At 37.1% G+C, this 72089-nt stretch overlaps 1 pseudogene; it reads right to left on the reverse strand.

The window, feature by feature from the left end:
* Positions 1 to 18554: 18554 nt before the first annotated feature.
* Positions 18555 to 59150, reverse strand: LOC149165303 (uncharacterized; annotated as a pseudogene).
* Positions 59151 to 72089: the final 12939 nt, after the last annotated feature.

Consider the following 72089-nt stretch of genomic DNA (forward strand, 5'->3'; position numbering starts at 1 on the left):
CCATCTTAGCTCACTCTTCGCTGCAGCACCCCTCTCAGAGCAATATGCCTCTTCTTCATCACTGCATGAGAAGCAGACGTGGTGGTAGCCGTGGAAGTGCCATCCACACCCTTCGCCACTTCCCTATGCTTCGACTTCCCCTTCGGCCTCCCCGCCCTCTAGCCCTTCCTCTTTCCACTACCATCGCAGTCACCCAGCTACTCGTAGCGGCAGAGAGTGATCTCGTCCCTGTGAGACTCTTCAAATTGATGAGGCCACCCAGACGCCCATTCTAAATGCTACCACCCAATCTACCCAGTTCCGTTTGCTTTGTTCCATGGACAGACCTGTAGTCATTGCCACCGTCTCGGTGGAATTTAAGGAGGACGCTGGCAGGCACATTGAACCAAGCCACAGCCCAGTGAAGAACCGGGTTATTTCGCCTCACGACATTGTTCAAAGGGTACCGAGCACAAGCTATCGACAGGAAGCCAACGATCAGCCGACCACCAGCAGATCAAAGGCGTCAGGCGGCAAGGCCATCAGCAAAGCCAAAGGCATTCAAGAGGAAGCCAAAGAGCCACATGACACTATGGGTGGCAGGCAGGCAGAGGATATTGATTCAGGCGAGTATGGGTGTCCGATTGTGGAAGAGAAGCCACCGTCCTAAGACACCTAGCATTTGCATGCAGACAGGGCACGTGTCCAGCTCGGTCTTTTGAGTTTTTTTATCTTTTTACTGTGGTTAATTTTGGCTGTTAATTTTGAAATTCACCATGACAATAAATTTTGAGTTTTGGAGATGTAGCCCCTGCATGGGCAGAAGAAACTTATCATTATCTCGTCTTCGGACTGGTTTCCCCACCCGGGGCAGTCTCATTTTAGTTTTGTTGTTTAAACTGGTCATATGGATGTCCTAAACCTACAGAGGTCCCAGCCTTACTGTACATTATGTTTCCATTAATAAATTTAGTCTTACATAGAAAAACAAAATTTATAATATTTAATATATTTATATTGAATTTTAATAAATATATTAAACTATTTTAATATTACTTTGAAATAAATTAGTGATAATGTGTCACTAGTTATAAACCATATATATCGAGTTTAACAACTAAGTCATAGATTTTCCCCATATATAAATAAATAAAGTGATGAGTATCTTCTTACAAGTTTAAGAGATGGGTCATAAGTTTTTCCCTCGTATTTTTAATTACTAATTATAAAATAAAATATAAATATAAATAATTTTATTTTATAAAATATATTTAAATAATTTTAGAAATCTCTTATTTATCTATATTTATAAAATTATTTCCATTACAAGTTTAAGAAAAGTAATCGGTTTTCCCACATAAATATATATGAAAAGTGACCATTGCAATACTACGAGTTTAACAACTAGGTCATAAGTTTTTCTCAGGTATTTTTCATTACTAATTTTAAATTTAAATAATTAGATATAAATATAATTATTTTTATTTTATAAAATATTTATAAATATAATAATTTTTGTTTTATAAAATATATTTAAATAATTTTATAAATTAATATATTACTATTATTAAAACTAATTTCATGAAATTCAAATTTTCATAATTCACTTTTAATTAATTAATAAACCAATAAAATAAAATAATATTATATAAAAATTCCCTTAATATAAATGAATAAATATTCCACACTTTATTTTAGTTACTTAAAAAAATAAATAAAATAAAATTACTTAAAAAAATAGATAAAATAAAATAATATTATATTAAAAATACCATATAAAAAATTCTCTTATTATGAATGAGTAAATATTCAACGCTTCAGGGATTCACCTCCCAAAAATATAGTTAACTATCTATTCTACCTATTTGAATATTGTTTTAATCATAAAATAAATCAAATCAAATTGAAATAATAAAAATATAATTACTTTCCATATTTTATAATAATCACTAATATATTGTTTTATATAATTAAATAGTAATTTACTTTATGATATTTGTTTATGAATTTAATTATTTGATTAAAAATTAATTATATAAAAATTTAATTATTTTCTATTATTTTTTTTATATAGATTATAAATATATTATTTTACACCAATACTTTTTATTTTATATAATTAAATAATATATTTATTTTATGAATTTAATTAAAAATTGATTATATATTATTTTACTAGATTTAAATAATATGTATTTGTTTTTATTTTTAAATATACTCATTAATATATTTTATTAGAGTAAATAAATATATTATTTTATAAAGTTGTTTTTATTTATTTTTATGATTTTTTTAATTTAATTAAAAACTAATTATATAAATTAAATAACTTTGTATGTGTGGTTTTATATGCATTATCACTTATATATTTATTTTAATACTATTTTAATTTATATTAATTATAATATTTAATAATTTTAAACTATATTGTTTATGGGTTTTGGAGAGAGGTTCATCAAATATTTTGTTAAAAAGTTTTTTGATGTAAAATTATTTGTTCAATTCTTCACATGTTTTGGGTGATATATTAGACATGATAAAGATGTAGTCCTACCAAACTTACAAAAAATAAAACTTATAAATCATATTAGATGGTTATCATCAACTTATAATATGATTAATTTGAAAAACATTATCAAAGTTAGTATAGATCACAAAAATCTAAAACCAAGCAATATTTAATATACTTATATTGAATTTTAGACATGATGAAGATGTAGTCATACCAAACTTACAAAAAATAAAACTTATAAACCATATTAGATGGTTATCAGCAACTTATAATATGATTAATTTGAAAAACTTTATCAAAATCAATATAGATTACAAAAATCTAAAACCAAACAATATTTAATATACTTATATTGAATTAAACTAGTTTAAATTTACTTTAAAATAAATTAGTGATAATATATCAATTTTTATAAACCTATATATATATATATATATATATATTCCTTATTAGGTCAGAAGTTTTCTATATATATTCCTTACTAACTCAGAAGTTTTCTCCATATATATATACCCTACTACAAATTTAACAGCTGGGTTATAAGTTTTCTCATATATATATATATATGATATTATTTTTAAATATGTCCATATCAATTAACATATCCATGTCAATTTTGTGGCAGAAAATTTTGGCAATGTACTCTGATTACTTGAATAAAGACCAACGATGTTCCAAAAGTCTGAAACATTGAACATAAAACTTATACACAACTTATCATGATTTGTGAGGTAAGTATGAAGTATTTGATACATCTGCTCAGCTTCCAGACAAATCTATAAACCATTTTCCAAAAGTTTAAAATGTGGCACAGACTGCCTACCTATAACACGTCATAGCCTAATATTAAACAACGAATACAGTAGCCATAACACAAGACATAACGTTTGAAGATATAAATCCTCCGGCTGTTACTTTCCATGAACATTAACATATTGGCGGTCTCCAAGGCCTCGAGCTCTGAAGCTTTTGAGTATGTTTAAACATGAAAAGCCTTTACAAAACTTTCAGGATTAATATAGGTTTATGTTTATCCAAGCTCCGTACCAGGAAGTAAGCTTTGAACATAAATAAATATTTCCCAAACCCCGAGCCATATGATATTCAGAGACACGGGAATAAAATTGTCGAGAACGGGTTCCCTGACATGCGCGCTCTCTTTAGCCGGATCGGGCCTTTTCAAAAATCCAAGAGGCAAGAGTCAGCAACGCGGTGAATTACAAGACTAAATACTAAATTCTGTTAAAGGCTTGGTCCACCGGCCTTTTCAAAACTCCAAGAGGCAAGAGTCAGCAACGCGGCGAATTACAAGACTAAATACTGTTAAAGGCTCCAAGAGGCAAGAGTCAGCAACGCGGCGAATTACAAGACTAAATACTGTTAAAGGCTTGGTCTAACTATTAGACGTTTTGAAAGCTTGGTCTAATATATGTTTTGAAGTTTAAATTATAAATTATAAATTATAAATTTTGGATTAAATTATAATTTTTTTGTTTTTTTCTCACTAAAAAACTTATTTTTATTGCAGAGAACAGAAAATATAATTTGGTTACATAAACAAATCCTAAAAACCCCTACAAGGTTAGGAGAAAGGCAGCACTACCTATAATACCTTCAGGTTACAGGCCACAAAGGAGAGTTCGCTAACGGTATAACACAACTGCTAGAAACCAAAAAAGTCTCAGAATAGTTTGGAGTTTTTTAATGTGTTATTTTAAATTTTGGAGTTGTTTAGAGATTTTAGAGTTTTTGGTGAGAATTGGGTAAAACAAATTTTGGTTAAGTTGTGTTTTTTTGTTATTTGAAATGTGTTTTTGTTACATATATGGATTTAACATTGTCAAAATCTCATAGGATACTCAAGTTGTCGAGAATTCACAACTCAAATTTGTGATTTCAAAAAGTCTCTACATGATTCTGACAATTTGAATGTGTGAAAGCTCCAAAACATGTAGCAAGCAGAGGTCTATAGTCCTATTAAAAGTTGTAAAGTTTTTAGCAGGAAATAGACAAAATAAATTGTTTTTTTTCTCACTGAAAAACATACTTTTATTCAAGAGAACAAAAAATATAATCTGGTTACATAAACAAAATCTGAAAACCTCCACAAAGCTATGAGAAAAGCAGCACTAACATATAACACCTTCAAGTTACAGGGTACAAAAACATACTTTTATTCAGAGAACAAAAAGTATGATCTGATTACATAGACAAAATCTGAAAACCTCCACAAAGCCATGAGAAAAACAGCACTAACATATAACACCTTCAAGTTACAGGGTACAAAAACATACTTTTATTCAAGAGAACAAAAATATGATCTGATTATATAGACAAAATCTGAAAACCTCCACAAAGCTAGGAGAAAAGCAGCACTAACATATAACACTTTCAAGTTACAGGGTACAAAGGAGTGTCCACTACCTGATAGAAATTAAAAAAGCTTTAGAAAAGTTGGAGTTATTTAATTTGTTATTTTGAAGAGTCTTGAGGTTTTGATGTTTTTGTCAAAAATAAGATAAAAAATTTCTAGTTAAATTGTGATTTTTTGTTATTTAAAATATATTTTTAATTATATATGAATGGAGCACTTTCAAAAATCTATTGAAAATTCACTGTAATTTCAAAAAATATCTCAGAAATTCTGACAACTTTAGCATGTGAAAACTCCAAAACTTCTAACATGTAAACCAACTGCGGAAAGATTTTGGTTTTTGGAAGGGGAACGTGATAGGTACTATGTAGGGCCCCTTTTGCCCTCCTGTCTGTCTACCTGAGGCATCATACGTGGGTAAAGGACAACGCCATGAATGGAAAAACGACTACTATTCTGAGTTCGTACTGGATGCAGCACCGGATCGATCGTGTCTTTCCATAAATTGAAAGCGATTTTAATTAAAAAGGGAGAATTATAATTGCAGGAAGATAATATATGGTGAAATGGAGCACAAAACTCGTGACTTGGCTCATTCGTATCAGAAGTGAAATTAACTCCTCCGCTAACTTATATTTGTTGCTGGCTGTCCGGCGAGTCTGTACAGGCGTCCTTTCGTCACCTGAGTTGTCGTTACCCCTAGTTGTCTGTCCGGGGAGTTTGTACAGGTGCCCACGTCGTCATCTGGCCTGTCGTTACGCGACTGATGACAGAGACCAAACGCACTCTCGCATAATGCATTTCAGGAGCTTATCCGGGGGTGGGTCTCACTGGGGATCTCATGTATACAAATATCGGCCTTGATTGGAGAAAGAATATAAAAGGACGGAATGCAAGACAAAGTACGTGAGCTCCTCCGCAAACCCTAACCCTAACCCTAAGTGCTTCTATCACCTCATTCCGATTGACAAAATGGCTAAAACGCATGCGCCGTAAAGCTGCCTGTTCAGTCTCGATGCGACAGGCCTCCATGATTCTCTTCCTCCTGTCATCTTTTTTTCCCTTCCTATTATTTCTAAAATTGTTATTTTTTGATTCGTGTATACAAATTTTCGCCTTATCATTGCATGGTAAATGGCGCTTCGCCATCATACAAACAAATCTATTTTTGACCCTACACCTTCCTGGAAATAAGAAAGAGAGGTTAAAAAACGATGATGGCTGATGTGCATTGTTCGTATGTTGTCCTTCAAAACATTAACAATATCTTCGGAATCACATGTGGGATTTTATCTTTTCAAATAATGGCCCTTCAAATCGTTTGTTTAACATCTTCAACTTTGAATCATGAAAAAACATTTATGGTTCCTGAAAATGTGGTTAGCTTTATAGCATGCCTTTTGGTTTTTATTTATTATTTTTTAAAGTGAGATGTCTCTTCTTAGATTACTTAGTAGCTTACTTAGTAGCTGGGTGAGGTTTGGACATAGGCTGCATTGTTAACTAAGCTAATTTAGTAGTTTGGTGAGGTTTGAACACATGCGACATTGTTAATTAAGCTAATTAAATTTTTGGTGAGGTTTGAATACAAGCCGCATTGCTAACTAAACCTTTCTCAACCAGTTGTGCTAGTAAGACTCCAAAAATATTATATTAGATTTATAAATATGTTTATTTATAATTAGGATCTACAAAATAATATAAAGTAGTTCGTGATTTTTTTACTAAAACACTCTTTATGTGAAGTTTGTTGATTCAAAATTTTATAAATACAATAAATTCAATTATGAACTTATATTTCATAGTTAAAGGCTAATTTTATAGATCACAAACAAACTAACAAATATATATATATATATATATATATATATATATATACAATTTTTTTAACATGAACTAAAACAATATTTATATTTCATGAAATCTATGTAGGAGGCACAATTGTATAGCCCTTACAAGTATTTCTCGCTTGTTCTGATTGATCAACACTGTAATAAGCAATAATATTCTAAATAATGATCCAAAACTATGTTGTGGGGTAGGTACATGGGGTGTCAGGGCCTCAAGTTGGGTGAGCGCCTGTGATGACCCATCAACTCGTGGAGAGTTGAAAAACTAAACTTGGGAGACAAACGTGTTTAACCAAACACGCATGGGCGAATTAGAGGGGCGCACACACATAACCGAGGGGTAAGTCACTCAGGAGCGTTTAACTGAAAATGTGCGATGAGCGAGCGGGCACATCGTAATAACGAGTGTGACATGTAGCGGGTGTGCAACGAGTGTGTGGTCGAGAGGAGTGCAGCGGACATGCAGAGGTGACACGAGCATGGAAACAGGTTGGGCGATTGATGGATGTGCGACAAGAAAGTGTGTGTGGACCCAATGGAGAGTGTCCACCCAAAGGAACAAGGGTAGGCTCATGGGAAGAAGTGAAAGGATGCGTTCACGGGCCGGGCAAGTAGAGTGAACGGTTGCCTAAATGAAGCGAGGTCATCAGAGGGCGTCCACCCAAATGATGGTTCAACTGAACGACATGGACAAGTCGTCAGAGGGCATGTGAGGGTGCCGGCCCACACAAACGAGTGTGTCATTTGGTGATTTGTTTGGGCAGCGAGCATATAATGGAATGAAAGGGAGTTTGTTCAAGGCATCACCAAGTAGTTCACAAACACATAGAAGTGTAGGGCGAAGGCAAGGGTAGACAACCAAAGGCGTTTGGGCAGAACTACAGGTTGGGTGAGGGTGTACAAGGGCATGATTGGGAGTCTACCCAGGTAGTCAGGCCATGCACCTGCCTAGGTGGGTTGAACGAAATGTTGGGCAAGTTGATTTCTGAACTAAGTTTGGGATTTCCAAAGGGCGTGGGCTGTCGCTGAACAATTGGAGAGCATGGGTCTCATGGAAAGGTTACAGTTGAATGCAAGTTGGGAAGAAACAACAAAGGGGCACGGTCTACACGTGGAAGTTGGGCCATCAATGCATGATGGGTAGGGTGTGCCCAAGCAGCAGTGCATCACCGCTGCACGAATGTGGTAAAATTGGGCAGGGCGGTTAAGAAGGCTGCACAACTGTGTAAAAACAATTGTATTATAAATTAATTGCAAAATTTTTATAAGTGATTGGGTAAACTTGATTGGTAGTTGCCCCTCCCTTTATTATTTTTGTACACTGTTGTACATTATGTTTACATGTTATTTCTGTTTTGTAATAAGAAGATGAATGAAATTGAAGTATGATTATTTATGATGCATTTGTAAAAGAAGAAGTAAAGACTTGTAGAAAATAATCTAAGTGTTGAAGGTTAGTCGTAGTTCTTAAACTCAAGTAGTGGAAAGCGAAAGATTTAGGCAGTGTCGCACTGTACTCATGTGTGGTTGGAAGTCATCACTAGCGTGGGGCTATGACAGATGGTATCATATCCTTATTTGTGAAGACTGGTAGCAGAGATACATCTGACCACAAGACTGGTAGCAGAGATACATCTTCCCACTTCGTGGTCAGATGGTATAGGGTAGAGTCAAGGAGCTTGATGAAGGGATCAAGATGGACTTTCTTGATCACAAAGAAGATTGCATCATTGTCATAAAAGAAGATGAGATAGAGTATATTGAAAGACTTGGAGCATGGTACTCTACGATGAAGGATGACTTGCAAATAATGGGAGCACTCCGAGTTGAAGATGATGTGTGATGAGTAGGCGTGATTGGGAAACATGCGAAGGAGGAAAAGCTTGATGGGACTCAAGCTAGACCAGGTTCGAATTTCTCAAATGAACCGAAAGGGGAAGTTTCATACCTCAAGAGGACGGTCAGGTTGAGACAGAAGGCGAAAGATAGTTTTGAGGAAGAAATGATGAAGAAGGTTGCAGAAGTAAGACACAAGATGAAGTTGCAGGGCAGAGTCAAGAAGCAAGTTGATGAAGGGATCAAGAGGGGCTTTCTTGATCACAAAGAAGATTGCATCATTTTCATAGAAGAATATGAGATCAAGTATATTGAAAGACTTGGAGCATGGTACTGTTCTATGAAGGATGAATTGCAAATAATGGGAGCACTCTGAGTGTTGAGTCTTGAAAATGTCATTCATTTCCATTACACTTTCACTATTATGTCCATTATATCACCTCTATTTCACCTCGATTTCAACTCGATTTCACTACTATGTCACCACATTCATCCCACTTTCATTACCATTGGGCCATATTTATGTTTTTCCAAACTTTATTAATTCTAAGCTTTTTAAGTGAATTTGTGGTTAAAAATTAGAAAACAATGTGCATATGCTTATACTTAACAAATGGGTTGAGATTGTTGACATGTGTAGGTTGAAAGGAGGCTTCTAGAAGACCCTTATGTGGCACTCTAAGGCCAAATTCGAATTTGAGTGGAAAGAATCATGAGATCATGAGGATATGTGTCACATCTCCTAATTATATTGTAACTCTAAGAAGACATGTGTCTTATCAGTTCCTATTTTGATTAGGACTTTAGAGGTAGAGGGATCGAATTATGAATGTGTGATTTGATTTTAGTTTTACTTTTCTGCAATTAGATATTAAATTGCTCATATCATTGACGGTTACCTCCGAAAGCCATAGCTGGACTACTGGCAAGGGATCGAATTATGAATGTGTAATTTGATTTTAGATTTACTTTTCTGCAATTAGATATCAGATTGCTCATGACATTGATGATTACCTCCAAAAGCCATAGCTAGACTACTGGCGAGGGATCGAATTATGAATGTGTAATTTGATTTTAGTTTTACTTTCCTTGCAATTTTTGATTTCTTTGAGTGCAATAGCTTAAATCGCTTTTCTGTATTTAGACAACAGTAGAGATAATAGTTTCATGATCAGTAGTTCATTATTTACTTGTTTAAATAGCAGCACATTTTCCATTCTTGTTCAAGCATTACTGTCATCACTAGTACATTCTAAGACCTTTTGAAGTGTTAAGTTCTGGAAATCATTATAGAGGGCATAATTGCCTTAAAATCTATATCCATACTTGCCTTCTAGAGACTTAAGAATAGGATTTCCATTTGCATCAGACACTTTAGGAGATCAACAAGAACAAAACCCAAAAACAAAACAAAAACTATAAAACAACGAAGTAATAAAAAGGTTAACTAAGCACATATGGTGCACCACACTTCATCAGTTTACGATACCCGGATTGATAATTTATGTAGAGCAATTTAAGACAAAAAATTGACTAGACACCGAGTTGAAGATGATGGGTGTTGAGTAGGTGTAATTGGGAAACATGTGAAGGAGGAAAAGCTTGATGGGACTCAAGCTAGGCCAGGTTCAAATTGCTCAAGTGAACCAAAAGGGGAATTTGTATACCTCAAGAGGACGGTCAGGTCGAGACACAAAGCGAAAGATAGTTTGAGGAAGAAACGATGAAGAAGGTTGCATAATTAAGACAGAAGATGAAGTTGCAGGGTAGATTCAAGGAGCTTGATGAAGGGATCAAGAGGGACTTACTTGATCACAAAGAAGATTGCATCATTGTCATAGAAGAAGATGAGGTTGAGTATATTAAAAGACTTGGAGCATGATATTGTTTGATGAAGGATGACTTGCAAAGAAAGGGAGCACTCTGAGTTGAAGATGATGTGTGTTGAGTAGGCATGATTGGGCAACATGCAAAGGAGGAAAAACTTGATGGAACTCAAGCTAGACTAGTTTCAAATTTCTCAAGTGAACCGAAAGGGGAAGTTTCATACCTCAAGAGGAGGTTCAGGTCGAGACACAAGGCGAAAGATAGTTTTGAGGAAGAAATGATGAAGAAGGTTGCAAAAGTAAGATACAAGATAAAGCCTATGCAGGATAAAGGTGCACTAGGTTTGAGTTTTGTGCAAGTGACCGTATCTGAAAAGAAGTTTGTTGCATTGGTTGATATGGGAGCTACACATAGTTTCCTTCGTAAGAAGGCAACAACATCTTTGAATTTGAAGGATGAAATGGAAAGGGAGTTAAGTGCTTTCAAATCTATTAACTTGGGCATGAAGTTTGTGACAAGTGTACTAAGGGAAACACAAGTGAGGGTGGGTTCGTGGTTTGGAAAGTTGGATCTAAGGGTGATTGAGATGGATGATCATGTTATGGTCTTGGGGCAGGACTTCTTAGTAGCAGCACAAGCCATACCAATGGTGGACTATGACATACTCTTGATTATAGCTAGTGGAAAGACCATGATCATGTCGATGACAAGGAAGAGTCGCTTGGGGTATCGTCTAAGGATTTCTTTGATGACATTGTATGAGAATGACCTAAATGTGAAGCATGAGAATATGGAACAACAAAAGGTCAGATGTTTGACTCAAGTGACAAAGGAGAAGAGGATGATTGACTTTGTTGCATGAGCCATGAAGGAAAAGAAGGATGGAGGTGGAGGAATGGCTCCACCCATCGCAAAGAAGAAAGATGTGACTTATACTATAGAGCTTCATCATTGGATTGCTGAGGAGAGAGGAGGTCTGGGTGCTTCTTCTAAGGTAAGCAAAAGGATGTGAGTATGCAAGTAGAGATCCAGCTAGTATTGTGGATTATTGCAGATATGCTATGGGCATCTATGACTTTCAGTTGACGAAGGGAAAACTTGAGAAGATTGGATGTATGAAGGAAGAGGTTTTTGTTGTGCATGATTACTTGAGGACATAACATCAATCAGACACATGGGTGGATGAGAGTCAGGGAAGCAACTTCCTAGCCCTTGTCATGCACTAGACCTTTGGAGATGAGTGAGTGTAGTGCCTTGATGAGGAGGAGGTGTTGCACCACCATGACAAAGGGGCCTTTGGGGGAGGGCCTCACAACAGATAGAGATGATTCTTAGAGGGACGTGGTTGTTGTTTTATGACCTTTGGAACCACATGGACGATAACATTGATGGGAAACATATCGCAAATGAGATGGAGACTTCTTCATGGACCTAGATATGGCATGATGAGTATTGGTTAGGTTGATGCATGGAGATAGAAGAGTTCTTGATCGAAGTTGCAGGTGTGACAAAGTGCTCAAGGAAATAATTGATTAAGGCATGAGGATGTGCATTCTCATATATTGGACGTAATGGTTGGATTATCTACCCAACTAGTTCAAGGCATGAGGGTCGACTATGTGCAAATGCATGGTGAAGCTGAGTTGGAGTATGGCAGTAATAGCTCACATGATGATGATGATAAATGGTGGATTAACATGATATGAGTTACGGAATTTCATTGTGACGAGTTGTGGCTGATAACCACGGATTGAGGAGTCTTACCCATACATGGAGTCATGAGCCTTGATGGAGGCTCGTGTGATGGAGGCAAGGAGTTAGGAAACATAAACATTTGATGTTGGAGTTGGTGACACTTTGCGAGATTCAGTCTTGGAAATGGAGTTTTCCGAGATGGTGTTGTTGAGGGCAACAAACTTTTTAAAATTGGGGAGCATGCCAGGTCCTTGAGTTGGATGAGCACTCGTGACAACCCACCAACTCGTGGAGAGTTGAAAAATTAAACTTGGGAAACTAGCGTGTTTAACTGAACACACATGGGTGAATCAAAGGGGCGCGCAAACATAACCGAGGTCAAGTCACCCAGGCACATTTAACCAAAAACATGATATCGACGAGCAGACACTCACACAACATAATGGGCATGACATGTAGTGGGCATGCAACGGGCGTGAAATCGAGAGGAGTGCGACAGGTGTGCGGAGGCAACATGGGCATGTAAACGAGTTGGGCGACTAACAGATGTGCGATGGTTGTGTGTGGACCTGACAAAAGGCGTCCACCCAAACGTACAAGTGTCGACTCATACGCAGAAGTGAAGGGATGCATTCACGGGTCAGCCGGGTAGAGTGAACGGTCAACTGGAAAAAGCGAGGGCGTCCACCCAAACAATGGGTTGGTTGAACGACACGGAAAGGTCAGTGGAGGGCATGTGAGGGTGCCAACCCACACAAATAGGTGTGTCATTTGGGCAGCAAACATATAAATGGAACAAAAAGGAGTTTGTTCAAGGCATCACCAAGTAGTTCGCAAACACAAAGAAGTGCAGAGAAAGGGCAAGGGAAGACAATCAAAGGAGTTTGGGCAAAACCATAGGTTGGGTGAAGCCATGCAAGGGCACGACATGGCATCCTCCTAGGCAGTTGGGCCATGTGCCCACCCAGGCGGGCTGAACGAAACTCTGGGAAAGTTGATTTCTGAACCGAGTTTGGGGTTTCCGCAGGGCATGGGATGCTGTTGAATGATTGGAGAGCATGGGTTGCATGACGGGCAAGGTGTCGAGGTAGTAGTGCATGACTGTTGTAATAATTTGGTAAAGTTGGGCAAGCTAGTTAAGAAGGTTGCACGACTATGTAAAAACGATTGTACTTATAAATTAATTGCAAAATTTTTATAAGTGATTGGGCAAACTTGATTAGGAGTTTCCATTCCCTTTATTATTTGTGTAAACTGTTGTACATTGTATTTATATGTTATTTTCGCAATGTAAGAAGATGAATGAAATTGAAGTATGATTGTTTCTGCTGCATTTGTAAAAGAAGAAGTGAACACTTGTAGAAAATAATCTAAGTGTTGAAGGTTAGGCATAGTTCGTAAACTCAAGTAGTGGGGAACGAAAGAGTTAGGCAGTGTTGCACCGTGCTCACGTGTGTTTGGAAGTCACCACTAGTGTGGGGTCGTGACATGGGGGGTTACAATGTTCTAAAAATGCTAGCTTGTAGATTCTCTAAAAACGACCAACTAGACGCTCACAGTTACAAAATATTGATAGCAAGCAGGCTTAAGGAACTAGGGTTAACCTTAGAACCCCATCTACTTTAAGGTTTTCTTTTAGTAGATGAACCCCCTCATTTGCAAGGAAGTCTTCCTTCTTATTGTTGTGCCTATGGATATGAATAAATGATTTGGAGTGAAAGTTTCCTAGCATATGGTAGATATTTTTTACAATAGCTTGGAGTTTGATGTCTAACATAAGAGGGTCGTTGACACAAAAGAATGACAAAGTCACCAATGATAACACAATCTTGAATAGCCCATGAGACTTTGGATTGACGGTGAATGGGTGCACTGTTAAGGCACTCCTTGTGATAGTTCATTGGTTCAAATCCCCCGTGGGTGCTTACCTACCAAAAAAAGATAACACAATCTTGAATGTTTCTCTTCCTAGCCAAAAAGAGACTTTGTGGAAACCCTTAGGCTCCTGCTTAGTTACTTGTGGCAATTAATAGATCCCAGGAAAAGAGACATTTCCATTAATCCTTAAAGTGATAGATTACCCAATTAAAAATATATATAATTATACACTTAAAAAAATCAATAATAAAAAAATTCAATATAAATATTGAATAAAATATTTTATTATAATAATTTTTTGTAAGTTGTAATTATAAATATTTAATATTTATTAAAAAGAATAGAGATGTGAAGTTTTTTAAAAATGAACTTAGATTAATTTCATTCGGATTTAACTTAAATTTATAAATATATGTGTTTAAAATTATAATTATAATTATTTTTAAATATTTATATTTGTGTTGAAAAAGTGGAAATTAGCACCATGTCAATCTTCCTCACCACTCTCTTCCTCTTTCAGATAATCTTACTTTTACTACCTTGACTCATTATGATCACTAGCATTTTTCTTGTTCTTCTAGTTTTCTGTATGTTAGGCCTTTTAGACTATGAACCTCTCAACTAGTATGAACCTCTCAACTAGCCATTTTTCTTTTTTATATTATATAGTTATATCATTATCTAAAATATGATTAGAATAAAACCACATGCATTTTGACACTTTTATATATATTTTTTTGAATAATAAAAACTTTTCTAACTTAAAAAATTATTTATATTTGTAAAATATTTTTATATTATTATATTAATATAAATTTTATGTTTATGTATATAATAATTATTGTTAATAATTAAAATATCATAGGCCATGCATAAAAGTTTTTAAATACGACGGGAAAATGTTTTAATCATAATGAATTTATCAATAATTAAAATCTCATTGAAAATAATTAAAATATCTCATCGAAAAATAATTATATTTGATTTTACACTTTATATTATTATTTTATCTATTATAAATATCTGAAACTTCTATATCATAAAGAAAGTATGTAGAAGATGTATTTGATGCAATAAAGTTATGGATAGAGAAATATCTTAAAGTGCAATAAAATTATTAATGATTAAAACATTCTAAACATTATGATGTGTCTTGTGAAGAGAAAATAAGTTAATGATATTTAGTTATTTTAAATGTAATTTTTTTATTAAGTTTGTAAGATTATATATTGATTTTTTTTTAACTATGATTTTTTGAAAAGTTTTCAACTTTATTTTTCAATTTAATTTGTCTAAAATTTGGCAGAGATTTATTGAAATCATAAGTTTGATGGGTGAACTGCACGATCAAAGTGCCCCAAGAGTTTTTCAAGGCGTTAAATCCATATATGTAGTCACACTTAAAGAGGAATCCATTATATATAACTTTTGAATCAATAAATATTTTCACACTTAATAATGGTCTATTCAAAATTTTATAGATCGTTCAAATCAAACACTAATAAAAATAAATCACTAAATAATAGAGTAGTTTAAGGAGGCTACAAATTCATCTAGAAAATAGTGGAAATTCCAGCATGATTTTTGTTACAATTTGGTAGAAATTTTGGGAAATCTGTGTTATAGATGTCAAATTTTTGAGTTTTGGGTGCTTAGGAATTTTATTATGGTACTGAATCCATTTCCACTATCAAAAAATAATTCAAACCCACCTATTATCAAATTTTTTGAAAAAAAAATCACAAAATTACAACTAAAAATAACTTTCCAAACAAATTTATGACCTTAATAAACAACACCTAAATAATATTAAAAATTGACATAAAATAAATCACTAAATAATATAAATATTTGATATTTAATAAATTTAATAATAATAAAATATTTGAGAAGTAATTTTAAAGAAAACTAATTTATCAATGATTAAAACATTGTAATATACTTACATATTACTTTAGAGGGAATTAAAAGTTATTTGATCACTTAAAATTAAATATAAATAAAAATACATTTTAAATAATGTTAAAATTATGTTTTTATTTTGAAATCCTTTATTTATTTTGATTTTTTTCTATGTAATAATAATCTTTAGTTACAAATATTTAAAATGTATTTGTGTATTATATTTCTTTATGAGAACGAATACCATATAGAAAAATATACATGGACGAAAGTATGTTTGATGTGATTATCTAACTTTGTAAATTTACATCATTTATAATAGTTTAAGATTTAAATTTTTCTAACTTAAATTTAATTTATTAAAAAAATTTAATAATTTAATATTATTTAAATTATTAATTTAAATATTATTTTTTAAGGGAGTAGTTTTTAAGTGTGATTTTTTGAAAAGTCGTTTTATTTATTTTGTGATTTAATTTGTCTAGAATTATATAGAGATTTACTGAAATCACAAGTTTGATGGATGAATTGTTCATAATCGAAGTACCTCACGGTGTTGAGTCCAAGTGCCCTAGGGCATTGAATGAATCACACACAGATCCATTGAAGTCACAAGTTTGATGGGTGAACTCTTCATAATCAAGTGCTACATGGTGTTGAATCCAAGTGCCCTAGGGTATTGAATCCATATATGCAGAAAAAAAACAGTTTAAACAACACAAATCAAGATTTGACCATAATTTTTTTGGTCAAATTCTCCACACAAATTGCCAAAAACTCCAAAAAGTCACACTCAAAGACTACTCCTTTTTAAAGTATAAGTTAAAGATTGGATCGTAAATTTTAATTTAATAATATTTTATATTTAGGAATTTTTTAAATTTAAAATTGTTAAATTATTAGTATATATATATATATATATATATATATAAACATTATTATTAAGTAATGGTATAGATTCATCTTAATTATAGATTTATCATGTATTGAGATGTATCTGGTGTAATTTTGTTCTCAATTTAAAACAATTTTCACTTCTTAAGAAATCATTTTATATAAATGACATATATGGAGTTAAGATGGTTATACACACATACTTCTATTGAACTTACTTCTTTTGAACATTGGAAAGTTAATCTTTTCTAAATTCAAATCTTTATCTTATGTTCACATTGAAAGATATTGGACTATTCTTGTCCTCTACATCAAAAGATTAAATTTAAAATATTAACCACTTTTTATATCTAAATCCATATTTACTTTTTTCACATTTACCTAATGCAATTATAAAATTACTATGCAAATTATCAAATAACAAATTATCATATAATAAATTATATCAACCACATTTGTTAATATTGTTGTGTTAGTGTTAACTCTATGTTTAAATTAGAAAGAATATGGTTAAGATCCATCTTAACTCCAAATCATTACATGGAGGTGTAAGCCTTTCCTTATTTCTCAATTTAAAAAAAAAAAAAATCATTTTAAGGGATTTGATCATTATAGATCCAAAATTAAAATGGAATTATGTTTCTTCTTTAAAAAATTAAAATGGATTTATGTTTATATTTCTTTTTTACATCAGAGACATTATATAACCCAAACCCAATATGAGGGAGATGTGTAATTCATTCCATGTTGAATCTTGAGTTATAAGTGTCACTTTTAAAATAAAAATAAAATATTCACAATGGTGACGACTATAACAAAAAAATAGTATATTTTCAAAATAAAAACAATGTCGGCCATAAAAAAAATGAATATACATATTTGGTCATTTTTAATTAAAAACATCATAAAACATAAATAATACCACCCTCATTATGTTCTTTCCATTAGTTGTTGATATTACAACTTGAATAAGATGTGGTAAAGTATTTCACTCTTAATCCAACCATAAAATGAATATACATATTTGGTTAGTTTTAATTAAAAACATCATAAAACATCAATAATATCATTATGTTCTTTCCATTAGTTGTTGATATTACAACTTGAATAAGATGTGGTAAAGTATTTCACTCTTAATCCAACCATAAATAAAATAACAATTGCACCACATGTTGCAAAGGAAACACCCTAAGGTAGTAGCATAGGAAAAAATAGCATAGAAGAAAGAAGTAAAAAATTTAAGCAATTTTGTGGTAGTAGAATAGGAAAAAATAGCATAGAAGAAAGAAGTAGAAAATTTAAGCAATTTTGTTTCTTTACTAGCGTTTGTCGCAAAAATGAAAATTGTAGGTAATAGAATTTTCAATTGGTAATAGAATTTGATCATGAGTAAACAAGTAGAAGGAATCAAAGACCAAGATTTTTTAATTCCAAAAATATAAAACTAATTAGGAGTAGCATTAAATATCCTCGAATTATTAACAACTACAGAATAATATTTGTTCCCAAATATTACATCTCTTATCAAATTGAAATTCAACACACAAAAGAGGGACTTTACCGATCTCAGTGAAATATTCATGGCCAACAAAGTTACAGATTCGATCCCTACAAAAAATCAACAAACTGAGTCTTTCTTTGAAAACAAATGTTCTGTTAGGACAAATTGCTGCATGAATTCTCTGACCTCAAAGAAAGGTACAAGTTACTATCTTTGAAAAGCTAACAAAAATAATGCAGATGACTGAAAAGAAGGGGTTAAATTATAGCATCTCCATGGAAGACTGATTGACAATTGTTAACAACTTCAAATGGTGACATCTCTTGCAGTGTATACATTTTCCTGTAAAGTTGGGGGAGCCTTGAATGTTACTATATCAGTCACATCTGTCTTTCTAAAATAATAGGAGAGATTTTCCACGATGATGCGATCTTCGAAATTGAAGGTTGGATACATGGAGAGGGAAGGAATGTATCTGGGTTCTGCCACAAATGACCTGAAAATTAGGGATATGGAAATGGACGCTACAAGGGTCTTTGCATCATCTGAGCCCACCCAGGAAGCCAACTCAATCTCTCACTGCCACTCTTCTGCTCAATAGTCTTCGACTGTTTCTATGTTTCCTTTTCCAGTAGGGCATTATATTCCCCTCCTCCATCCCCTTGATCGTCGTTGCTCAAACTATAAGAATTTATGAAGTTATCCCTTCTTTCGGGCTTGGCAACGACCAAACCTTGAAAGAATTCACTACAAGGAAGCCATTTCAAGCCCTGAAAAAAGGGTATCATGGTGGATGACTTAAGCCTGAACATGGAAGCTCCCCCATCAAAGAAAACCCCATAGACCCAGTCAAGGTAGGCGACGTTGTTGGGGTTTTGATGAACGAATTCGAAAATATTGGAGGAGGACTCTGAGAGAACAACAAGTTTGGAACAAGTATTTTCCCCAACGATGCACACCCATCTCTAGTATTTTGCATGCCCTTCTCTAGTATTCTACTTCTTCCATAATGAACAATACTCAAGCTTGCACTCCCTCAATGCGAACACGACCTTCTTCGCCCATAAATCTTGAATCACTTTGAAACCAAATAATATATTACTCCAAGATTTAATTAAAAAAATGAGTGTATCTCTTCATATATATAGGTGAGAAATTTTTTGTTCCATCTATTAAAAGGCACATGCCCTTACCCAGTGCTAGTTTTGGAGAATAATGATGAAAATCAACACGAAGAAGCATCTGCTCATCTAAAAATTCATGATTTGGTTTCAAATTATAGCTATCTAGATTAGCGGAACAACTAATTGTACATATAGTGGCTCTCAATATCTTTGCTATGAATAAATTGTAAAGACATTCGTACAAGGTTGTGCACTAAAGATAATATAAATACCAATGTCAATACACATAGAGTATGAGGAACGGAAATGAGTTAGAAACCATGACAAATGACCTCATTCCCAATTATCACACATTACTCATGAATCATTCAGTAGTTGAGAAGGCTTCTCATATGAATGTGGCACAGTCTTGGCCTAGACATTTGCACAAGGTTGTGCACTAAAGATAATATAAAGGCCAACGTCAATATACATAGAGTATGACAAGAAAAAATGAGTTAGAAACCATGACAAATGGCCTCATTCCCAATTATCACACATTACTCATGAATCATTCAACAGTTGAGAAGGATTCTCATATGAGGGTGTCAGGGTCTTGGCCTTCTTCGCCAAGAAACCCTGACAGGGTCTATTCTTCTCATATGAGGACAATGATAACAATATATTTCTAGTGCCCTGTGAGAGTTTGCAAGCTTCAGCAACAGAAGCAGTGAATAATACAGGGAAAAAGAGAAATGACCCATGCTCGATAGGTTATCAATAACTGTTTCTTCCAACTACTTTCACCTTCCATGATCAAATGGATTAACATCCTTTAATAGTCTAACATATAATCCAAAGGTACAGAGTGATGACAAGTGGGAAGCAGGAAAGTTCTTCTCAAAGAGTAACACCTTACAACGTAAATATTTTGTTCATGTTAAGTAACAAAATTTTATATCAAACTAAAAAAAAAAAGTAAAAAATCTTATATTTTCACTTTCTAGTGTGAGGAAGGTGTATAATTCCTATATTGTTTATAAATATTTTAGTATAGTATTTTAATAAATTATTTGAATATACATGTTAATATATTTCAATATCATCTTCATCAACTTCATGCATATGTATATAAAGAGAGAAAAACTTAAAAAAAAAATGAAAGAGAAAAAAAAACACATTTTAATGGGATAATGTAATACCCCTCGGTGAAGAGTAAATATTTTATTGCTTCTACCAAAAATAACTTGGCAGACTATGGGCTAATAAAAAGCCAAATGTAATGTAATTAAATTACCAATATTAGTTATGGTCAGCCAAGGAATCATGGGAAGGTAGAAATGCTAAATGAGGATTTACCTATCACGCAATTAATGGACAATTACTCCTCTCCGTGCCAAGAGGGTATGAGAGGAACCTGAGGCAATCTAGAAAGAGGAGAAAAAGAGGAGAGGAGAACTCATTACCTCAGATAGGATGTTGTGTATGTAACACAAGACGCTGCCATAGAGAATTTATTGAGCTAGTTGTAGACAGTGGAACTTATATACATACCTATTAGTCTGTGAAAGTTTTGAGTAAGAAATTCTTGGGTTGGTTAGGGCTAATGGAATTTCTGTGCAAATCTATGTGTTCTTTTTCCAAGAAAGATTTCTATGAAGGGAAATTGGCTCAGGGGGAGCTATGGTGGGATATTGTGCTCATTGGTTGGGAGGAGAATTATCCCTTTCTAGGTGATTTCCTATGGCAATCTACTAATTTGGAGCAGATAAGTGATTCTGTATGATTCTGGTGGATATTTCTTCTAAGATATGTCTTTCTATAAAGAAAATTTGTGAAATGGTTTTGTAAATTATTTATGTGATATGTTTATGTAAATTGTGTTTGTGAACATTTGGTTATGTAAATTGCTCCATAAACTGATTTTGTGAGGGTAAAGAATTGACTGAATAATGTAAAGGATATAATTGAGTGACCTGAGTGAAAAAAATTTCTAACATAAGAGTTAGTATCTCTGTCCAAAATAAAATTGATTTAGTACACTAGGTATTAGAGACTATATTAATTCCATGGCCTAGCCAGATGATGACAAAATCCAGGGAATAGTTCTAAGTCTCGATAACAAATGAAGGAAAGAATTCAGCTTGTTGTAAGCATGTTTCATACAGTTAAAACAAAAATATTAGATTACATAGGTACTGCAACTGATAATCTAGCAGAGGAAGAATTTACGAGTGTGGGAAACATATATTGAAAACATAGTTGAGCACATAAAGCATAGTGTAATCATCATTTAAGTCATAACTTTAATTTCTGACACACATAATCATACTAGGGGTCACTTTTAAACAATAAAGAAAATATTTGTGTTCAGATGCTCTTGTACAATAGAGAAACAAAAAAAAGTGTTATAAAAACTGATATTGGTTCATTCTGGGCCAAGGTCGTCAGGAGACAACTAGCCATAATAGTTCTCGTAGTTCAAAAGAAACAATAGAAGGGAGAAAAGTCCATATTATTGGACTGTCTAAAATCTCAACTAATCTAAGATATTGTTCTACATTAATAATAACATATTCATCATATTGAAATGAGCAAACAAAGCCTAGAATTGAACCCCAAAATTAGACAAGAATTACAAAAAAAAAACAAGAAGTTATTCTAAGCAAGACAGACTTGAATTAATTTAAGAAATGAGAAATAATATGAAAAAGGACCTTCAAACTAGGAGATAATAATTAACAGTCGACTACAGAATTGTAACAATTACTTAACTGCATTGTGAGTATCATAATAGTCCAATTCAATAGAGTTTTTGTTCCGTGAAACAAAACATTTAGTATAACAGTAGAGTAACATTGTATACTAGTTGGTGGGGGGGTGGGGTGGGGTGGGGTCAAAATTTGTTCCTAGGTCGAGAGGTTCTAACTAGGGTATATTATATACAATATATATACATGCACTATATGTTCAACAATTAGGCTAATCCTGTTGTATAATTGTATACATGCAGGCCATAGGTCAAGCATAAAAAAATCTACACCCGAATGAAAAGAAAACCAAATAATCGTCTACCATTAAGCTATGATTTGGACGTTAGCAAAGGTCTTGTAACATATATCTACAAATTATAATTTGGATTCGAAGGGGTTGTAAAATTTAGGGCAAGTAACATATATATATATATATATATATATATATATATATATATATAGCATACAATTTCTTGAAAAACCCTAAGATTTCCAAATTAAAAAAAATTCCAAGTAGGAGTTTCCCCAAAGAGGCCCTCGCGGAACTATATAATCCAAATCCTCAAGCAACAACCTTTTCTCTTGGCATGGAACAATGCGTCATCTCTTCCTCCTAGAACTGCGCAGTTCACAACCTAAGTTCTCAAGCCAAACCCACGAGTCCCAGAACTATGCAATCTTTCTCTCCATCGAACCCAACATTGTGCATTGCACAATATTAGTCCTCAAGCCTCAGTCTTGAGCTCCTGAATTTTACAACTACACAATCACTTTGCCTCCTATCCTTATAGTACTATGCATTTCGTAATTTCAGTGCTCAAGCCTGGGCCTTGGCCTACAAAACTGCGCAATTCAGCCCTCCAACCTGGCCCCAACTATGAATTGTACAATCTATAAGTTCAAGCCCAGTTATATAGCTCTTGAGTTGTGAAATTGTGCAATCAAAAAGTCTTCTCTACCTTCCAGAACTACACAATTGGCTAAAATAGTGCAAACCCCTTCAGCCCGACTCACTGAGTCCCAAAACTATGCAATCTTCCTGCCCAGTCCATCCTAAAATGCTCATTGCACAGTCTTAAGCCTCAAGATTCACCCTTGACTTCCTGAGCTGAACAATTGTGTAGTCATTGAGTCTCTTCCTTAGCCTGCAACCCAGTTCCGGCTCAGTGAGTGGATCAACACACATCATTTGAGAGTATGGGTTTATCAGGCTGATGTCATCTTGTCACGAGTGGATTGCAGATGCAAGTACTCTGTCATGCTATGGAAAGATGATGAAAAAGGATATGGAGAAGGAGGACATGCTAGAAGACACATATGGAGCCGAAGAGATAAGATGATCATCAGGCGAGAAGATGAAGGAACACTAGATTACAAGAGAATATCAAAGATCAAGACCACATGAAGACTCCATCTGATTCACAACCATTTGGAGGGTAGATATGAAGAACAAATCATTTCTATCATGAGGATGAAGCATTGCACATCTTGTGTTGAAGACAAAGGAGCAACAAATAATGGCTTGACATTTCCATGTCATCATTCAGTCCATGTCAGCAGCATCATGTCCTGTTATGTCATGAGTCATCATATGCCACATCATTATGGTGGATTTTGTAATTATCTATTCAAAATGTGTTGTAAAGTGGAAGTCCGAAGGACGTGTACAAAAAATGAAGGGTGATGTAAAATTGAAAAGTCATATGAAGTCAAACAGTCATGCGAGTAGTCAAAGAGTTGCAAGGGAGGTGAAACATCACTCCATTAATTATCTATACACCCTTATTATATGAGAAAAGGAATTTTCACCTTGGCTCCTCTCGCAATACATTAGAGAGACAAGCTAGTTCTTTTGGGGAGTAAGGAGTGGCTCCAACACTCCACTATTGGGGCTAGTGGTGTTCATTGTATACATGTGTTGAGAATGCAACAAGATGATGGAGCTTAGTGGAAAGAAGTCGCCTTCACTAAGTGGGCCCGCAGGCTATTTTTGGCGCAAAGTCTATTTTTAGACTATGTCTATTTTTAGACATATGGATCATGGTCTATGAGTTGCAGGATGCTATTTGTGGATGATTGGTCATGTTGGTAAAAATATATGGACTTCTATTTTTATACATATAGGCGGGTTTCTATTTTTAGACTACCAGGCTAAAAATAGAACAGTCGAATATTATTGTCTCATAATAATATTTGGACTATAAACATTATCTTATCCTCTTGGAGCACTTCAGTTTGAGCTACAAATGTGGCACATGCAGCTGTCAGAAGGAAATACACTTTCTTTGTGGGTCAGTTGAGCTATTGCATGTAGGACATCAGTTAGAACTCATGTGGTTGAGTTTGGTGGAGTTGATTGTGGAGTTGATAGAGTTGTGTTCAGTTTGACTTGGTTAAACTAGTTGTATTTAGTCTAACTGTAGAATACACTAGTGATGAGTTGTGTGAATTAATTATTAATTAATTCACTAATTATTAACTCATAAAGCAACTAAAGAATACATCAGTTAACTCAGTGCATGTACAGTTCAGTGGAGATAGGTGTTAGAGGTTGAGATTGCTATCAGTTGTGACTATAGTTGTGCATGAGATCTTGCACAATCAATGGGATTGAGTTATGCCAATGAGGACTGCGCAGTGTGGGCCAATACCAAGGCAATTGTAGCTTGTTCTCAGGTGATTTTTCACTTTGGATGGTGCAGTGGAGGCAGGCAAAGCAACGGAGGAGATTTGAACATGTGACTTGTTCGGATCTGAGCTAGTTTTGTGTGTAACAGGTGGAGATAGCACTGAGTACTTGTGAGGAGTATTGTACTATGTATTGTTACATGTTCTCAATCATTATAATATACAGATAGTGTGGGGTTTTCAGCTGTATGCTTTCCCCGGGTTAAATATTGTGTTAATGTGTGCATGCGATTGATGTTTCATTGTTTTTAATGCTGCTAAATTGATGATCAACGTAGAGGAGGTTATGTATTATGCATGTATTCCGCAATAGTGTATAATTGGGATAATATATGTGAATAAGTGTTTATTATTAAAAATTTCTACATGTATCCGAGCTATTGATCATCAGATCTATTATTCAGAAAGTGTTTACATTTTATCTCTTCAGGCAGAGTCTGTAATCGGGCCAGGTAGCCTCTGGATTCATCCTTCCTTTGGAAGGTGATATATCTGGTAAAAGCCCATACAGTCAATCTCTGTACGAGAAATACTTTGTTCTCATGAATTATAGATCAGAGGCGGTTGAGTTTGGAGCTGGTGGAATTCGAATTTGCAGCAGTGTTTTCTTGGTATCAACGTGGCAATATCTTTCAACGAATTGCGATTGGAGTATGCTCTTGAGGGCAGCTCAAACTATATTGCATGGAAGAACAGGATGGAGGCAATGTTAGATGATAATGGGCTGAAGGAGTTCATAGAGGCTGATGTCCCAAAGCCTACTGATATTGCGCAAGTTGATGCTTGGCAAAAGAAGACAACAAAGTGTCGAAGGATTCTATTGGAGGGCGTGAAGGATCACATTGTGTCCAGCCTGCATGGAAAGGCTTCTCCATACTTGATGTGGAAAGTGTTGACAGATCTATTCCAAAGCAAGAGCGATCAGAGGAAGCTGGCGCTCAAAGATAAACTCAGAAACATCAAACGCGAGAAGGGAGACAGTATGCCCAAGTATCTCACAAAGTTCACTCAGTGCAGGGATGAGCTGGGAAGTGTGGGGGTGACTGTCGATGATGAGGACTTGGTGAGCTTGGCTCTCCTTGGTCTTCCAAAGAGTTGGCATTCCTATCAGGACTCTGTCAATGGTCGGGAGAAATTTCCAGGATGGGAGAGACTTTGGTCAAATCTTGTGCAGGAGGAGATCAGGCGGAATACCAGGGACGGATCTTCATCAAAGGGAACTGATGAAGAAAATTGTGCTTTGGCTACCAAAGGAAAGAAGGGGAAGAAGAAGAAGGCTTCTCAGTCTGGTGTGAAAGGCAAGAAGTAGGACATGTCCAAGGTGAAGTGCTTTCACTGTCACCAGCACGGACACTATGCCACTAATTGTCCGCAGAAGAAGAAGAACAAGCAAGTTGCTGGATCTGCAGCAGGAGAGGCTCTAGCCTTGCAGTTTGAGCTTGATTTTTCATTGATCACATGCTTGGTTTCAAGTGTGATGGGATCAGTGTGGTTCTTGGACAGTGGTGCGTCTTTTCACATGACAGGAGATCGAGGTTTGTTTTCTGATCTGGAGGAGAAAGATCTTGGAGTGCACATTGAGATGGGCGATGATGGTAGATACAGTGCGACCGGTATCAGTACCATTTCCTTTGAGAGGGAGTCTGGTAAACCCTTTGTATTGAAGGAAGTGATGCATGTTCTAGGATTGAAGGAGAATCTTATCTCTATGGCGATGTTAGAAGACAAGGGATATGATGTTGTTTTCAGTGAGGGAAAGGCTTTCCTGCGCAACAAGACAATAGGAGAAACCCGGAAGATAGGGGTTCGAGTGAGGAACCTTTATCAGTTGCATGTAGATGGCTGCACAACAATGGCATGCAAGGAAGAAGGATTGGTGAGCCGGGATGATGGCGAGTTGTGGCACAGGAGATTGGGTCACCTTCACCATGGAGCCTTGAAGATACTGCAGCAGATCACTACAGGGCTTCCTAAAGGCACTCTTGCGCAGTCAGATCAGTGCAAGGGGTGTACTTTGGGAAAGTTTGTGAAAGCCACCTTTCATGAGAAGGATAGTCGCGCCACGACGATCCTTGAGAGAATTCACATAGACGTGTGTGGACCTTTCTCAATAGCTTCGACAGCAAAACATAGGTATTATGTGATCTTTGTTGATGATTTCTCTCGTAAGTGTTGGATCTTCTTCATGCAGAAGAAGAGCGAGACATACTCAAAGTTCCATGAGTTCAAAGCACTGGTCGAGAAGGAGTCGGGGAAGAAGGTGAAGGCTCTTAGGAGCGACAATGGTGGTGAATACATCTCTGGCGAGTTCAAGGATTTCTGCAGTGCAGAAGGGATTCGAAGAGAGCTCATAGCTCCCCATAACCCACAACAGAACAGGGTTGCTGAGCGGAAGAACAAAACGATCGTGGGTGCTGCATGGGCGATGTTGCATGATCAGGGCCTACCCCTTCACTTGTGGATGGAAGCATGCAATACAACAGTATATGTGCAGAACCATTGTCCTCACAGGATACTTGGCATGAGTACACCCGAGGAGGCTTATTCTGGTAAGAATCCTAATCTTTCTCATTTGAGGATTTTTGGTGCTAGCGTTTACATGCATGTGATGAAGGATGCCAGGAATAAGTTGGAGCCGACCGCAAAGGTTGGGATATTTGTGGGGTACACTGATACGCCCCACAATTATCATGTGTATTTTCCAGACAGTGGCAACACTGTTGTGCGACGGGATATAAAATTTTAGGAGGAGAAAGCCATGAAGTGTTCCCTTGAGAGGGAGCCACACTTGCATGCAGATGAGGAGCTATTAGTTCCTAAAGATGAGCTTCAGGACATGGATCAGCCACAGGACGAAGTTCATGGAGTGGAAGAGACCACTCATGCAGCGCCAACCATCAGAGGGCGAAAGTGCTTGATAGAAGCTGAGCGACTAGCTCAAGATGCAGAGAAAGTTGTAGGACCACCTACAGCCCAACGCAGGCAGAGACAGTCACCTGATCGGTACACTGGATACATGGCTCTTGTGAGCAAATGTGTTGTGACTAGGCCATCCTCTTTCGAGGAAGCTGTGGAGGATCCCGCATGGGTAGACGCCATGGTGGAAGAGTATGATTCAATTGTCAGAAACAGTGCATGGGAGATTGTCCCAAGATCGGAAGGGAAATTAGTGGTGGGTTCGAGATGGATCTACAAAGTTAAGTAGGCAGCTGATGGGAGTGTGGAGAAGTACAAGGCAAGATTTTTTTCCCGAGGCTTTTCACAGATAGAGGGGATCGATTATGAGGATACCTTTGCACCTGTCGTAAGGTATTTTTCCATACGGATGATTCTTGCTCTCTCAGCGCAAATGGGGTGGCACATTCATCAGATGGATGTGAAGACTGTGTTCCTCAATGGAGTCATTAAGGAGGAGGTGTACATAGAGCAGCCCGAAGGTTTCGAGATCTTCAGTAGCGAGTCGCATGTGTGCAGGCTCAAGATGTATGGGTTGAAACAAGCACCACGTGCTTGGTACACACGGATAGATAGCTATTTCACTGGACTTGGATTCTCCAAGAGTGAGGCGGATCCTAACCTATACCAGATTGTGGTGGAGGGTAAGTTGCTTATCATTGTACTTTATGTAGATGATTTGATTCTAATAGGTGATGAGCTGTTGATACTTTCATGCAAGGATGATCTTGCTAAGGAGTTTGAGATGAAGGACTTGGGCCTCCTTCATTATTTCCTGGGATTGGAAATCTAGCAGCGCAGTGATGGACTATTTGTTTCTCAGGGTAAGTATGCTCGGGAGATATTGGAGAAGTTCAACATGCATGGCTGCAAGCCTGTTGATACTCCTCTTCTTGGAGGTTGGAGGAAGGAGGATGCCACTTCAGCAGAAGAAGTGGATGCCACTGTTTATCGACAGTTGGTGGGGTCGCTTATGTATCTGGTCAATACACGACCCGATATATGCTATGTTGTTAACTAGTTTTCACAAGCTATGGTTAAGCCAACCAAGCTCTTCTAGAAGGCAGGCAAGCATGTATTGCGTTATTTGAGAGGCACATCGGGATATGGATTGTGGTACAAACAGGAGGATGAGGTGAAGCTATGTGGCTTCACGGATGCAGATTGGGCAGGGAGCCCAACGGACAGAAAGAGCACATCAGGAGGGGTCTTCAGTATCGGGTTAACAACAATTTCTTGGTACAACAGGAAGCATAGATCCGTGGCACTCAGTTCAGCAGAGGCCGAGTATATGGCAGCAAGTTTGGCTGCATGCGAGGCTATATGGATGAGGAAGATTTTGGTCGGGTTGTTCAGTTCTTACTTGGAGCCTACTGTGATTTACTGTGATAACCAGAGTTGCATTAAACTCTCAGCTAATCCTGTATTTCATGATAGATCTAAGCACATTGACATCAGGTACCATCATATCAGAGATTGTGTGCAGCGGAGAATCATGTTACTTTCATACATTCCAACGGAGGATCAGGATGCTGATATCTTGACGAAGGCGCTCACCAGGAGCAAATTCGAATACCACCAAGGCAGGATAGGGGTTGCTGATAATCCATATCTTGTTGAGAGGGAGTGTTGAGAATGCAGCAAGATGTTGGAGTTTAGTGGAAAGAAGTCACCTTCACTAAGTGGGCCCGCAGGCTATTTTTGGCGCAAAGTCTATTTTTAGACATATGGATCATGGTCTATGAGTTGCAGGATGCTATTTGTGGATGATTGGTCATGTTGGTAAAAATAGATGGACTTCTATTTTTAGACATATAGGCAAGTTTCTATTTTTAGACTGCCAGGCTAAAAATTGAACAGTCGAATATTATTGTCTCATAATAATATTTGGACTATAAACATTATCTTATCCTCTTGGAGCACTTTAGTTTGAGCTACAGATGTGGCACATGCAGCTGTCAGAAGGAAATAAACTTTCTTTGTGGGTCAGTTGAGCTATTGCATGCAGGACATCAGTTAGAACTCATGTGGTTGAGTTTGGTGGAGTTGATGGAGTTGTGTTCAGTTTGACTTGGTTAAACTAGTTTTATTTAGTCTAACTGTAGAATACACTAGTGATGAGTTATGTGAATTAATTATTAATTAATTCACTAGTTATTAACTCATAAAGCAACTAAATAATACATCAGTTAACTCAGTGCATGTACAGTTCAGTGGAGACAGGTGTTAGAGGTTGAGATTGCTATTAGTTGTGACTATAGTTGTGCATAGATCTTTCACAATCAATGGGATTGAGTTATGCCAATGAGGACTGCGCAGTGTGGGCCAATGCCAAGGAAATTGTAGCTTGTGCTCACGTGATTTTTCACTTTGGATAGTGCAGTGGAGGCAGGCAAAGTAGCAGAGGAGATTTGAACCTGTGACTTGTTCGGATCTGAGCTAGTTTTGTGTGTAACAGGTGGAGATAGTACTGAGTACTTGTGAGGAGTATTGTACTATGTATTGTTACATGTTCTCAATCATTATAATATACAGATAGTGTGGGGTTTTCCGCTGTATGCTTTCCCCGGGTTACATACTGTGTTAATGTGTGCATGCGATTGATGTTTCATTGTTTTTAATGCTGCTAAATTGATGATCAACGTAGAGGAGGTTATGTATTATGCATGTATTCCGCAATAGTGTATAATCGGGATAATCTCTGTGAATAAGTGTTTATTATTCAAAATTTCTACAACATGTGTCTTGCGAATTTTACTTAATATCAGAAGTATCATTGCCAACATGTTCTTCCTGCATGGATTATGAATATTTATAAGACTATTATGTGGATGTTTGTAATTCATGTTTGCTTTCATCTGTGCTAAAGTAGTTGAACTATTTCATTTATTTTTTTACTTATCATATTGAGGATGTGTTGTAATGGTTTCTATAACGGTCGCATCCTTGTGGACTATTCCGCTAGATGTTAGACAAATATTTCTTTTATATAATGGTTGCAATGGTTATCACACCTTATGGAATATTCCGTTGGATGCTAGATGGATCCTTTCTATTCATGTGTTTCTCTGCTAGGGTTGTACTATTACCTCTCTCTTGGAGGCTCACTTTCTCCTTCCCTCTATAGTAGAAGAACCTTGACACACCTACAACCGAACATTCACCAGGCACACTTACTTTCTTTTTGAAGGCACACACACGTTCCTCTCTCTTGCTGACAGTTAGAGCCAAGGAAAATCTATAAGAATACATGGAAACTAGATGGATATTCCAGATGAGGCTCCTATCTCAAATGGTGTGAGGCCTTATTGGGACTTCACAATGGGGAGACCCCTTGGTTGACGGATTTCTAGCATCGTCAATAGCAATGTATGTGGCCCATCTATCATTAACATTTTCATCTATAAATTGAATTCTTGAACGTATTTAACTAATGCATATTTTGTATTTTGGTTGTAGGCGATGTTTTTGATGTCACTGTTGTCACAGGAAATGAAGAGAACATGGCCTACTATTTGATGCGATGCACACAGGTGAAAAATAGGTTGGTGAGACCATATAAATATGGGAAATTCACATACCAAATTAGTGACATGGTTGTGATGGGCCATTTTCTTGAAAAGTTTAAAAACAAACTGATCACATCATTTATTGATATTTTATGCATGAATATATATCTTGTCAATACAGTCATCTAGTCATAGCATCTCAGACCAATCTCATAGAAAAAAATGTGAACCAAGGAGATTGAAGATGATAGAATCAAACCATGAACATATTCGAGAGACTTGCATTCCTATGAGCCATTGGAAAAATGAGTAGATGAGGCAAATGAAAAGCCTTGAAGCTGGATCTATAATAGTCAAGTGTATTCTAATCTAGTATAAGAGATCTCAAATGTATGATTTTTGTAATTTATAAAAGTGACAGTTGAATACTTTTGTAATTTTGAATAGAGAAATGTTTTCCTCTAATCTAGGATGGATTCATTATGGTGTACATATATGTTATATAAGATTTAGTTTCCTTGAGGTGCCGAAGTTTCTAAAGTACACCAAATTCCAAGGAGGTTTTATTTTTAGGGATAAGATCCTTATGTGAACCCCATAGATCTAAAATTTAATTAAAATTTAGAATCAATAGGGATTTAGATTTAGATTTAATTACAAATTTTCATCTTAATTTTTTAAATGTTATGTGTATAGTATTCATGTTGAGCATGCAAGAAATTTCATAGATATATATACATGTCAACTAAAATTGTTATTTTGTAAAATTTTACTTCTTGAATTTTCTTAATTGAAGGTCTTCAGATAAAAAAAATTGATTGAAATACTTGGATGGACAAGTAAATTTAGGAAAGTGCATAAAATTATAGAAACATATCATTAATTTTTTAAATTAGCATACATTGTCTGAACTAAAAGACACTTTCTACAAATTAATATTAAATTGATGTACATTATATATTTTAGTTCATTTTAAGTATTAAATTGACTTGCATCATATTAAGATTGGACTTATTTCCTCGGTTTATGAAACTAGAATTCAAAATTGTTATTTTGTAAAATTTTACTTCTTGAATGTTCTTAATTGGATGTATTAAGTTAAGGAATTGATTGAAACATTTGATAGCCAACTAAATTTAGGAAAGTTCATAAAATTATATAAAATTATCTAAAAACTTATCATTAATTGTTTTTTGGTATATTAAATTCCAATACGCATAACTTATATTATGTGTTATGACTAAGTTGTTGTAGATGGCCTCAAAAGAAATACAATTTAGTAAAACAAGTTATTAGTTGAACATTACTAGTTGAAGACATCTTTTAAATTGAATTTAAAATATATTTCAATCCTATTTGTGTACTTTAATTGAACCATGGACATATATTTTAGTGCATTTTAAGTATCAAAATGACTTGCTTCATAGTCTAATATTGTACTTATTTTCTTAGTTTATTTCCTGAGAAGTCAAAATTGTTATCTTGTTAGCTATGTATGATAATAAACTATCCAAATGAAAATGTATACAAATTACATTATACAAATGAACATCCACAAACTGAAATAATAAGCATCCATAAACTGGAATAATGTTCACGTATCCATAAACTGTCCATGTATGAAAATATACAAAGTCTGTACATCACATGTGAATGTGCTCTATGAAATGGGCCTGAAAATATACAAACTATCCATGATCCACTCTCAAAAGCATCACTTCTAGAACTCTTATGTATGTTCCACTACGAAGAGTGAGCATCCATAATCCGATACTAAAATATAACACATTCAATTAAAATTAATGAAAACATTATTTGTACAAAATAAGCAATCTAGAAATAAATTATTTTGAATTGTGCATTTAAATAGTCCCCTACCTATGACTTGGTCGAGTGAAAATGAAAGTCAGGTGGGGTGGGGGTATGATCAATATAGGTTTGGTGCTTCCATTCTTGTGGCTTAATGCCTCCATGCCCAACATCCCACTCATGTGTCCACATAACTGCAACAACCCTGGTAAAAGTTCCATGTACTAAAAGTTAATAAAAGAAAAATAATAACCGCAGTAATGGGACACTTATTCCAAGCTGAATGTTGGGCAAGTCATCCTAGTGTGGGTCTTCATTTGGTTTATTATGGTTAAGGAAATTGGCAAAGGCGATGGAAAAGGATTTGGAAAGGAAAAATGACATTAATTAGCATTTTATTTATGAAAATAATGGAAATTAGGAGAAAATGAAGGTGAAAGGTCACAGGTTGCATGTGAGGAGGAAAATGAAGGAAAATAATGGAAAATGAAGAAAATAGAGGCCTCATTAATAAAAAGGCTTATGATGATCAGTTGGTATCTTTTGTTAGTTCAATTTTGGAGCTCTCTATCTATTCTCTCTCTCGCACTCTAAGACACTTAAAGTTTTCTTGGAGCATTTCAACATTGGATCAACAAAAGCAAATAAGGCAATAGGAAGCAAAGATTAAGAAAGAAAGAGAAGGATCTAGTAGCTACAATAGAATTATTTGTAGGTATCGATTTGCATGTGTGATTTCCTTGTTAGATTTAGCATGCATGGTTATGCATGTGTGTTCTTAGTTTCTTGTTGTCATGGGCAGGGGTTTTTCTAGGTGTGACAATGTTTTTCAACCTAGCCTTTCCATTTTTAGATAGCCATGGTGTGGTGGGTTCTTTTGTATGTGGTTGAGCTAGATTGTCGGATAGACTCGAAGTTGAGTGAGGTGGTCCTAGGATTATTCACAAGACTAGGAATCCCAAGATGGGATACAAGGTAAATTTTGAATGTGAACACCTCAATTGAGCCTAGGAATCCCTCGACCAGTGAATGTAGGGATACACGGTAAAGATAAATGGTGAGTACCCTTGATTGGGCCTAGGAATCTCGGTATGGGATACACATTAAATCCCAGAGGGTGGAGACCTCATAGGCCTAGAAATCCTTTGACCGGTGAATGGCGGGATACACGGTAAGGCCAAGAAGTTGGGACAGACAAATCCCTCACGGTGTAGGTGGATAGATCTTGTCACATCCATGTTTTTTTTTGGCCTAGTGATCTGGTGACAATTGTGGTAAAGCTTGGTACTGTATGTTTATTGTTTATGGCCTAGTGATCCATTGGGGATTGTGGTAAAGCTTGTTCCTATTGTTGAGGGTGAGGTGGTGTAGCCTCGGGAAGCCCTGGTTGATTTTGGTTATAAGTCCCACATTCATTCTTGGAATATGGCAGGAGGTGATTAGTTGAAAAAATATTTGGTTCAACCAATCTATGGTCGGGTAGTATGTGGCAGTCCCGAACCTGGTTGGCCTAATCATTCGTTAATAAGAATTATTTCTCCTTGGTATTTTACGAGAAAATGTACTGGTTCATATGAGGCATTTATGGATGATGTATCCTTGTTACTTGTGTTGGTTATATGTTGGCTATGAGCATGTTTTATGACAGAGATGATTTATGGCTCTCATCATGTTTTGATTTGTAAATAAATGTAAAATGAATAGATGACATAATAGATGATAATGCAACTAATGTGATAAGGCATCAATGCATCTCAGTAATTCTCAAATAAGTATGATACCCCTATGCTCAGATCTATTGTTATGACCTATAGCATGCATATTTGTGACAAGTTTGACAAAATTCCTGTCATGGCTAGTAGGGTACTAGCCAAGTATTTTTTCAAGTATTTTCATTTGTATAATTGTTTCGATGTTACTTTTCATTCCTATAAGTTTCATGGAATTCTAGGTAGTGGCCTAAGTCTTGGCCTTGAAAAAGTTGCATATAATTCGGAGTCGCAGGCTCAGAACTAGCTGAAAAGTACCCTAGTCACTTGCATGCCCATGCTTTGAGAGTGACTGGATGGTCCTAGTCGCATGCATGCCCATGTCATGGGAGTGACTGAGGATCTAGGGCAGTGAAGTGTCAAGTTGTCACAAGGATTGATGACCTAGAAGGGTTGGTTGGTTCTTGTAGGTTCTATGGTATGTGTAGAAGGTCAGATTGGTTGTGTTGTGTTCGTTCCACTTCCTTAACTGTACATGGAGAGTTGAATCATATTGTAGTAGCCTCTCGTCACATGTTTACCCCATTGGACTGGTTAACTTGGGTAAATGTGGGAGGAGAGTGTTACAATAACTACAGCATTGACACTCGTCTGCATCTGGGCATGTGTACACAATGAGAAACAAAAATTATAATGAGTTTATGAATTAATTAACATGCATACATGTAACTCAAAAAATAAAATGTTGAAATCGTAAGAATAAAAAAATTCACCTCAACTGATAGTCCATGAGTGTTATGAGGTGGAGGTGGAGGTGGAGGAGACTGAGCCATGGAAACATGCACTAGAGGAGGTTAATCTAGCTGGCAAATTTCTCCCTCAAATGACCTTAGAAGCTCATGTTTGTAGTTGGGTTGTGCATGAATGTTATCATGAAATTATTAATATAAATGCAATCTGATAGAAACTTATTAGTATCAATAATGTAAAATTTGATGATAAGAGTCAAAAGTTTCGGATATATGTACCTGGTCTGTGTCACATGGGCCGTTCATCCTCCAAGTGTCGCAGATGGTATCATGACGATACATGCATATGAAAAAAGTTGGTCATGCCCTAGACTCTCAAGACATGAGTCATCATGTAATGCAACTAGTGGGCCATGAGGCAACGAAGGTGGTGAGCTCATCTCTCCATGCAATGCATCATGTGTAATGGCCAATGTCCTCTACATGTTATCTACAATAGTATGCCTAGTCTCAACACCAAGATATGATGACTGCTCTAGCTATGTCAGCAAGACGATGCTCCAAGATGATCATGGAAACAATATCGGAGGTGGTGCTACATGTGCAGAGTCTCTACAGGCCCCGACACATTCATAACTACATCCAAAACTAGATCCATAAAACTTAGATCCAGTGCTTGTGTAATCCGACCTCATATGTAGAACAAAATATGCATATATATGCTTTACAAAATAAATGGGGACCTGGTCATGGTGGGGGAACTGGCCCCAAGCTCCAATGAATTGATCATAAACCAAAGGGGTTCATCAACATTCATAAAATATTTTAGTAGAATTAGACTAATATGTCTAGCATGAAATTCCGGAGGGATGTCAAACAAGTCCCCACGAATATCAAGGTTCTTGGTGGCGTCTTTCACTGCGTTCCAAGTATGTGGCCCTCTAACCTCCAACCTCCTAACCTTATGTATGGAATATAGGAGATGGATTTGTGGGCCCACCCTCTGGTATGTCTCGATCAACCTGTTGATGTTATCCAACATCAGATACCAACTATGTCTAATAGGTGAACTAGCAGAGATTTTATCTAGCTCTCATGTGATCTATGTATGTTGGGCCCTAACATCCTCAATTTTGATACTGGCTATAGTGTCGTTCCACGAAGGGATCGACATTGCATTTTGATCCTCATCTTCACCTTGTTGAGGGTATAAAAATCATAATATACACACACACACACACACACACACACACACTAGAAGCATAATAACATATACATTAAATTCAAGCACATCAATTGAAGACGACTTAAAAATTAAAGACAATTTTAAGATATAAACACATAAAGTTTAAAGAGGAGTAAAAATGCAAAATGCATACCTGAAATAGGTGAAGAAGGTCCAATATTTGTAGCAATATCATCAATAGAGACATAACCACTTCCTCTGACACTCTGACTTATGTTGGAGGGAGGATATATGAGTGGAACATACACTCTATTATGGCTACATGATCTAGCCCAACCATGTATAATAGATCCCCCAACACTGTAATAGGTTGCGGTTGGGGGGTGTATGGGAGATGGCTCTACAAATTACATATAATACATATAAACTCATAAAAAAAATGTTGCCATAGAAAGAATGTTGACAAGAAAACCATTTATAAACTCAAGTAGAATAATCTAGGCTAAATTCCTAAACTAAGTAGAGTGTTTGTTTTGATAAATTGTTGAGTTCCATGTGAACAAAATAAAAAAATGTGATTGAAAATCTAGCTTACACTTTTTCCCATTTATAAATAATGCATTTATTCATAGAGCATAAATATGTAAATATATGTAAAAAAAATTCATAAACCTATTTGCAAAACTAAGAAAACTTCATGCTAACCAAATATTCCATAAGACAAGTTCTTATAATGTTTGATTTTGACACATGAAATGTACTAGGTGCAAGCACATGAAGACAATGTTTCTAGTAAGACACACTACATAAGGAAACAATATGGTACAAATTAGAAAAGAGTCAAAATGCTTATATATTCACTTTAAACACACTTTTCATCATGGATTTAATGTATGTATCAATGATGCATTGTTGAAACTTATATATATATATATATATATATATATATATATATATAGATATATATATATAGATATACATACATGGTATGTTGTGTTATATAGTTAAATAAAAATATAGGAAGTGTAAGTTACAAAATCATTACTCAATTAATAAATTTAGTAAGGGTGGGAACTAGGAGATATATAGTTGTCATGTATCATTATATTAAATAATTCTACAAATATGAGTAATGGAAACTTTAAGGAAAATCATAGTTTATAGATCAACTCGATTCTTTAAAAAGTTGTTGAGCATCACCGATCTTATGTTATTATGAAAAACACAATATGTTAAATAGTTATAAAACTATGTTAAATGTTATATATATGTGTGTGTGTGAGAGAGAAATGTTATAACTATAACTATGTTATATTTAGTTATGTTACATGCTATGTTATGTTATATAATTATTGAGGCGCTATACAAGCCAGTATGGGGGTAGATCTCGCGTAACATTTAACATTTAACATTTTTAATCTAATGTTCATCCAAATAAATAAAACCTTTTTTTATACTTACTCCAGAGGTATATTAAATAAATATAAATATAAATAAACTAGATGTATGGTAAACAAATAAAACCTCTTTTTATATTCACTACATAAACATCTTTATATTTAGAGAAACTCAAAAAAGAGGTTTTATTTAGGTGAAGCCTATGGGCCAAATACCATGGGACAAATTATTATTAATACCATGGGCCAAATACCATATTTATAAAAGAGGTATGGTAAATAAATAAATCTAAAAGAGGTATAAAGAGGTATGGTAAAAAAATAAAAATATATCAAATAGTACTAGAAATCAACATCTAATTATATACCAAGCATATGGACCAAACTATTATTAATAGCATGAAAAAACATTATTAACCCTAATATTATTATTATTATTATTATTAAATCTAATATTCATATTAATATATTATAACATTAATATTGTTAGACTTAATAACTTTAGATTAATACAATATTAAATTTGTTATATTATAATATATATTAATACATCATGATATATATATATCAACTCTATATATATATGGGAGGGAAGAATAAAGACATAGAGTGATAGAGGTGGAGAGATAGGGGGAGTAACAAGGGATAGATGTAGATAAAATGAAGGAAAGGGGAGAGGACTAATGAAGAGAGAGAGAATGGGGGAGGGGTGGGAGAGGTAGAGAAGGGTAAGAGAGGGAGAGGGAGACATAAAGATGGAGGTAGGAGAGAGAGAAGGAAAGAGGGAGGGAGAAGGAGAGAGGGAGGTAGGCGAGAAAGTGTGAGAGAGGAAGGACGAGAGAGAGAGGAGGAGAGAGGGAGGGATAGAGAGATGGAGTTGGAGGGGGAGAGAGGGAGGGAAGAAGAAAGACATATAGAGTGAGAGTGGAGAGAGAGAGGGAGTGACAAGGGAGAGATGGAGAGAGTGTGTATCTTTAGGGGTGAGATAAAGAGACAAAGAAGGAGATGGAGACAAGGGGGGAGAGAAGGAGAAAGGGAGGGATATGGTAACACAGTTGGGGAGAGAGAGAGTGAGTGATGGGGGAAGAGAGAGGATTGGAGGAAAAGATAGAGAGAGAGAGGAGAGAAATAGAGAGGGAGGAAGGACGAGAGAGAGGAAGAGAGTGATGAGGAAAGATATAGGATTGGAGGGGAAAGAGAGAGAGAGAGGGAGATATTGATGGGGGAATAAATAGAGAGGTACGAGAGGAAGGGAGAGAGAGGAAGGACAAGAGATAGGAGGAGAGAGGGAGGGATAGAGAGATGGAGTTGGAGGGGGATAGAGGGAGGGAATAAGAAAGACACAAGTGAGAAGTGCAGAGAAAGGGAATGACAAGGGAGAGACGGAGAGAGAGTGTGTATGTTTAGCGGTGAGATAATGAGACAAAGAAGGAGATATGGAGAGAAGGTGGGAGAGAAGGAGAGAGAGAGGCATATAGTAACAAAGTTGGAGGGTGAAGAGAGAGAGAGAGAGAGAGAGGTGGGAGAGAAAGGGAGAGAGAGGAAGGAAGAGAGAGAGTATGTGGGAGAGTGGAGAGAGGTAGGGAAAGATATATGGGGATGGAGGTTGAGAGAGAGGGAGGTACGAAGAAATGCATAGAGAAAGAAAGGTGGAGACAGAGAGAGGGAGTGATAAGTGTTATAGACATTTTTGTGCCTCGCAGCATGGAGCATGAAATGTCAATAATTACAGGGATCCTCAGTCCCTAAACATGTTGTTCTTACCCCTAGAAGAACAAGGTCAGCAAACCACAGCACTTCCCATCAGTTCTCCACCTGAAAACACTCAAAAACAAGCTATTTTTGGATCATGTCAGCTGCTCCACTGAGCATCTGCGCTGGAATGCAACTGCTCCTCCTTGTACCTGCGCTGAAAGTCAAATCTAATGAAGGCTACCTGCGCTGGGCGAGATTGGCCAAGTGGCACAGTCATTCTGCAAGGTGTCAATTGCCCAGGAAGCTTCCAAACTGACACTTGGTTCAAGGGATTCGCCCTGTGATGAGTAAGAGGTACTTGATCTCCATGTGTAAGCAAGGATCTCCAAGTGGACTTAAGAACTGAAGATTAACTGAAGAGGGAAAGGACACAAGGCAGCTTTATGTCAGTCTCAAGCTGACTCATCCTTTCTTCTTCTATCCTATATATAGAGCTCTTCTATGAGGTCTAAGGAGGCTGGAATTTTGTGCAAAGTAAGGAAGTGCTGTTGGTTTACAGTTAGAGCTATTGGGTGATTGCTTTTATAGAGGGGAAGAGGAGATTTCTTGCTGCTGGGGAGGTGCTGCTGGATTGGAGCCATTGATGGTTGTAACCTTCTCAGAACTCTTTTACTTCTATCAATAAAGCTTTGAATGTTCTCCTATATACTTGTATTGCATTGATGTATTGTATTTACTTGTATCTCTGATTCACTCTAATCCATGCATCAGTTATGAGTACATGTTTCTTGTAGTTTTCCTTCTCTTGTTTGTGCAGGATCTTTGTGTAGCTGGACCGGCAAAGGGAGCGAGGAGCTGGGAACAAGAGACAAAGAGAGAGGATAGGATCGACAAAAGCGAAAGACACCGGTTGGTCAATCTTTTCTTCCTTCTCTGTACTTTCATAAAGGAAAATATCAAAGCTTTACTTTCAGTTGTTGCTAAGGACTATCACCCTTAGAGTAGGGATAGGGTCATCCGAGTCGGATACTTTTCCCCACAACAAACTGGCGACTCTGCTGGGGAGCCTAGTATCTTGTTGGTGTTTGTAGTATCTTTGCTATTCATTTCCTGAACCAAAGAGTACCGAATCGAAAAGCTTTTGACTATATCAAAAGCGAAGTAGAGGGGCTGCTACTCTTGCTCATTTTTTGAGCAGATTCATGATTTGAAGAGCTGATCTACAAAAGACTCTTGTACTCTTTGTGATAGCTTTTCATCCTCTTGATCATCCCTTAGCTTGTACTTGACCTATAGCTTTTTATTTCAGCAAAAACAGTGAATTTTTGAGCTTTTTATGACCCGGAAATCCTTGTAAACGCAACTCTCGTGTCTCAGTGCAGGCTGTCCACAGGCAGTCTGCATTCCAGCGCAGGTACTCCCTTCGGGAACTGCGCTGAGAGTCAATTTGACAGACCAGAGCCTGCGCTGATCCAGTTAGGCTATGTCTTCCTGAGGTTTCCCACTGTGTCTTAGCCCTGTTTTCACTGTTGTTTTGTTGCTGATTGCTTGTCATTGTACTTGCTGTAAACCAACTTTCCTTGACATTATTCCGCCTCAATTGTGTGATGAAACTGTGATTGTTCTTTCAGTATTTCTTGTTTCAGTTACAGTTTCCCATTGTGGAAAGCGAACCAGTATAGCTGTGGCCTCTTAGATCCTGAACTGTAAAAGTATCTTTGTGATCTTGAGAGCTAGTTTTATTACTGTTCATGGCTGTTTGAGTTTGTTTGTTTTTCATCTTGTGGTTTGAATCTATACATTTCCAGTGTCTAAACAAGTCGATCTTAAGGTGTCTTTTGATTTTGGACAAGCTTGTTTACTTTCGCTCGAAATTAGATTCAAAGTTATACAACAGTTTCCTTTTTGTCTTACATCAACATTAAGGATAACGAAAAGAAATATCTGCATTGTGCATTTTGCATTTGACCGTGTGCTTGACGATTTAGGAAAATTTGCATTTTAGTGTGTGTTCTATGATCTGTGAGAAAAGTTGATATCCTCTTTTCCCTCAGTAGATTAAGGTTTTCAAAGTTGAAAGATCGAAAAGTTTTGCTTCTCATCTTAGATTGCATGTAGGAAGTTGTATATATACATCTCGTGGTGATCCTTAAAGGCAAACTGCTAAGCAAGATCAACATTAAAATAAATCCAATTTACATAACAACGCTTTGTAACATAACGCAAACATCTAGAGGTCTAGGTAGAGACATGTTCCGGCGTCGTTAAACATAGTGACTGTCGATCTCTACGAAGGTGGGTGATTCCTCCTGAGAGTCGGTGGCACTAATACGGACTTGTGCTCCCGCGTACCATCGCGTATATTGGGAGACCCCTATAGGCATTTATCCTTTATCCATAGGAAGCCGTGTCGACCGCCCTACTGATTGTGATGCAGTGAACACAGCATTCACGAAGATCGACCACCCGTACCGTAAAACGTATTCTGTGGTTTCGCGAAAGGTTTGGCACACCCTCTGCCTAGATCTCCAGAGCAGTTTCTTTTGGCCTTTTTCAAACTCTATAACTGAAAAAGTCCAACCGAGCATTTGTTACTTCGGGCTCGTTAATACATCGAAGGCGACTAGAGTCATCTTTAGCTTTTTCTCGACTCTTAAAACATGAAAAAGCAAGTTTGTGTCTAAAAGCGTCGTTAATAAAATTTATTTTAAGTGGAACAAAATCACCTGTTATTCCCACGTTGATCTTTCAGTTGAAAAGTATGGAGCCCACCAACCAAGGAGGCAACCTTGGCGGAAGTCCAAATCCCTTCTCCTCTTGGGGAGATGTTGGTGCGCCTCATATGGCAACATTGTCACTTCCAGGATTGACAATCGGCCTCCCTGTATGGCTCTTTTCAACTAATGTAGTCCAGATCGCCACTAATCCCGAGCAATCGAATCAACAGTCAGACCAGTCTAGAGCTACCCACCAGCCTTCCACTTCTTACAATACTTCCTCTGATCCTTCATCTTCGCAAGGTAGAGCTGGCAAAAGTCAGTCTCCCAAGGAGAAGAAGGAAAGGAAGAAGAAAGAGAAGAAGAAGAAGGAGCCTAAGGCGACTGGGGGCAAGCAAAAGACATCTGACGAAAACCCACCCACTGCATAGACCGGGCCTAAATCGCCATGTGTCATATGTAGAGGAGACCATTTCCACAGAGATTGTCCCTGTATTCCCCGGATACTAAGGGACTGGTCCCCTCGTCTGCACAATTCGGGGGCATCAACCTCTGACAATCAGGTTGATGGCTTTCCGTCAACCAGCGAAAGTGAAGGATCGAGACAAAAAGGGGGAGTAAGATTCCCCTGTAAGTTGTGTGAAGGCAGTCATGCCATCCACCATTGTCCCTTCTTAGACGAAGCGAAGAGAGTTTTGGAAGATCGTCCGGTTTCACCGGTAAAACTTCCTCCTGGATACAAAAAACTCGTGCCAAGTCCTTCGTTGATTGAAAATACAGCTGGCCCGCTCAAGTGGTCGGCTGAAGCGTCAGTCACTGAAAATGAACCTACTGAATCCAGACCGGACGAAAGTCCCAAGGTCGATACGGCAGTTGACTCGGTTCTACCTTCAGAAGTTTCATCTTCAAATGACACCGTCGCCGAAGAGTCATCTTCATGCGACACCATCACTGAAGAGAATAAGGATGACACCATCCAGGTTCTTTTCATCAGCACCGACTCTGATGAGCGTCAGGGAAATGCACCCATTCCTTTATCGCAGGAAGGAACATCATCAGGGTCATATCCGGCCGTATATTCGGTCCCACCACCAAGCAACCTGGTTGTATCCTTTGATTGGAATCAACTAGGCAGACCCCGGTTACCAGCCAGTGTACCATTCAGAATCATTGTCCAGATCTATAGAATGATCATGGCTGGTACTATCATTGATGAAGGGGCGTCTGTGAGTATCCTTTCCTCTGTTGCTTGGAAAGCACTGGGTTCCCCGGTGCTTTTACCTGAGTTAAGAAATCTCTCAGGTTTTGATAAAGGAACCAGTCGACCATTAGGAATCCTCCCCAATGTGCCTGTTACATTGAAAGGGAAGACCGTCAATTTGAACGTGATGGTCGTCCAAGGACCCTTGGATTATAACCTACTCCTTGGACGTGACTATATTTATTGCATGGGAGCGATAGTCTCCTCACTCTTTAGAGTAATGTGTTTTCCACACGAAGGAAGGATGGTCAAGCTCGTAGACCAACTTTCGTTTCCGGGATCTCGCATCGCAAATAGTCAAATACCATTCCTAAATGGTCTGTTCACTCAAGATTCGCCTCCACCCCCGATCCTCCTTCCCGATGAATGCGAGTGATTCGGAAAGAAAGACTGGAACCCAGGGGGCATGCACCCTGGTCTGCTTCGGGCAGAAGAAACCCTGGGTGTAGGGTAGAATTTCCGCAGAAGAATGGACTAGTCCGTACCCCGTCCGGCGGTGGAAGAGGGGTTGTTCTAGAATAATATTCTTTTGTCAAAGTTATGTGAGTGAGATAATCAACTTCTCGCTCCCCTTGTCTAGATAATCAGGATACCGAGGAAGGGGACCATTTGCAGTAGCAAGTAGTAACCATCTTTGGGGAAAAGCAAGCCTCACCCATTAAAACAAATGTTTTGAAGGATAAGTAGGGGCAGCCTCCAAAGAAGGAGATTCTATTGTTGTGACAGAGGGTAACCATCTTTGAGTAACCCAATGATAGACATCGCCGAAGAAAGAGATTGATTTGCGGCAGCAAATAGAACCCTCTTCGGATAATAAGAAAGAGGCAAGCCTCCCTCAATAATACCAATGTTTTGTCTTTGAGTAGTGTTCTTCTCTTGTCACAAATAGCTGTTCGTTAAAAGTTGGGCCGACGGGAAGACAAGTACCGCGTAAGACCCCTTAAAATAACGAGAAGACTAGTATCGTTAACATTAGATTGGCAAGATGACAAGTAGCTGTGAACACCCAAAGAAAAGCAGAGGTAGGGGAGAGGAGGGGCAGCCTCGAAATTCTATCCTATGTCTAGGGGCATGCAAACTTTTGGAATGTGAGCGAGGGACGACTATTTATTTTTTAAATTTTTAGGTCCTCCCTTTAAACCTGTAGGTCTAACCCTTTAAACTCGTAGGATTAGCCGATTCCGACCTTGCATGAAGAAAGTCTGTGGGGCAAAGGTAAAACTTGCCAAAATTGGAGCATAGCTTCGTGAGATAAAGCTCCTTAAAAAATAGCTATCTCACAGGAGGCGTTCTTATTCTATGACTGGTATATCGAGCAGTTTTAGCACATAGTTCATGCTCGTTAAAAAATAAACGCAAGATCCGAGCAGTTTTAGCGCATAGTTCATGCTCGTTAAAAAATAAACATAAGTTTATGAGCAGGCTTTCCTTTAGAGTTCAAGCTCATTCAAAAAAAATGAATCGGTAAATACCCTTTTGAGATCGTAAATTCATCAGCCATAAAAGCCTTGGTCGTGTTTGTGCACCGTCACCTCCACCGTCATTTGGCCGATCATTCACTTCCATTTGTGTGTTTACCCATTTTGAGGTACATCTGCGAAGAGTGATTTCACCTAGCCATCCTTGTGACACTGCCGTGATTGGAAAATTCCAAACTGTACCTGGAATCTGCTGCTATCCCTGTTTATCACTCGTTCCTCAAAAGACGAGTCTTCTTTGAGCTCTTTTCACTGACTCGTAAAATATGAAAAGTTTGCCGAGTTTTGGCCTTCCAGCTCGTTAAACAACCGGAACGCTATCCCTCCTCTAGATTTTAATCTTTTTGGACCTGAGGGATTATTGCACAAAAAGATCGAGCGCTTGTTTTGTTCGGCTCGTTAAAGCAATCGAAAATTCATCCCTTCTGTATTGTTTTATACTTTTTTCGGACTTAAGGGATTAGATGACGAAAAAGGAATTCTGGAGTTGACTTTATGTACCTTTTCAGACTCTCTAAAAATGAAAAGGACCGAGTTTTCCTTGTCGTTAGACTCGTTAAAATGATTAAATAGCGACAAACTTGTCTTTAGACGAGAACGAGTTTCCCTATCGCTAAGCTCGTTAAATCATAGCGATGGGCTTGCCCGAAGGGCAGGTTATAGAACAAGCATATGTTATCCTCCTCAAGCTTGACAAAAATAAAGAGGTACTGGTCAGAAATGACTGGGGAAAAATTGGGAGAACATCAAAGTTTAATGGTAGCAAGTCGCTCTTGAACATGACACTTTTCCTCCGTACTACATCGGGTTGGGTTGTTTCATTCACCGGTCTCATCACCATGGTCTTCGCCAAACCGTCCACTTTTGGGGTAATGCTACCGATCCATCGCATCAGTGTCGTTATATGTTCAAGAGAGGTCATTCTGAAAGTGTCAACCGTGTCCCATCCACTGCCATACATTATCCTTCATCCATTCATGATCGCCACCCTGAATCATATATCACAGTTTGTTTTTCACCTCCACTAAAATCATTAGCTCCGTTCCGTGTCATTGATGTGGGATTCATTAAGGCCCTCCTTTGACGGATCGCTTCTTGTCGACTTCAGCTCATTATCCAAGAAGTTGATCTAGGAACAACCCCATCAGTACTTTGAAGCTTGCATGCCTCAATGGCAAGTTTCTCACTTCCGGCGACAGGTATACATCAATGACCTTCGACCAGAAGATTTTGCGTGGCGTTCGACGCCAAGTCCTTTATTCACGCCACGTGAATTGTACTGCAGTACCTTGAGGGTCATTATCATTATCGGTGATTCCTCTCGCGCTTGTTAACGGTTTTCATCATTGACCGGTAATCAAGCGATGTCTTTCCATGTTCGACTTCAGCGAAATTCTCACATGGATCGACTTGTACTTAGAGTGAAGATCGAACGAGTTTGAAGACCCCGGATCTAGTTTCATCCATCCGGGCTGCGATACATATTCAGGAAATATAAAAGCATTTGTCATGTACATCATTACAGCAGATGATCATCCTACTCAAAGGATGATAATTTCAGCAGAGAATTATCAGTCTACCATCAGACGATCGTCTGTTCTATGTACCAAAATGTATTTATAAAGCTGAGCATGGGAATGCCCGCCTCAGCTAGATCATGAAAACAAAATGAAAAATAATGTATTGTATTGTATTGTATTACAGGGCGCCTCCTCAGCACTGGAATGAACTTCGGACCCTCTAGATAAAGCATTTCACCCGATAAACGGCCTCATACTTTAGGGGGCAACTGTTATAGACATTTTTGTGCCTCGCAGCATGGAGCATGAAATGTCAATAATTACAGGGATCCTCAGTCCCTAAACATGTTGTTCTTACCCCTAGAAGAACAAGGTCAGCAAACCACAGCACTTCCCATCAGTTCTCCACCTGAAAACACTCAAAAACAGGCTATTTTTGGATCATGTCAGCTGCTCCACTGAGCATCTGCGCTGGAATGCAACTGCTCCTCCTTGTACCTGCGCTGAAAGTCAAATCTAATGAAGGCTACCTGCGCTGGGCGAGATTGGCCAAGTGGCACAGTCATTCTGCAAGGTGTCAATTGCCCAGGAAGCTTCCAAACTGACACTTGGTTCAAGGGATTCGCCCTGTGATGAGTAAGAGGTACTTGATCTCCATGTGTAAGCAAGGATCTCCAAGTGGACTTAAGAACTGAAGATTAACTGAAGAGGGAAAGGACACAAGGCAGCTTTATGTCAGTCTCAAGCTGACTCATCCTTTCTTCTTCTATCCTATATATAGAGCTCTTCTATGAGGTCTAAGGAGGCTGGAATTTTGTGCAAAGTAAGGAAGTGCTGTTGGTTTACAGTTAGAGCTATTGGGTGATTGCTTTTATAGAGGGGAAGAGGAGATTTCTTGCTGCTGGGGAGGTGCTGCTGGATTGGAGCCATTGATGGTTGTAACCTTCTCAGAACTCTTTTACTTCTATCAATAAAGCTTTGAATGTTCTCCTATATACTTGTATTGCATTGATGTATTGTATTTACTTGTATATCTGATTCACTCTAATCCATGCATCAGTTATGAGTACATGTTTCTTGTAGTTTTCCTTCTCTTGTTTGTGCAGGATCTTTGTGTAGCTGGACCGGCAAAGGGAGCGAGGAGCTGGGAACAAGAGACAAAGAGAGAGGATAGGATCGACAAAAGCGAAAGACACCAGTTGGTCAATCTTTTCTTCCTTCTCTGTACTTTCATAAAGGAAAATATCAAAGCTTTACTTTCAGTTGTTGCTAAGGACTATCACCCTTAGAGTAGGGATAGGGTCATCCGAGTCGGATACTTTTCCCCACAACAATAAGGAAGCCTATGGGACAAATACCATGGGAAAAATTATTATTAATACCATGTGCCAAATACATATTTATAAAAGAGGTATGGTAAATAAATAAATATAAAAAAGGTATAAAGAGGTATGATAAATAAATAAAAATATATCAAATAGGATTAGAAATCAACATCTAATTATATACCAAGCCTATGGAAAAAATTATTATTAATAGCATGAAAAAAAACATTATTAACCCTAATATTAATAATAAAAGATCAATATTATTATTATTAAATCTAATTTTAATATTAATATATTAATATTATTAAATTTAATAATTTTGGATTGTTACAATATTAAATTTGTAATATTTTAATATATATTAATACATCATGATATGTATATCAACTCTAGATATATATATATATATATATATATGGGAGGGAAGAACAAAGACATAGAGTGATAGAGTTGGAGAGATAGAGGGAGTGACAAGGGAGATATGGAGATAAACTAAAGGAAAGGGGAGAGGACAAATGAAGAGAGAGAGGGAGAGGAGCGAGAGAGGTAGAGAAGGGTAATAGAGTGAGAGGGAGACATAAAGATGGAGGTGGAAGAGAGAGAAGGAGAGAGGGAGGGAGATAGTGAGAGGCTTGGAGAGAGAGAGAGAGAGAGAGAGAGAGAGAGAGAGATGGATTTGGAGGGGGAGAGAGGGAGGGAAGAAGAAAACATATAGAGTGAGAAGTGGAGAGAGAAAGAGAGAGAGGGAGTGACAAGGGAGAGATGGAGAGAGAGTGTGTATCTTTAGGGGTGAGATAAAGAGATAAAGAATGAGAGATGGAGACAAGGGGGAGAGAAGGAGAAAGGGAGGGGTATTGTAACATATTTGGAGAGAGAGAGAGAGAGAGAGAGAGAGAGAGAGAGAGAGAGGCATGAGAGAAAGGGAGAGAGAGTAAGGATGTGAGAGAGGACTTGAGAGAGGGGAAGAGATAGTATTGGAGGGGAGAGAGAGAGAGAGAGAGAGAGAGAGAGAGGACTTGAGAGAGGAGGAGGAGAGAGAGAGGGATAGAGATATGGAGTTGGAGAGAGAGAGAGGGAGGGAAGAATAAATACACATAGATTGAGAAGTGGAGATAAAAAGGGAGTGACAAGGGAGAGATGGAGAGAGAGTGTGTATGTTTGGCGGTGAGATAATGAGACAAAGGAGGAGAGATGGAGAGAAGTGGGAATAGAAGGAGAGAGAGAGGCATATAGTAACAGAGTTGGAGGGTGAAGAGAGAGAGAGAGAGAGGTGGGAGAGAAGGGAGAGAGAGGAAGGAAGAAAGAGAGGATGTGAGAGAGTGGAGAGAGGTACGGAGAGAGAGATGGGGATGGAGGGGGAGAGAGAGGGAGGTAAGAAGAAATAAATATAGAGATAAAGGTGTAGAGAGAAAGAGAGGGCGTGATAAGGAAGACGAAGAGAGAGGGAGAGGAGACAATGGGAGGGAAGAGAGATAAAAGGGGGGGAGAGAGAGAGGAGGGAGTGATAGATAGATAGATTAGAGAAAGAGAGTGTATGTTTTGGGGGTGATATAGAGAGACAGAGGGAGATATAGATATAGATGGAAGGTGAAGAGAGGGAAGAAGAGAGAGATGGAGTCTGGGAGGGAGGGGCAGAGAGATTGATAGATATGGAGTGAGAGAGTGTGTGATTTTTTTGGGGTGAGATAGAGAGACAAACAAGGAGAGATGGAGGGAGATATAGATATAGATCGAGGGGGGAGAAAGGGAAGAAGATTTCTTGCACTAGATGCATTGATTTTAGTGTAGATGGTGATTTCTAATCCTATTTGATTAATTGCACTAGATGCATTGATTTTAGTGTATATGTTTATTTCTAATGATATTTGATTACTTGCACTAGATGCATTGATTTTAATGTAGATGATTTCTAATCCTATTTGATTGTGTTAGTGTTAGTGCTTTCACACTGCCATCAATGATCAAATTTCTCTTTTGCATTTCATATTAGGTGTCCCATTCTGATGAGTTTCACTCCATTAGGTCATGGATCAACTGATGGTAGGGTTTCATTTCATTTTTCCCTCATGCTATATACCTGCTGACCTATTTCACATATCTTTTCAGTCATTCATAGTCATTCCAGTTCATTTCATTTATAAAAACCAGTCTTAGGGTTTAGTTTCACTAGGTCTTAGGGTTTTTCGCCATGGTCATTCAAAATGAATAAAAATGGTCAGCAGACACATGAGGAGGTTAACAAAGTTCAGAAGATCATAATTTCCTTTTTGTAAGCTAAATAAAGCTCTTTAACCTCAAAACTTGTTTTGAGGTAAAACAGAGCATTTGTATTTTATTGTTCCATTTCATGTAATTTGATGTAATTTTGGTTTCTATATGTAATAAATGTTCACATGCTGCTCCTGGTCACTTGATGACATTGCCAACTCCTACCACTGCACAAAGACAAAGAGATTGGCATCAGTCCACCTATCAAAAGCCGAAAGTCAGATATCAGCAAAACAAAGTATTTCAAAAAAGCAAATAAACATTATAAAGTGGGTTTTGATAAATGAAAAATCAAAGGGTTGAAAAGCTATAAAGGCCATCCATATCTTATGTCACCTCATTGTTGAAGTTTAGATTGCTAAAGAGAGCCCAAAACACGATTTTCAGTTGTCATTGAGCAAAAGGAAGCAAGTCACAGTGTTTTTGAAGAAATTTGCAGGCACTACACACCTGTCAGCTGGCGCTGCGCACCTGGGAGCTCCTGCCAGTGTAAAATAACACTGACGTTGTGCATACAATTGGCGCTGCGCACCTGTTAAACACTCCCAAAATTCTGCTAATCGCTCAAAATCACCTCAAACTGCCTCAAATCTTCAAAGCTCATCCCCTTTACAAGTAAGTATTATTGCCACTCTTGCTTAAAAAGAATTTTTGCACTTAGTTTGTGGGGAGCTTGTCTCTTAAAAAATGAACCCTAGTTGTCATTAAAATATTTCCATAGTCCACTATTTTATTGTTGTCATTCCTTACCTTGTTGTTGTTCCCTAAAACCTAACCCCCACACAAGTTTCCCTAAATATTATTCCCTTCATGTTTTCCCATTCCCACACATAACACTCCCAAAACCCTACTTATATACACAATCCATGAAACCCTATACCCTACATACAAACCCTACTCACTCCCCTTATTCCCTAAATCCCCAAATTCTTCACTCCCTTCATCCATTCATATCCCCATTTCACCTCACTCATTTTCCTTCTTTTTGAAATATCTTCATACTCATCACTCATCCACCCTACTCCTTTATTCCTCACCAGCATTTACAATCATTAAAACCAATGGATAGTGATTATGAAACTGGGGAAGAGACCCTCAGTGACAGTTCTAGGGAAATAAATTTGCAGCAGAAGAGACCTCCCAAAGGGGGAAGATAATAAGGGAGGAGCCCATCAATCTGAGAGAATTGCTTGCTTGTCAACTTGCCATCTCATGTTTCAAACATCAGTCTTGTTTTGGTTTCTATAAAATGGTGGAGAGGGTCAAATTCCATCATGAATTAGCGAGGTTATTTGTGACACACCTGGACAATAATGAGGTAAAACTTGCTAGAGTTACCTTCACTCTGTCACCTGCCATCATTTCAGAGACTACAGGAATTCCAAATGTAGGTGAAAAATGGAACAAAGGACAGTACATTGACAGGGAGTACTATGAGCCATACATGAAGGCTAAATACCATGGCAAATTGAAAAGAGTGTTTCCCTTCAAATTCTTGGAGGACAAGTTTGCTCCACTCATGAAGATTATTATTAAATACTTTACTTGTGAAGGTAGGTTTTCACAATTGTATGCCTACCACATTAGATTATTGATGCATTTTACTAGAGTGAGAATGATGGATATTCCTTACTTCATGTTTTGGAATATTGAAAAGATGGCACACTATGTTAAGAAAAAGCCATATCCCCAACAATTGAATAGCATCTACCACTTCTCTGTGATCAAGATCATTGTCTTACATCAGTTGAATCTACTAAATATACCATGGGAAACCTTCATTTCTCATGAGGTGTTCAAAGGCCCTCAAGTATTTTCATTAGTGCATTAGAAGGAAGGTGGACCTTCAAGATATGAACAAGTCAAAGAAACTAAAATTGTTGGAGTGCCAGTGTTTGTCACTTATGAGAGAGGCACTAGGAGACTTTTTTCAGCTGCCAGGCAAGTATTATCTCCACAAGGAGTGGAAGGGGTCTCGCCTTCATCTACAGGCCACAGGCAAATGCTATCTCCACAAGGAGTGGAAGGGGCTTTGCCTTCTTCTTCAGCAAAATAGGTAGATGTTGGGCAGCACAGTAAGGACAAAGGTAAATCCAAAGAAAAAATGTAATAGGAGGATCCTAGTGATGAGAAAGAGAGGGACTTTGACCTTCTTGTTTATGAGGAGACACAGGGAATTGATGTCATTGTTGTTGATACTCAAAGCACACAGATAACTAAGGATCTCATCGAGAAACAAGAGGCTGACATTCAAGCCTTGCTAATCAATTTGGAAAGGCCAAAGTGGATCATCAATTACCTTGAGCAAGAAAACAAACAATTAATGGATAACAAGTTATCATGGAGTCCCAAATGATTAAGGAGAAGCGGCAAGAGGCAAAGAAGGAAAAGGTCAATATGACCTCCATTGAGCAAGAAATTGAGAATGATCGAGAAACTCGGTTAGAGAGGGTTAACATGCACCTTGAGAAGCGGCTTGAGAAGGCCAATAAAGAAAAGAAGATTCTTCGCCACATGGCTTATCACTATATGATCCGGAACAAAATATGCAATATAAGGATAAGGAAGCTTAAGGCACAATTAAGGAAGGCTTTGAGAAGCAAAAAGGAGTGAAACAAATTGGAAATCCTAGCTGATTCTTTATTAGCTCATCAAAGCAGTGCATGAGGGTGCCTTGTGCCAATTTTCGGACAATTTTGGTAAAATTTTGTAATTTTGTAATTTTAATTTTTGGAACACAGGAAATCCCAATAAGTGGTGTTGCGCTTTTGAATGGGGAACTTTTTGGAAGAATGGATTGCATTTTTGGATTCATCATAAAAAAATAAGTAAACCTAAAAAGTTTCATCAAATTTGGAGCAGATCTTGATCACCTAAAGGCCAAAAAACCATAAAAAAATGACCTCTCTGCCACTTTTTGGATACACAAGAAGCAGTCTTGGGAGATTCTACTTTTTAGGGGGCAAATGACCTCCAAATTCGGAAATTCAAGATGTTCCAGAAACTAGACAGGAAAACCTTTCCAACAAGCCATCTTGGGCTCAATTTGGTTAAGAGGAAGGCCCCCACAACTGGCTTGGAAAAGGCACTGTGCATAGGATCAGGGGTGCTGCGCATAGGATGAATTTGCCAGTTTTTCTCAAAAATCAAAATTTTGCCTAGTATTTCTACAATTTGAATTTTGATCTCATTTTGGATTAATCTATGAATGTAAATGATGCTATGGTGTGTAAATGTAATTGCAAAATGACTTTTGAGGTTAGATTCATCATTTTGAGGTGGTTTGGGGTTTAATGAATCAGTTTCCATGGTTTTAGAGACAAGTTGTTCCACTGCCTATATTCCTGTTCTTAGTTTAGATATGGTTCAAATCACCCCTCTTCTCATGGATTTGACCCCTGATGGCTAGCACAGGTGGTTTGGTGCTTATATTATGTACTTTCTTAGTCATTTGTAAAGGTTGGACTCTTGTGGATGCTTTGAGCTTCATTGTACATCACTACAACAATTTGGCAAGGAAATAAAACAGGGTTTGCAGCTATTTTTGTGGGATTCTTGTGGTAATGTGTCTTGGCATTGTTTCTCCTTTTGTCATTAGTTTTTCTCATGTGTTATATGTGCCAAAATCTATTTCATTCTTCTTAACTAAATGAATCAAGATAAATAGGTAGAATACATTGATAAAAGTGCTTTGCTTTGGGAATACATTTAGTTTTTTATGTTTTCAGCTGTTTGAAGAGGATTCATGACCTGTGCATTCCCTCCTCAACCCATCACCAGTCTTAGACCTACCATCTCACTCAATTCTAAGTGCTAAAACACCTACCTACCTCGCCCCACAGAACACCCTGCAATTCTGATTTGATTTCCCAGACCCAAAGTTGTCTGCTCCATTTGATCTAGCAACAAAACCATCAAAATCAACCATAAAACCCCAGAGCTACTATACCTAGCCTAAAATCCATATTTGAATTAGTCATCTCAACTTAGATTGACAAGGAGAGAGCCCTCTCCCGACCTAGTAGGGCTAGTTACCAGGTTAAGCGTGGTTTGTGGTCATCCTAAGATTGCCTCCCTTCAGCCTGAGGTCAATCTAGGCTCTAACAGATTGTTTGCATTATATGCATTGATTTCAGTGTACATGGTGATTTCAAATCCTATTTGATTGCTTGCACCACATTCATTAATTTCAATGTAGATGTTGATTTCTAATTATATTTGATTGCTTGCACTAGATGCATTGATTTCAATGTAGATGATTTCTATTCCTATTTGATTCCTTGCACTAAATGCATTGATTTCAGTGTAGATGGTGATTTATAATCCTATCTTATTGCTTGCACTAGATGCATTGATTTCAGTGTAGATGTTGGTTTTTAATCCTATTTGCTTACTTGCACTAGATGCATTGATTTGAGTGTAGGTGTTGATTTTTAATCCTATTTGATTAGTTGCATTAGATGCATTGATTTCAGTGTAGATGGTGTTTTCTAATCTTATTTGATTTCTTGCATTAGACGCATTGATTTCAGTGTAGATGTTGATTTCTGATTAGATGTAATTGGATGTATGCTGGTACATTAATTTTAAAGTGGTTGAATTAACAGTGTGCATTGATTTCAGTGTAAGCACCAAAAAATATTAACAATGTATATTGATTTTTGTGTTATAGTAATTCAACCTATTAATATTAGAGAGAAAGAGAGACAAGGTATGATGTTTACTACAACAACTTGAGTTAAAGATTTAAATGGTTTATGATTCAACTGTCCTTTTCATATAATCAATCTGAAAAGATGACAAAACTAGCAATGGTGACAATAAGAATAGTACAAGAAAATAGTTTGAGATTGATTACAATGAAGACTATTTGTAAATGACTACATTCTTATTATTCACATTTTCTATCATTAAACACTATTATATTGTCACTTTGCATTCAAAAAAATTATTTCATCATTTTTCATCATTAAAATTATTAATAATATTTATCATTTCAACAAACTAAGGTAACTAAGTAAATTTAAAATTAAAATGACCAGATAACTCTCAAACATATTTAGCATATTTAAAATGATTATATTAATATTAGATGTATTTACATGTTATTGATAAAATTAATCATATGTTCAATAGATTTTCCTTCACTGCACACGACTGAAACCAACCTAGATCCTTCTTAACTCTAGATCTATCAAGCGCTGGGAGGGATCAAATCTCTCGAGGTGAAAACCTTTACTCAAGTTTGGCACTCAAAAAAGAGGTTTGCACCTGAGATTCGATCCCTCTCGCCACTTGATATATCAAGAGTTAAGATAGATCTAGGCTGGTATATTTAATTATGTTATATATATAATAATTATAGTTATGTTATACTTTACAACTTTATATATATATATATATATATATATATATATATATATATATATATATATGTAGTTAGTTAGTTACTTAGTGATGTTAAGTTCTTTATATTAGATTTTATATGTGTGTGTGTGCGCATGCGCGATTAATAAAATTTAATTAAATAAAAAAAAAATGTTTTGGACTTTTAATTTAGTTAATGTTTTATTTTAGTACAATTAATTTTGTAAAAAAAATTACTATATTTATTATTAAAAAATATTTAAATTTAAAATAAAGAATGAGATAAAAAAAATTATTTGATTTTATACAAGTTCACCATGAGTAACCATATTCATTATGTCAATTTAAAGTTCCTAATTTATTTATTTATTGGAGTTCTATAATTTAATTGTTTTATATTTTGAAATTTTTTTGGGCATATTTATGATTAAATTTGTTCAAAATTTAAAATACATTTTTAATAACAAAAATTCATTTTTCTTTTTTATTTATTTTACTAAAATCCTAAAAAAAACTTCAAAACGTAAAATAATTAAAAATAAAATTTACCATAGAAAATATTTATAATAAACATATTAATATTGCAGATAATGTATACAATGAAATTAAAAAAATAAAATTAAAACCTAAATTATAGTTTTTTTGGTGGCTTTCAAGGGTTTTCTTGGTGGTTTTTTGCGGTTTTCATGGTGATTTTCATGATTGTTTTTTTATAGTTTTTGTATGCTAGGTTTTTTTTTCAAATTAATTTATTTTATTTTGCAGATTTTTTTTATAAAAGAGTAAAAAATGATAGGAAACCTACCTCGGCTTGATCCTCTAGGTCATTGGTGGGGTTGATGGGTAGCTGGATTGAGTTCCGCCATCTCAGTCAAGCTTAGAAATCCTCTGTCGAATTCCTTTGCCTCTTGCAGTCTGAGCAAAATGACTTGTGCAAGTCACAATTGGGGTATTTGAATTAGAAATAACGCTCGGATCGAGCTATATTTTTCAATCGAGGCACATGCTCGATCGAAAATATAACTCGATCAATCGGTTAACCCAGGTTAGAGAACGATTCGGTCGAGAGTTTGTTTAAACGTTTGATCAAGCTATTTTTAAACACCTCAACCACTCGATCGAGCACTTAAAAATTGCTTGATCAAACGCTTAAAATTGCTTGATCGAGCATCCATTTTTCAGTAAGACGTGCTCTCATTTCTCCAAAAAGTGTAATGCAGGTCCATGCTTTAACCGCTAGGCAATTAACAAAAGTAGATTTGTGTGCATATCACTCTGTAAATACTATCAGCATAATTTTTGTGAAATCAAATGCTATGATTAAAAAAACCTCAACAATCTCAAGACTATAAATTTGTATTACTAGTCTAATTTCCCATTAAGTAAACTGATAATAGAAAACCATATTCAATATAACATTTTTTTACAATAATCAACCATTGAATATTTTTTTTTTTTCTCGGTAAAGACTAATTCTATTAGGTAGTAAATATAGTACAATCAGGAGAAGCAGGAGACCGGCAGACCGGAAATGATGTATCCATCAACCTCGGTCCCGGTGAAAAGATTCAAACTTATGGCAACAACAGATAACTTGAAATCATAGACATACTAACTGATCTTTACCCTATAGGGGTAGAAACTACAACACATTGTTTTTTCCCTTTCTTTTTGTTGACTTTTGTCTAGCCATCATGGGGAGGATGAGCTAAGACAACTTGAAGACTGGAATTCTCTGTCATCGGGAATTCCTTTTCTGATTCAGATGAGGTCTCATGTCTGCATTTCTGGGCGATTGCTATGTCCGGGGAGTGTCCCATAGTGTCCATGGGAGGATCCATCGGCTGAGGTGCCTGATCAGGTTCTGAGTCGCTTTCCCCATCCTTCGAACCTGGGGAGCTGGGGCTCCCAGTTGGCGGTGGAGGGCAGGGAGCCCAACGCTTGGGTTTGATTTTTGCGAAGAATCCTTTTTTCGATCTTGCTGTCAGCGATGGGCAGGAGTTCTGCAGGTGCCCTGTAAGGTGACAATGGCGGCACCGAAAGGCAGTGTTTTCATAGTCTAGAAGCTGAGTCCAAACAGAGTCCTTGATCTTGAGATTGATTTGCTCTGGCAATCCCTTGCTTAAATCTAGCTCCACACAAATTCTGGCATATGTGTAGAGACCTTGTCGTTCCCTCTCGTAATCCCCCATTAAGAAGCACCCCAAAGCGTTTCCTATTTGCCTGTATACCTCTGTGCGCCACAGGTGAATTGGGAGATTTGGAAGTCTGATCCAAACAGGGGCTTTAGTGATAACTGCTGAAGCTGGATCAAAGTCTGGGAACCATGGAGTTAAGAAGAGGCCTGCCGACCCCATGAACCAAGGGCCTTCTTCTAAGGCAACTTGGTAGTTCTCGAGATTGTCAAATAGCACTATAAAATACCCCTTTGCACAGAAGTAAATCTTGCAGTGGTGAGTCCAGTTGTCCTTGATCCAGTCATAAAGATCCTTTGAGCGTGGCCAGAGCCCATTGAATCTGCAGATGATGGCTCTTTCAGCGAATTGCTGGGTGTCATCTGCTAGGTCAGGGTAAGAGATCTCAACAGAGGGGACCTCTTCCGATTTGTCAACCAGAAAAGGCTTGGGAGGAGCCTGAACTAGCTGATCTGTCTTTCGAGGCTTATTAGCATGGACTGCATCTTTATATGAAAATGCCTTAGCTGAAGATGACTCTCCAGCAGCTCCTCCCCTCAAGCGAAGGGTTAAAATAATGGATGCATCTTTCTTAATGCCATAAAAAGAAATAGGATAGGGATCCTCAAGTTGTTTACCTTCGAGGAGAAGCCTTTGAGCTGCCGAGGGGATTCCTAGTTTGATGTTCAGTGTATGCTTGAGATTCTGCACTAGATCCGTCTGGCTAACCCATTGTAGCATTGTTTTGCCTGTAATGAGCTTGATTTGTATCTGGAATGAGGCAGAGAAGTCCGTATGCCTCTTTCCACTGTAGATCTGTGTAGAGAGACCACATGCGTGATCGTTCGTTTCCTGAATTTGCCTCATGAGCGGAAGAGGCTTACAGCCAGTCAATGCAGTCCTTTCCTTCCCAATAGCCAAGATCAGAGGAGAGGCTGCGCGGGGTACTGCTTGAACGCCCTTGGCTGCTGCGCCGGCAGTCTGAGGTTGGCTCCATAAGCTCGTTGTGAAAGCAGGGAGATGAGGCCGTGCTACCCCAGAGCTCTCTGCAGAGAGATCCGCGCGAATATTAGAGTTTGCGGCACCGACATTCATGATATGAGCCTTTTGCTTGTCTGCAGAGAGGGAAAAATCCCTTAACCCGTGCTTGAGTTCCTCGAGCCCATCCGCAACAGGGTCGATCCAAGAACCGATGGCGGCCGAGGGCATGGCGGCGGCGGAGCTAGGGTTCTTCATTCTCCAATAAAAAAGATTTAATCAACCATTGAATATTAACACACAACCAAAAACTTATTTAAAAAAAAAAAAACTCATATATATAATCTCTTTACCTATGATAAAACATTGCATGCACTTTTTTTTTTTCTTATTTTTATATTTTCAGTTATCTTATCCTTGTAGTCTATATTCCTCGAAATGATAAGATAGTACAAAGCCTTAGAAGAACCCACCGATTATATTTGAACAACATGTTTATTTTTAAATATATATTTTACAATGTCAACTAGCATATACTTATTTTTATTTAATATTCCTTCAAAAATTTTTATAGCGCCTATATAAATATATTAACATATACTTATCTTTCACTTCATATTTAAAAATATTATAGAGTCTATATTCTAACTCAAGCAACTCTCATCGCAATTAATATTCCCTTTCAAAAGTGTTGAGCAAACACATAGAGCTATGCTCTTTACATGTGTCCTATATCCAATATTTGAGGAACTAATACATCCCCATTGACTAAAGGAACTTACGGTATATCTTCTTTCCTTTTTTGAAAATTTCGATGTTTATTAATGAAAGACAAAGAAAAAAATGAAAGGGACCTCGATTATAGTATGGGTATATGTGTTTCGGGTTTTGTTCATGGGAAATTTTTAGTTCTTAATATTTTTTTTTAATTAAAGTTTTTTTAGTTGTTATTAATTTTTTAATTGAAGTTTATGCCTTTTTTGGTTGGGTACATAGGAAATATTTATATTAATTTATTAATAAAAGATATAAGAATTAGTTATATTTATTGATATTGATTTGTGAGTAGATAAACTAAATCAATAATATAGTAATAAAGCTTTTTTCTAAATATATAGTTTGAATTTAATAATAAAATTAAAAAAATAATGCAGTTTGTATTAACATAATATTTTACTATTCAACATAGTATATATTTTGTTTATGGATGGAATTTCATTATTAATGTTATATAGCAAAAAAATATATTTATTTAGATGGTGAGTCAACTTGAATGGTTTCAGAGAATGCATCTTTTTTTTCAGAGGTTAAAAATTTTAGATCTGCGAGCTTGTTAGTTAAGATTGTGACCTTATCAATGAGTTTCTTGGTCTGCTTTGTATCTCACTGATGCAAATAAGGATCTCTTGTTGAGATTCAGAATGCTCCACAAAAATTTTATCCATGACTATTTTTAATTGCTAGTACATATCTATGGTTTGCATATATTTGGCTTGTTGGGTCTAGTATTTCCAATATCAGGGACCGAGCCTCCAACTTCCTCCACCACTTTAGCATTATTAATAAATCCTCTTTCTATCTTGGCCTCCCTTTCAGCCTCTTAAAGCCCTCTCCTTATTTCAAGAGAGGTAGAATGCACATAAACAATAACCGAGCATTTTGCAAAGCGTTGTGCCCATGAGCTAGAGAGGGGGAGATGATCTCTTCTTCACTTTCGATCTCCAGGGTGGTTTGGGTGGACCATAGTAACCAAAATGAAAACAACAATCCTTGAGATCAAACCCTGGTATGAACCCAAAGTTCAAGGGAGATCCTAATGACTAGACATGAGACATGAAGGAGTCAAGAAAACTATTAAGAGTAGAAGGTTACATGAAAGACAAGGATGCTTGGAACTAGGAAGGTAGAATTCATAACTAGAGAACTCCCCCAAAAGATAAACTCAAACCCAATTCTAGCTAAGCCAAATAGAGGAAAGATAGTATAGAAAAAATGCTAAGGAAAATAATTAAACCAAAAGAGAAAAAGAAAATATAAATACAAAGAAGGAAAAACGATTGGTTATAACACACATCACCCATAAAACAAAGAAAATAATACATCCACTAAAGGAAATATCTATAATAGGCTTCACTTGTTTAATGAAATTAAAGCAAGAACTAACTTGAGATTCAGAGCTTCAAGGAGGTGCTCTATCACTATAAAACTCAAATTCAGGTTAATGCTACTGAAAATCATAGTTCAATTATCACTATAAAACTCAAATTCAGGTTAATGCTACTGAAAATCAACAAAGTAAAACATAGTGTGTCAATCAACTATAACTCAGGAGGTCTTTTCACTATGATTTTTGAGAGAGTTCTATATCCTCCGATATGCATCTCGTGTTCTTTAATAAAAGCACTTTATACAAACATTATCACCTTAATATAATGGCCTGATGATGGATTGATTATTGATCTAACCAACCATTGTAAGATTACCATTTTCCCCTATACTCCATTGCATGTAGAATCATCATTTAACTATCATTTTAAGGTGGGAGGTGGCACATATCTCCACCATCCATAGACATCTTATCTATTAAAGGTGCCTTGCGTGTATTCCATAGTCACCCACCATGGAAAAATAAAGTTTATTGTAATTGATGTAAATGTGAAATAATATCACTAAATATCATAGATATTTGAGTATATACACATTATGTTAAATTTCAACGCTAAATGTGTAATCTAATGTTTTCCATTGAAATAAAATAGAGACATTTTCAACATTATTTTTAGACAAATATTTTAAGAGTAAGACAAGGCATATTAAAAAAAAACAAACATCTTATTAACAATACAAATTAAAAAATCTTTAACAATTTAATGATTTATCATTAACTAATTTATATTCTTTAATGATTTATCATTAACTAATTTATATTCTTAATACGACGGAGAATAAAATACATAACAACAATTTAATAATTTATTTGGTAACTAAGATATATTCTTAAATAAAAATACATAATAAAATATATAATTCTTAATATGACCGAGAATAAAATACATAACAACATTTTATAATTGTCTTGTAACTAAGATATATTCTTAAATTAAAATACATAATAAAATATATAATAATTAGTTTTTTTGGTCTCTATTTTAATATATATTTTGATTTATAATTTAATTATTCCAAACCATTTAAATCAAACTACTCAAAACAATACAAGCATAACAACCAACCAAGTAATGAAACTATATAAAAATTACTAAGACATATACCAATTTTGCAGGGGCTTTTACAAAGCTTGCTACAGTGCTGCTATAGTGTTGCGTGCTCCGCGCGCTATGCTACTATCGCTCTCTGCTTACTTGGCCTTGCTGTGTCTCTTCGTTTCTTCTCACAGATCGACCTCTGGTGAACTTAGTGCAAACCTACTCGGATCTTTCACGCTCTGCGACCTTACATATGGCTTCCTCGCCTTCCAACGGTCTGGCATCCCTTCGAACCTTTGGCGAACCCCTAATGAACTTCGACTGAAGATTATGAGACAACTACTACACAACAACACAAATTAAAGCACACAGTACTCAGAAGTGGAAAATGAAATAACACTCTTTTATTGAATTTTCCAGATATCGATTACACATGATTTACAGTCTGTTCATACCAGAGATGGACTGTGTTCGCATTTACTAGACTGTTGCCACTCAATACTGAGATAGCTTACTGGAGGCTACCTGGCGATTACACAGACTTTGTCTTTGAACATATACTCAAAACACACATATAGACAGACACACTAACGATCTGGCCACTTTAGGTTCTCACCAGTGCTCTCACACTGATGCGCAGGCTTCTCAGATCACCTAAAGACTTGAGTTCTTCTCGTGATGCAAGCAGATCAGACTGAATGTCCGCAGTTGCAGAGCAGGAGAAGCTCTCGACTCCAAACTTCCAAAGACACAATAACTCTGACTCTCGATGCCCCGAATGAGCCTGACTCTCTTCGTTTTATAGGAAGAAGAGGGGACAAACATCCGACCATCGGGCCAACAAGCTGAGTACGAAAGATTCTATCAATCACGGAGATGTGGTTCAATATCCACCAAAAGTCGGAGAAGTGCTCCGAGTCTCGTGACTAACGAATCTTTTTCCTATTACAAGATTACAATCAATCCTACGGAAAGTATATTATGTACAAAGTGGATACCTTTTAACCAGTTAAGGCCCACGAGGAAACTGGTCATGAATAGTCCTCATGACTGGACAACATAATTACATAGTGGAGTTTTCTAGATAAACCCACAGAAACCTTTTTATGAAGAAGGACTAGCACTGTCGGATGATTTATCGAGAGCTGTGATTCCCGGAAACCTATTTTCGGGATAAATGAGGCTGTCCCATGCTTTTGTACAGATCTGCCGAACTATCATAGGTTTATTCAACACATATTGATGCTTTATTTTAGTCATGACTAGCCATTCGTCATGCCTAGCCATAAATTGTTGTAGTATATGGTGATCCGGATAATTCAGCAGATCATTTACTGTGGTACAAGGAATGTGAAAACAGTCAACAACATTTATGTGGTAGCATTTGTCACATGTCATCTGAAAATAACTTTCATAAAAGATTGGATCTATAGCAGTGCAATTTACTCCAAAATCCCTCCACCAGTCACCTAACCATCCTGAAAACTGATTTCTTTGCATGGACCTAATTGATCCAAATTTTAATTTTGTATAATGGATTTCTTCCTTTCCATCAACATTTAGGAGATCCCACCATAATTTTTTATAACCTGCATAATTAAAAATAGTGTCAGGAAAAATAAGATTAGGATTATTTTGTGGCCATAAGATAGGAGAATTTCTGGTGATTGTCCAATCTGTGTTTCTGGTTCTGTTGATGATAAAATATTTGTGATAGATATTTCTTTGTCTTCCTTCTTCAGACCAGATCATTGCTATGTCATGAACATTATTTTGCAATGCTTCTTCTGCTTGATGAGCTGCAACCATACTACTAGTATACACCATATCATGGATCCAACGATTTCCTTTGGGAAATATTCTTCTATCAGGAGCTAGGTGTAAAAGATCTGTATGTGGCTGTAGATCTGCATCTAAAACTTTATTTGTCTGAGCTGCCAGGTTGGCTTCCAGTTTTTCTTGTATTCTTCCCAGCTTTGGTCTTCTCTGATAGTTCTGAGAACTTCTTGTTGATTGTCTGGGTCTCATTCAGTAACAATAACAAATACATGTTCTTGTTCTTGTGACTGGGTTTGTATGTATTCTCAGCTGAGAAAATCAGGTAGACAATTGTCTTTTCCTTTTATATGTTCTACTTCGAAATCAAAATTTGCAAAAAGGGCTTGCCATCTGGAAAATTTAGCTTCTCCAGGCTTCTTGATATCTTTACTAAGCACCTTCTTGAGGGCAGATGCATCTGTCCTGAGAAGAAATGGTTTGTTGACCAGATGGATTTCGAATTTTTCGATGCTATTCCATGCTGCTTTCACCTCTTTTTCTATAGTAGAATATCTTTCCTCAGTGTGGTTCCATGTTCCTGAAGCGAACTGGATAACCTGTTCTTCATTGTCTTTTTTCTATTTTAATATACCCCCCATCCGATGTTGTTGTAGAAATTTTGAATAATATGGCACTTATTCACAGAGATTATCCCGATTATACACTATTGTGGAATACATGCACAATACATAACCTCCTCTACATTGATCATCAATTTAGTAGCATTAAAAACAATGAAACATCAATCGCATGCGCACATTAACACAGTATGTAACCCAGGGAAAGAATACAACTGAAAACCCCACACTATTTGTATATTATAATGATAGAGAACATGTAACAATACATAGTACAATACTCCTCACAAGTACTCAGTACTATCTCCACCTGTTACACACAAACTAGCTCAGATCTGAAGCCTCAAATCTCCTCCATTGTTTGCCTGCCTCCACTGCGCAATCCTACAAGAGAATCAATCACTCTGTGAAATCGAATTCCCTTGGTTATACTATGCAAGCCTCATGGGAAATCTCCATCCATGCATGTGCAAATATCATGCACAACTATAGTCACAACTGATAGCAATCTCAACCTCTAACACCTGTCTCCACTGAACTGTACATGCACTGAGTTAACTGATGTATTCTTCAGTTGCTTTATGAGTTAATAATTAGTGAATTAATTAATAATTAATTCACCCAACTCATCACTAGTGTATTCTTTAGTTAGACTAAAATACAACTAGTTTAACCAAGTCAAACTGAACACAACTCCATCAACTCCACAATCAACTCCACCAAACTCAACCACATGAGTTCTAACTGAAGTCCTGCATGCAATAGATCAACTGACCCACAAGAAAAGCGTATTTCCTTCTGACAGCTGAATGTGCCACATCTGTAGCTCAAACTGAAGTGCTCCAAGAGGATAAGATAATGTTTATAGTCCAAATATTATTATGAGCTAATAATATTCGACTGTTCTATTTTTAGCCTGGCAGTCTAAAAGTAGAAACCACCCATATATCTAAAAATAGAAACCCATCTATTTTTACCAACATGACCAATCATCCACAAATAGCATCCTGCAACTCATAGACCATGATCCATATGTCTAAAAATAGACTTTGTGCCAAAGATAGCCTGCAGGCCCACTTAGTGAAGGCGACTTCTTTCCACTAAGCTCCATCATCTTGTTGCATTCTCAACACTCCTCTCAACAAGACATGGATTATCAGCAACCCCTATCCTGCCTCGGTGGTATTCGAATTTGCTCCTGGTGAGCGCCTTCATCAAGATATCAGCATCCTGATCCTCCGTTGGAATGTATGAAAGTAACATGACTCTCCGCTGCACACAATCTCTGATATGATGGTACCTGATGTCAATGTGCTTGGATCTATCATGAAATACTGGATTAGCCGAGAGTTTAATGCAACTCTGGTTATCACAATAAATCATTGTAGGCTCCAAGTGAGAACCGAACAACCCGACCAGGATCTTCCTCATCCATATAGCCTCGCATGCAGCCAAACTTGCTGCCATATACTCAGTCTCTGCTGAACTGAGTGCCACAGATCTCTGCTTCCTGCTGTACCAAGAAACTGCTGTCGACCTGATACTGAAGACCCCTCCAGATGTGCTCTTTCTATCCGTTGGGCTCCCTGCCCAATCAACATCCGCGAAGCCACATACCTTCACCTCATCCTCCTGTCTGTATCACAAACCATATCCCAATGTGCCTCTCAAATAACGCAATACATGCTTGCCTACCTTCCAGAAGAGCTTGGTTGGCTTAACCATAGCTTGTGAAAGTTGGTTAATAGCATAGCATATATCGGGTCATGTATTGACCAAATACATAAGCGACCCCACCAACTGTCGATAAACAGTGGCATCCACTACTTCTGCTAAAGTAGCATCCTCCTTCCTCCAACCTCCAGGAAGAGGAGTGTCAACAGGCTTGCGGCCATGCATGTTGAACTTCTCCAGTATCTCCCGAGCATACTTACCCTGAGAAACAAATAGTCCATCACTGCACTGCCAGATTTCCAATCCCAGGAAATAATGAAGGAGGCCCAAGTCCTTCATCTCAAACTCCTTAGCAAGATCATCCTTGCATGAAAGTATCAACAGCTCATCACCTGTTAGAATCAAATCATCTACATAAAGTACAATGATAAGAAACATACCCTCCACCACAATCTGGTATAGGTTAGGATCCGCCTCACTCTTGGAGAATCCAAGTCCGGTGAAATAACTGTCTATCCGTGTGTACCAAGCACGTGGTGCTTATTTCAACCCATACAACGCTCTCTTGAGCCTGCACACATGCGACTCGCTGCTGAAGATCTCGAAACCTTCGGGCTGCTCTATGTACACCTCCTCCTCAATGACTCTGTTGAGGAACGCAGTCTTCACATCCATTTGATGAATGTGCCATCCTATTTGCGCTGAGAGAGCAAGAATCGTCCGTATGGAAGAATAGCTTGCGACAGGCGTAAAGGTCTCCTCATAATCGATCCCCTCTATCTATGAAAAGCCTCGGGCAACAAATCTTGCCTTATACTTCTCCACACTCCCGTCAGCTACCTGCTTAACTTTGTAGATCCATCTTGAACCCACCACTGATTTCCCTTCCGGTATTGGGACAATCTCCCATGCACTATTTCTGACAATCGAATCATACTCTTCCACCATGGCATCTACCCATGCGGGATCCTCCACAGCTTCCTCGAAAGAGGATGGCTCAGTCACAACACATTTTCTCACAAGAACCATGTATCCAGTGTACCGATCAGGTGATTGTCTCTATCTACGTTGAGCTGTAGGTGGTCCTACAACCTTCTCTGCATCTTGAGCCAGTCGCTCAGCTTCTGTCAAGCGCTTTCTCCCTTTGATGGTTAGCGCTAATTGAGTGGTCTCTTCCACTCCATGAACTTCATCCTGTGGTTGATCCACGTCCTGAAGCTCATCCTTAGGAACTAATAGCTCCTCATCTGCATGCAAGTGTGGCTCCCTCTCAAGCGAACACTTCATGGCTTTCTCCTCCTGAAATTTTATATCCCGTCGCACAACAGTCTTGCGACTGTCTGGAAAATACACATGATAGTTGTGGGGCATATCAGTGTACCCCACAAATATCCCAACCTCTATGGTCGACTCCAGCTTCGTCTTGGCATCCTTCGTCACATGCATGTAAACGTTAGCACCAAAAATCCTCAAATGAGAAAGATCAGGCTTCTTACCAGAATAAGCCTCCTCGGGTGTACTCATGCCAAGTATCCTGTGAGGACAACAGTTTTGCACATATACTGAAGTATTGCATGTTTCCGCCCACAAGTGAAGGGGTAGGCCCTAATCATGCAACATCGCCTGTGCAGCACCCATGATCGTTTTGTTCTTCTGCTCAGCAACCCCGTTCTGCTGTGGGTTATGGGGAGCTATGAGCTCTCTTCAAATCCCTTCTGCGCTGCAGAAATCCTTGAACTCGCCAGAGATGTATTCACCACCATTGTCGCTCTTAAGAGCCTTCACCTTCTTCCCCGACTCCTTCTCAACCAGTGCTTTGAACTCACAGAACTTTGAGTATGTCTCGCTCTTCTTCTGCATGCAGAAGATCCAACACTTTCGAGAGAAATCATCAACAAAGATCACATAATACCTGTGCTTTGCTATCAAAGCTACTGAGAAAGGTCCACACACGTCTGTATGAATTCTCTCATGGATCGTTGTGGCATGACTATCCTTCTCGGAAAGGTGGCTTTCACAAACTTTCCCAAAGTACACCCCTTGCACTGATCTGACTACGCAAGAGTGCCTTTAGGAAGCCTAGTAGTGATCTGCTGCAGTATCTTCAAGGCTCCATGGTGAAGGTGACCCAATCTCCTGTGCCACAGCTTGCCATCATCCCGACTCACCAATCCTTCTGCCTTTCATTCCATTGCTGCGCAGCCATCTACATGCAACTGATAAAGGTTTGTCACTCAAACCCCTATCTTCCGAGTTTCTCCAGTTGTCTTATTGTGCAGGAAAGCCTTTCCCTCGCTGAAAACAACATCATATCCCTTGTCTTCTAACATCGCCACAAAGATAAGATTCTTCTTCAATCCTGGAACATGCATTACTTCCTTCAATATGAAGGGTTTACCAGACTCCCTCTCAAAGGAAATGGTACCGATACCGGTCGCTCTATATCTACCATCATCGCCCATCTCGATGTGCACTCCAAGATCTTTCTCCTCCAGATCAAAAAACAAATCTCGATCTCTTGTCATGTGAAAAGACGCGCACTGTCCAAGAACCATACCGATCCCATCACACTTGATACCAAGCATGTGATCAATGAAAAATCAAGCTCAAACTGCAAGGCTAAGACCTCTTCCGCTGAAGATCTAGTAGCTTGCTTATTTTTCTTCTTTTGCGGACAATTAGTGGCATAGTGTCCGTGCTGGTGACAGTGAAAGCACTTCACCTTGGACATGTCCTGCTTCTTGCCTTTTGCACCAGAATGAGAAGCTTTCTTGCTCTTCCCCTTCTTTTCTTTGGCAGCCAAAGCGCAATTTTCTTCATCATTTGCCTTTGATGAAGATCCATCCCTGGTTTTCCGCTTGATCTCCTCCTGCACAAGATCTGACCAAAGTCTCTCCCATCCTGGCAATTTCTCCCGAACATTGACAGAGTCCTGATAGGAATGCCAACTCTTCGGAAGACCATGGAGAGCTAAGCTCACCAAGTCCTCATCATCGACAGTCACCCCCACACTTCCTAGCTCATCCCTACACTAAGTGAACTTCGTGAGATACTTGGGCATACTGTCTCCCTTCTTACATTTAATGTTTCAGAGTTTATCCTTGAGTGCCAACTTTCTCTGGTCACTCTTGCTTTGGAATAGATCTGTCAACGCTTTCCACATCAAGTATGGAGAAGCCTTTCCATGCAGGCTGGACACAATGTGATCCTTCACGCCCTCCAACAGAATCCTTCGACACTTTGCTGTCTTCTTTTGCCAAGCATCAAATTGTGCAGTATCAGTAGGCTTTCGGACCTCAGCCTCTATGAACTCCTTCAGGCCATTATCATCTAACACCACCTCCATCCTGTCCTTCCATGCAATATAGTTCGAGATGCCCTCAAGAGCATACTCCAAACGCAATCCGTTGAAAGACATTGCAACGTTGACACCAAGAAAACACTACTGCAAATTCGAATTCCACCAACTCAAAACTCAACCGCCTCTGGTCTAAAATTTGTGAGAACAAAGTATTTCTCGTAAAGAGATAGACTGTATGGGCTTTTACCGGATATCTCAACTTCCAAAGGAAGGATGAATCCAGGGGCTACCTGGCCCGATTATAGACTCTGGCTGAAGAAATAAAATGTAAACACTTTATGAATAATAGATCTGATGATCAACAACTTTGATACCATGTAGAAATTTTGAATAATATGACACTTATTCATAGAGATTATCTTGATTATACATTGTTGAGGAATACATGCACAATACATAACCTCCTCTATGTTGATCATCAATTTAGCAGCATTAAAAACAATGAAACATCAATCGCATGCGCACAGTAACATAGTATGTAACCCGGGGAAAGCATACAGCTAAAAACCCCACACTATCTGTATATTATAATGAACAATGTAAACTTTGAAACGGGAACTGATACTGTTACCCGTTTTGTAGAGGTGGCAAAAAAATGACCCGATTTTCAAAAGTGTTGATGCAGAATACACATGTTTTTTTTAGAACATGGTTTTTGGAACTTTAATTTTTTTCATGTGCGTTAAGTTTTAGAATGGTAGTGAATGGTAGTGATTTTCATCCTGATTTTAAAAAGTGAGTATTCTGCATCACACCCTTTTTTTAAAAGACCTATTTTTTGAATATCCATTTTTTTAAAAGACCTAGTGTATGAAATGTAAAAAAATATTTTCTAAATTTGATAGTTTTTGAAGTCGTCATTGTATTCATATTTTCTTGTTCTCTATCTTAATTTTTTTTTTTTTTAGTGGGGTTTTTATTGTTTTGTGTTTTTAAATTAGAAAGTCGATAGTTTGAATTTTAGATAATCTACATATTTAGACATCCTTAATTAATTTTTCAATCCACATGAAATAATTGTTTCTAAAAAACAACATTTTTTAACAATGGACATAAAAAATAACCATTTTTAACATAAATATAACAAAAAAACTAAACGTTTTGATAATTTTTTGCTAGAATTAACATGTCAAAATCACAATTTTTATACAAAAATATTAACTAAAAATGGTCAAATAATAGTTTGTTTATGAATTTCATGTCAAAAAAATAATAATAACAACTTTTTTTTCAAAAAATAATAATTAACTTGACTCACTATCCAAGATTGGCAACGCATCCTTGCCCCATCGTTTTACCCGAACGACCAATTTACTTATATTAATAACCGTAAGAATGTTACATGTTTATATAAGTAAAATTGTCCCGCGATCACATGTTTATATAAGTAAAATTGTCCCTCAATCAAATGGTATTAGCCACTTCAAGTTCTCAAGAAAACACAATAAAATAGACAAACTCAAAGATGATCTAAATGTCTAACTCCTATCCTCTTTAGCAGGCTTGATGGACTTTTTAGAAACTTTATTTTATATGGTACTAGCCACTTCAAGTTCTCAAGAAAACACAATAAGATAGAGAAACTCAAGGATGATCCAAATGTGTATTTTATGCACTCTTGAAAAATGGATCGAATCAAAAATTAAAACCAAATTATGGATCGAATTAAAAATTAAAACTAGAATATGTATATTATGCACTTGAAGCGGGGTTCATAAAATGGATCGAATTAAAAATTAAAACTAGAATATGACAGAATGATGGCTTTTATTTAGATACAAAGGCTGGAAAGTTGTTACTTCAAAACACAAAGACTTGACTTTATGTTTGATTTAGAAGTGCAAAAAAATGACAGAATACATATGTAACTGGGTTTTTTCTGCTTTAATAAAATCTAGTTATGTTTTTTTCGTCTGAAAAAAACATCCCATTGTACCCACCACTCCATTGCCCCATAAGAAAAAAGCATTGTTAGTAAGCCAAGCCAATATTCCTATAAACCAGAGAGAAGTGGGGTATTCTACTTGAACGACCTGCATACGTTTCCTACAAACTAATTGAAACCCTATGCAGGAATTCGTTGTACCAGGACTCATTAAATTCGATAGCAACTTTGAATTTTATTGGGTTATAATAGGGTTATGATTACAGTCACAATAGAATGAGATCAGTGAGTAGTTCCACTATGGGTGCGTTGAGAGTTTCATTCAATAGGCTCTTTTAAATTGCCTTCCAGCTTTTCTCTTAAAACATTATTTCACGTTAAAGCATATATACACATGTTGTTGGTTGTTTGGCATCTTATAAGGTATCGAACAGTTAAATATTAATTGCAATTGTTTGGATATATTTTTCACTGTCAAGTTGTGTTTAGGTTGGTGTAAGCATTCTTGCACTGCATTAACTACAACCAGCGAATGCAATTTAAGTTGCAGAGAAGAGCTATGATGCTCTCGGATGTTCTAGCTATGGAATACAACAAGGCAATGGCAAGTAGAGGAATGGAGGACACCAGAACATAACTTCTAAACAGTGTCAAATATAACCCCGGAACATATGC

The sequence above is a fragment of the Pinus tabuliformis genome, chromosome 5_1 (genome assembly GCF_031772625.1).
Source record: "Pinus tabuliformis cultivar Carrire ecotype Pingquan chromosome 5_1, CPIR1, whole genome shotgun sequence".
NCBI lineage: Eukaryota > Viridiplantae > Streptophyta > Pinopsida > Pinales > Pinaceae > Pinus > Pinus tabuliformis.